Here is a 66,406-nt window from a genome sequence, read left to right on the forward strand (position 1 = left end):
CACACAGTAGGAATCAAAGAAAGTTGGAAATTATCGAAAATAAAATTAAATACTTGAAGATAGATATCCTAGCCCTTCGTGAGCTGAAATGAACAGGTATTGGCCATTTTGAATCAAACAATCATATGATCTAATATGCCGAATTGAAGAGGAACAGAGCTTCATTCACTCCCAACAAAGAGCATTCCAAGATCTACCTTAAAGCACAAAACGTTGTTAGTGATAGGATGGTATCAGTGTACCAACCAAGAACTCAGGTACTATTACTCTTATTCAAAGTTACATGCCAACCACTGATGTCAAAGTGGAAGAAATAGAAGATTTCTACCATCTTCTACACCTAAAATTGATTAAACAGGCAATCAAAACGTCCTGATAATTGCTGGTGTTTGGGATGGGAAAATAAGGAAAAGGGATGTGTAGTTGGAAAGTATGGCTTTACTAAAAGACAAGATGCTTGGGATCATATGAGAGATTTTCGCAAGATCAGGGACTTACAAGTTGCAAATATTATTATACACATGGTGACCATACATGTGGAATGTGCTGCATCCAATCAACTCCATCAAGGGATGAGACGGTGGAGAAATTCCATGAAGTCAGGGAAAGAAAGGCCAGGCATTGAGTATAGAACATCCTATTATCCATTGGTGAAATACAAGTTCAACCTGAAAGTGAAGAAAAGTTAAACAGTTCGATGAAAGCCAAAGGATGACCTTGAGCACATCTCACTTGAATTTAGAGACAATCTCAAGAATAGATTTGTCATATTAAACACTAAAGACTGAAAGTTGAACGAGTTAGAGACTGACATCAAAGATATCACATATGAAGAAAAGCAAAAGTCATTAAAATGACAAAAAATAAAGACCAAAATGGATTTCACAGCAGACTCTGAAACTTGCTCTTGAACATAGAGTAACTTAATGAATGGAAGTAAAAGAGCTGAGCAGGAAATTTCAAACAGAAGCTTGATAAGATAAAGTATTACAAAGAAATGTGCAAAGGTCTGGAGTTTAAAAAAAGACTAAAAGGAAAACACATGCTCAGCATTTGTCAAGCTTTTCTTTGAACTAAACAAAAAATTCAAGCTTTACATTCTAATACTGAAGGATTCTATGAGCAAAACATTGAACAATGCAGGAAGGTATCAAAAGGAGATGAAAACACAGTCACTCTACCGAAAAAGGTTGAATTAACATTCAGTCATTTCTGAAGATATGATCATGAACTGATGGTGTTTAATTGACTACACAAAGGCATTCAACTGCATCAATCATAAATTATTATACATAATATCCAAAGAACTGAAAATCCAGAACACTTATTGTGCTCATGTGGAACGTGGACATAGACTGAAAGGAAGTTATTTCAAACAGAACAGGACAACAATATAATTTAAAACTAGGAAAGGCGTATTAAGGGTTGTATCCTTTCACCATATTTGTTCTGAAGATACTGTGCAAACAATTTGAGAGACTAGACTATAAAAAGAAAACAATGACATTGAGATTTGAGGAAGCCACATTAACCTTTTCTATTCCGAGGACTCAACCTTCCTTGCTGAAAGTGAAGAGGATTTAAACATATATTGTCACTAAGTAACTCCACTATGATTTACACTATGAACAACAGAGCTGAACCTTGACCTGTCTTGTGTCATCCTCAAAATCAACACGCTGGAACTCACTGTTTCAGTTACTGTATCAATCCATTTTGCTAATGGTCTTTCTCTGACCCTTCACTTTTTATTGACTAAGTTAATATCTTTGCTTTTTAACATTTTAAATGAATCTTGTGCAACATATTCCTCCAATCCAATCCAATGCAATGTTTGCATTCTTGAAGGCTGTTTCCATGGATGTTGGCTGAGAATCCAACTAAAATTAAATCCTTCACAATTTCTGTCTTTTCTCCATGGACAGTGCTTTTTGGCTGAGTTGGAAGGGGTTTTATATTGAGTTATCTTTTTTTGGTGAAACTTTCTTCTAAGTGGTATAGCACTGGTCTGTCCATTTGCTGTACAGAGGTAACTCATGTTTGCTGTGGTGCTAAACACTGTGACACTGATGTGTCAAATGTGATAATGGCTACCCATGGTGGACAGTGTTTGGTGGGCAGCCGATTAAAACAAGGTTGGAAGCAGGAGTGGCAACCACTTCCTAAATAGCTTGCCTCCAGAAACTCTGAATGTGGAGAAACAAAGAAAGTTATACCAGTGTCCAGATCTTTTGTTCACAGGGCTGCTATTAAGTCATCTACGACTCAACAGCACTTACCAAGAACAACAATCTACACCAATGATGATAATTTTTTAATGTTTATCAGGAAGTGTTTCAAGTTAGCTTCACTCAGAGCGAGTGAACTTATGTTATCTGCACGTCACAAATTCTAACGAGTCTTTTTCCAATCCTGATGCCAAATTCACGATCTAGTTCAGTTTCTCAGATTATTTGCCCAGCAAACAAATCAGATTGTCTATGTGAAGTGAAAAGATATAACCCTGATACACATCTTTCCTGACTTTAAATCTTTCTTGTTCTGCAGAAATTACTCCTTTTTTGTCTATACATAGGTTATTGTAATTGTTAGGTGCCATCAAGTTGAGCATGATTCATAGCAACCTATGAACAAAAACTCTGAACCCTGTTTTATCCTGCGCCATCCTCACACTTTCTGACACAAGAGCCCATTGCAACAGTCATCATATCTATCCACCTAGTTGAGGGTCTTCCTCTCCTCTGTTGACCCTCCACCCTTCCCAGCATCATGTCCTTCTCCAAGAAATAGCCCCTCCTAGCAATATGACCAAAGTATGTGAAGTGAAGCCTCATCATTCTCGTCTCCAAAAAGCAGTCCAGCTGCACCCTCTCCAAGACATATCTGTTTGTTCTCCTGGCCATCCATGGGATGTTCAGTGTTCTTCCCCAACACCACAGATCAAAGGCATAAATTCTTAATTCTGTCATCCTTATTCATTGGCCAGCTCTCAGATGTATAGCAAGTGATCAGAAAGACCATGGCTTGAAACAGATGCACCTTTGTCCTTAAACTGGCATCATTACTTCTCCATAATTTGGAGAGGTCCCTAGATGCAGATTTTCCTAGTACAATACATCTAATTTCCTGACTGCTGGTACCAAGGGTATTTATTGTGGATCCAAGAAAGATGAAGCTGTTGACAGTTTCAATCTCCTCTCCATCCATCATGACACCGTCTATCAGGCCAAAGAATCTTTGTCTTCTTGACAGTGAGATGTAATCCATACAGAAGGCTGCATTCCTTGATCTTCTGCAACAAGTGCTTCTACTCCTCCTCACTTTCAGCAAGCATATTGGATGACCCAGAAATCATCAAAAGAAGATGGAGGGAATTCACAGAATCACTGTACCAGAAATAATTTATTGACATTGAAAAATTTCAGGAAGTACCATATGAAGAGGAACCAGCGGTAATGAAGATATAAAAGCTGCATTGAAGGCATTGGCAAAAAAATAAGGACCCAAGAGTGAATAGGATACCAATTGACTTATTTCAATTAGCAGATGCAGACCGTGGATGTGTTTACCAGTCTATGCCAGGAAATTTAGAGGACAGATGTCTGGCCAATGGATTGGAAGAGGTCCACATTTGTTCCCATTCCCAAGAAAGGTGATCCAACTAAATGTGGAAACTATTGAACAATATCACTAATATATCACATGCAAGGAAAATACTGCTGAAGGTCATTCAAAAACAACTAAAACAGTACATAGATAGGGAACTGCCAGAAGTTCAAGCAGGATTTAGAAGAGGCCATGGCACCAGGGATATCACTGCTGATGTCAGATGGATCCTGACTGAAAGTAAGGAATACCAGAAGAATGTCTATTTGTGCTTTGTTTGACTATGCAACGGCATTTGACTGTGTGGATCATGACGAGCTGTGGCTGAATTGAGAAGAATGGAAATCGATTGTGCTCATGAAGTACTTATACCTGGACCAGGAGGCTGTTGTGCAAACAGAGCGTGGGAGCACTGCATGGTTTAAAATTGAGAAGGGAGTGCATCAGGACTGTATTCTCCCTCCATATCTATTCAATCTGTATGCTGAGCCAATTAGCTATGAAGCCAGACTCTATTAAGAGGAGTGTGGCATCAGGATAGGAGAAAGACTCATCAATAACCTGCTTTATGGAGATGAGACAACCTCAATTCCTGAAAGTGAAAAGTACACAGCACAAATTGTTTTGGAATTTTCTTTTTTTGCTATGTTTTCCCTAATGCTTTAGAGTCTGCACAATCTAATGTCGTCGCATCGTCAATAAAACACATGTAAACATTGTTCTTGTACTTTCTATATTCAGCCAAGATCCAGCTGATGTCAGTAATGATGTTTTGTTCCATGCTTCCTTTAGAATCCAAGCTGATTATGGGCTGAATGACTTTCTCATGTGCTAAGGGAAGGAACAGAGAGGAAAAAGACCAAAGAGGAGAAGAAGATGTCCTTCCTTTATTTGTACACGATCTGTTATAAAAATTCATAATTTTTGTTGGCAGGGCTATCTATTTGTACTCATTTATTTGTACACGATCAATTTTGTGAAAATTCATCATTTTTGCTGGCTGGGCTATCTGTCCATAAAGGACTTAAAATTATCCTTGAAGAGCGAGTGAAGTAGAAAAATGAGAATGACTAGAGTGTATGTGCAAATTGCATATCATGAACACTCCCAGTGGCTTGTATAACAATTATACCAGGCTCCTCTTATTTGTATTTGTGGAGCGGATGGGAGTGGAGGAGAATAAATATAGTGTCAAGCACCTCAGGAAATTTATAGACACCATGGCTAACCATTCAGCTCATGTTTTCTGTCATGCTTACATGTCAGCTTTTCTCTCTTACACTGGATTTTTAAACAAAATTTTGGTTTTATCTGGATAAGCCAGGAGGAAGGAATATGTTATTAAAGATAACACTGCCAACTGAAAGGTTAACAGTTCAAGGGCACCCAGGAGCCCCACTGGAGAAAGACCAGGAGCACGAATGTCACAGCCCAGGAATTCCTCTGTGAACGCTATCACAGGGGTCATCCAGAGCTAGGATGAACTCAGCGGCACCTAACACTATCACCACCACCAACATCCTTGTTTAAGAGTAAAAAAAACCACGCCCATCTGTGTCTGTCAGTGCAGAACATACTCGAAGCTTCTTCACCTTCCTAAAGTGTTCTGTCTGCTCCTTTTTAAATGAAAGAGTGAGGCCTCATTAAAAGAACGAGAGCAGCATCTATGACAGTAATTAGATCACTTGGCAGTGAGATTGCAAATGAAGGGCACTGCTCAGGTCAGCTCCTTCTCCAAAAGGCAAAGCGGTAAAAGCAAGCTTGTGCTCCCTTTGGAGATGCTAAAGCTTTTGTCCGGATTTGGGGAAAGGACAGCGCTCAGGGTGTTAAGATGTAATCTGTGCCATTGTTATCCAGGTGAAAGGCTCCAGAAGAAGAGCTGAAAGGAGTAGCTAATGCGCGATGAATTATTCATACCTGTGCACGCTTCTCACTGCGCTGACGCAAGGCTGTGAATGTGGAGAACTAAAGCAGTTGGAATTAAAATCCTATCCTCATTAGTTACATCTGGATGAAAAGAGCAAATGATGTAATCTATTCAAATGCGAAGCGCGGTGACTGGCATTTACCGAGGGGCCCAGTCGATGTTAGTTACTCTTGTTTCTTTGTTAGCATCATTGTAACAGCGACTACTTGTCTTTGTACCAGGCCTGTCCCACAGGGTCACCCATCTCTTCAATCCCTTCATTAATACAAATACTTCATTAAGTATTTGTATTATTTCCACTTTATATTTGAGGACACTGAAACAGAGAGCTCTAGAACACGCAGCTAATAAATGAAGAAGCCAGATGGTCATATCAGATAGACGGGCCATTACAAGATCCGGTTTAGAGGTTACCTTTGCGGAATATCCAAAAAGTAGCATTATTGATTAATTAAGGAGAATATGAGAAAATATTTGAAAAAGGCTTTTAAAATTATAAAACAAATGCAAGTTTCCTAGAAAGAGCTTGGAAAACACCAAAAAAAAAATCATAAAAAAGGAAAGGAGTCTTACTTGTTATTTTATTCTAACAGATTTGAGTTATAACACTAATATTGGCTTCAAGCCAATTCAAAAGGATTTTATTATGTGACTCTTCAAAGGTTTTTTTCTAAAAATAATACATTTCATCCAGCATTAAGTATTCTCACATCACTTAATTTTGCACCCCATCAAGCTTTTTATTGATCAGATTGCAATTTATCTAGGTCCATTTACTTCTACTTGACTATTTAAAAAAAAAAAAGCCCTGAGAGGAAACCTCTGTCTCGTAATCTTTTCATCTTTTGTTTAATGCCTGAGACATAGGAGGTACTCAGGAAATATTGTTATTGATTGATTTAAATACACAGAGAGAAGCATATGTTCTAAGTCTTATCCAGGCCTTTCCCCAAATCTTCAACCAAAAGGCTCCACATATTAGTCGAGCTATGCTGCATGGAGTTTCCAACGGTCAGCTGACTGGGTTTGGGGTGGTTTTTTTTTTAAGTACATAGCTAGTTCTTCTTCTGAGGTGCCACCCTATGGATTTGAACTAATAACTTTTTGGTTAGTGGCCAAGTGGTTTTCTATTTGTGCCACCCAGGTATACACAAGGCTGCTTCGTGGAGGCAAGGATTTATTTTTATTTTTTTTATTTTGCTATTATTGTGTCTGTGTGTGTGCCATCAAATCGGATCTGACTGGTACAGGACGAGATTGCCCCTCCTTCTCCAGCAGAGCATCTGGTGGATTCGAACCGCGTGCCTCTGCAATTGCAGTGCAGCTTTTTGCCACTAGGCCACCTGAGCTCCCTGAAGGCAAGGATTTTGAGGCTGTGTCTCAAATACTTTGGGCACGTGGTCAGGAGGAACCAGTTCCTGGAGAAGGACATCATGCTCGGAAGAGCGGAGGGACGGCCCAGGAGAGGAAGAGCCCAGATGAGATGGAGTGACACGGTAACTGAGGTAATGGAGGTAAGTGTGTCAGAGAGAGTGAGATTGGCTCAGGATAGAGCAATTAAAGCCATTGTACACAGGGTCACTATGAGTTGCAGGTGACTTGAAGGTACATAACAACAACAAAGCAAAGCAATACATGATGTAGATATGGCAGGTATTCCTGAAAGTCTTCCAACTCCAATTTTTTACCCATCTTTTATAATATTTGAAATATCATCATTGTTGTTGTTATGTGCCATTGAGTTGAGTACAACTCATAGCAAGCCTGTGAACAAGGGACCTGCATCCTGGCCTATTCTGTGCCATCTTCATTATCTGACACATTGAGTCCATTGCTGCAGTCATGTGTATCAGTCTGGCTAACTGGGAGGGGAGGGGTCTTCCTCTCTTTTGGTTATCTTTTCAATCGTGATGTCCCTTTCAAAGGAATAGCCTCCCCCTAGCAGCATGCCTCTTTGAATCTGTATGCTGAGATTATTTGAGAAGCTGGACTCTATGAAGAAGAGTGTGGCATCAGGATAGGAGGACGACACATCAATAAACTTTGTTATGCAGATGACACAACCTTGCTTCTGAAAGTGAGGAGAACTTAAAGCATTTGCTGCAGAAGATCAAAGACTACAGTCTTAAATATGGTTTACATCTCAATGTCAAGAAAACAAAAATCCTAGCCACTGGACCAAGAGGCAACATCATGATAGAAGGAGAAAAAATTAAAACTGTCAATGACTTCATCTTAATTGGATCCACATTCAATACACTTGATACTAGTAGTCAGAAGATGTATTGCATTGGAAACGTCTGTCAAGGATCTTTCCAAATTAGTGGGGTGCAATGACCACTGTTGGAAGACTTGGATGTACCTGACTCAGGCTATGTTATTTTCAGTCACTTGCTATGCATCTGAGAGCTGTACAATGACTAATGATGACAGAAGAAGAACTGATGTCCTCAGTATTGGAGAATGACATTGATCATCCCATGGACGGTCAAAAGAACAAGCAGATATGTCGTGAAAGAGGTGCAGCCAGAGTATCCCTCGGAGGCCAAGATGACGAAGCTTCTTCTCACATACCTTGAGCATGGAGAGGAAGGCTTTTAACCAGGTGGACTGACACAGTGACCGCAACAATGGGTTTGAGGGTTTGGAGATTGTGTGGATGGCACAGGATAGAAGAGGGTTCAGATCTGTTGTTCATAGGCTCTCTGTGAGTTGTACTCAACTTGGCAGCACATAACAACAACAACAGCATGCCTTAAGTATGAAAAATGAAGCTTTGTCATCCTTACCTCCAGGGGGCACTCTAGCTTCATATTTTCCAAGACACATCTGTTTGTTCTTTTGCTAATTCATGGGATATTCAATACTCTTCCAACACCACAACTCAAAGGCATCAATTCTTTTTATGTCACCCCTATTTATTGTCCAACTTTCAGATCTTTAGAAAATAAAATTTAGTAAAGATAGATAAGATAGCACTCTCCTGTCAATATGCTGCACTGAGGTAACCTGGGGTTGCCGTGATGCTGAACCTTGTGCCACTGGGGTGTCAAATGCCATAATTGTTACCCACGGTGGACAGTGTTTGGTGGAGCTCCCAGTTGAATACAGGTTTGGAAGCAGGAGTGGCATCCACTTCCTAAACAACATGCATCTGGAAACTCTATGGACTTTGCTAAATGACGATAGTTATAGAAAGACTTTAGTCCTTTTGTTCATAGGGTCACTGTGAGTCATGCTCAACTCGATGGCAATCAACAACAACAACAAAGATATTTAGTACATAACATTTAAAGAAGAACATGATCGGTGGGTGTGTTGCAGGCTGACTGATGGCTTGGACTAGGGCTTCTAAAGCAGACCACGAAGCAATTCAGGTTTGAGCTGTTGAGACAAAGAAAGCTAGACCAGATGGAGAGAAGAGATGGATTTAGAACGATGCCCAAAACACAGCACTGGGGGTTGGAGTGGGGGCTAAAGAGGATATGTTTAGGTGGTAGGACTCAGGACAACTAGTCAGAGGGCTGAACCGGGAGGTTGCCAGAAAGTTTCCAAGGGGAAATTTGAGTATCTGCCCAAGAATGGTAGAACTTTACTGAATTGTGTTCTGTGGGCAACCCATCCCCGGCACATCCTTAGTTGAATAAATGTCTGCATGAGCAGTGCAATGACCCTTTTCATGGCACTGGCATGCCCTTGGGAAGCCTTAAGTGAAAGCAAACTGGAAATGGTCCCTGGGAGGCACTGTGGTGGGTTCCATGGTCGATTTTCACCTTCCAGCCTGCAGACCTGACTTCATTCCCAACCAATCCACTTCATGTGCAGCCCCACCTGTCGGTCAGTGGAGCCTTGCTGTGTTACCATGACACTGAACAGGCTTCTAGACTAGGATGGACGAGGAAGAAAGACCTGGCAATCTATTTCCACAAGTCAGCCCAAGAAAGCCCTGCAATATGGATCCACAGCTGACCGTAGGGACGGCTCCGGACCAGGCACCCTGTGTTGTGTATTGCCCCCACTGGACTGCAGCTAATGAAACAACACTAACATTGTATAAGCAGATTAATACAAAACAGACTACAGAAGGAGACTCAAAGTCTTCAGTATTTTCCCCAAAAAAGGAAAGAACCACAAGGACCTCGCATTGCTTTACAGAAAAAGACTTCAGTTTCTAGTTTTCAAGTCAACTTGATACTGCAATTAGAGTTTTCACAGTTTCAGCTTGCTTTGTGTTGAAATCATCACTGCCAGGCGGGGGAGGAGGAAACAGTTATGACCCAAAGGGAACTCGGGAGGGTGTTTGGGTCACTACACCCAGCCCATCACTGCTTCCGACCCTACTGAGAGAAGTGGAGGCTTTGACGTCACTTATGGGTGAGTCATCGCTTGTCTCGGGGCCTCTGGCTGGGATTTGCAAGCTGCCTCTGCAGCAGCTATTGTGTTAGTCATTCACAAAAAAGCACACTGGAAAAGCCGAAGGGAAATGCTTGGGTGAACAAGTGATTCAATTTCTATTTTCATGGCCGAAAACCCACTCGCCTTGCTCACAAAAGCAACTTCCGCCAGGGCCAGGCTCCATAAATACTTGCTAATAGGCTGACAAAACATCTGCTGGGTCCCCGTAAACCTTGGTGTTGAAATAGGGTTTCAGATATGATTATGAGACCACTATACCAAGCTTTGTGCCTTTTGATTCTACCTAAGCCCTGGAATTTAAAGTGGAACTGCTCAGATTTACATAAAGAGGTTAGAAGCATCATTGGCCCCACTGTCATAAGGATTCTGAAAGAAAAAGGAATAAAATCCTTTCCGGAGCTTTCTCTCTGCAGAGGCCCATGTGGGATTCCATGGAAGCAAAGTGGAACTGGAGTCTGTGAATCAGGCCCTATTTGGCTCCGGGATGTCCTCACCAGCGTTCAACCTATCAGGGAACCTGTTGGTTGGTGCCTCCTCGCTGCCTGTGACCCACAGTGATCCTGTGTCCACCAGGGTGAAACCTCACCTAATCCCGTGACGTTCTCACAGTCTCCTAGTGCTGCGGTCACTGTGTCCATCCGTGTCCAGCCATTTCATCAAAAGTCGAAGGTCTGACTCGGCCTATCAAAAAGTAATGTCATCTTCCAACAGCTGGCCCCTCCTGACATATGCCCACAGTTTGTGAGACGAAGTCTCACTGTCTGGCCTCTCAGGAGCACCCTGGTTGCACCTCTTCCAAAACAAATGTGTTTGCTGTTTTGGCGGTTTATAATATATAATAGGGTGCTCTGTAGGGAGCTCTGGTAGCCTAGTAGAAAGAAGCTGCACTGTAATCCCAGAGGTATGCAGTTTGAATCCACCAGATGCTCTGCTGCAGGAGGAGGGGCAATCTCCTCCTGTACCAGTCAGATCTGATTTGATGGTACACATACAAAAAATAATAAAATAAAATAAAATTTAAATATATATATAATAAATATATAGCATATAATATATAGTATATAATAAATATCTAATCTATAATAAATATGGCTCTATGGTGTCCTAGTGGTAAAGAGCTGCTCTGTCAACCTGAAGACCTGCTGTTCTAATCTAGCAGCTGTTGTCGGGCCATTCCCTCCTATGTGATTTATCACCTCTGAAAACTGAAGGGTCAGCTAAGAGTTGGTTCTGACTCGATGTTAAACCACCACCACAACAATATACACAATACTTTTTTGCCATCATCACAATTCAAAGACATCAATCTTTGGTCTTCCTTACTCATTGTCCAACTTTCATTAGTATATGAAACAAGAACCTATTGGGAAGATCAAAGACCCAGGCAGAGTGTTACTCCTACTTCCCTCCGATGTGAAGCAGGAGATAACATTATGTCCTCACTTCAGTTACCTGATAGAGAAGCTGACACCCAGGGGTTATTGATGCTTTAGCCAACAAGATGCCCCCTTAGGCCCCCTCACCTATAGCCTAAGAAGATCCTCTTCTCATCATCATCTGGATATCAGCATATTGATGTCTTACATTTTCATGTTTAACCTTAAACTCCAAACTCACAGAGAGCAGCTGAGCTAAATTAACATCTCCGTGTGAAGATGCAGTAATAATCTCACATTTCACATTCTAGCACCTCCCTTGCCTCTCAAATCTGCACTTCCTGGAGTTCTCCTGATGTTATTAATTACTGGCCAATGAGCTCTGGCCCTTGGCAACCTTATATATAAAAGAACAGATACATAGATGACAGACAGGTGCAGAGAGAGAGATACTTACCTCAAGGACATGGCTAACTTAGTTACGTTGTTGTTGCATGGCTTTGACATGGAACTGACTCATAGCTGACCTCAGCAGGTTTCCAGAGGCTGTAAATCACATGAGAGATTATTCTTCTTTGGAAGAGCAGTCAGTGGATTTGAAACGCATGCCTTTGGGTCACCAGAGTTCCCAACACAGTTATGTTGATGTTGCTATTGTTGTTATGTGCCATCAAGTTGCCTGTGACTCATAGCCACTCTATGTACAACAGCCCTAAACCCTGCCCTATCTTGTGCCAATCTTATTGTCTCTGACATACCTACCCCTTTACCCCAGTCACTGAATCAACCCATTTCATGCAAGGTCTTCCTCTCCTGCACTGTCCCTCCACCCTCCCAAGCATGATGTCCCTCTCCAAGGACTGGTCCCTCCTTACAACATGTCCAAAATATGTCAGATGAAGCTTCAGAATCCTTGCCTCCAAGGAGCAGCCTGGTTTCACCCTCACCAGATAGATGAACCTGTTCATTCTCTTAGCAGTCCATCCAATACTCTTCTTCAGCACCACAGCTCAAAAGGCATCAATTCTTCTGTCATTCCTAGTCATTGCCCAACAAAGTTAAAGAGACTGACAAATCCCAAAATCTATGGGTCAGCCAGCAAGCTGTAGGATTCTGATGACTCCTGTGCACCAGAGGCTAATGGAACCTCAATTGAAAGGTCAGACAACAGGCACATAGAACTAACATAGAAGTTCTCTAATATCAATATTGGCAGGGCATACAGCAGACTACTGGTTATTAAGGCTGTTTGTTGTTACTATTGTGGTTCGTAGGTGCCATCAAGATGACCATGACTCACAGAAACCATGTGAACAGTATCTTGCACACTCCCCACAATCTATCTCCTCGGTCTCTGTATAGGCTTCACATGAACACAATTAAGTGTTCTAGGATTTCCATTCCTCTCACTCTTCTCCATACTTTATTATGATCCAGAGTCAAATGTCTTTGCATGGTCAATAAAACTCCAAAGACAGTGATCTTTTGTTCAAAGCCACTGATTTTTAAAATGACTGGCAAGCATCTTTTTCATTTACTAATGAAGTTATTGATGGGGCAGCTTCAGTTCAGCCACGAAGGGAAACACACGACTGATGAAAGGGGTGTGGGGGGGGGGGAGGTTAGTGAGATGAGGGGAAACGAAAGACTGAGGAGGACCTGGCCCGAGGGGATGGAGAGAGAACACGGAATGGAGGGAGGCTGAGAGGGTTTCTTGTAAATATTGGAGATACTGGGCCATGTTTGTATAATGGTGGGAAGAGATAAAGAAAAAAGGAAAGAGACTGAAGGTAAGGAAGACAAAGAATTGTACCCTCTCCCCGAGGTATCAGGAAAGGGCACATTCCGGAGTGCAAAGGGCAAGACGCTGTTGGATAAAACCACCAGGGAGGGGAGGAGAGGTAAGATTGTAGGTGAGGCTGTAGCTTTAAGGGATAAATGGCTCCCATATTAAGATCCCATTTCCTCTGGGATGTATTAAGTGGGGTCATCCCTTCACCCCGAAACCCACAGCATCCCTTTTCAGCATGAAGTAGCTAAGAGAATATGCCATCCCCTTTTCCTTAAGAATCAGGGTGAAGTCTCTCTCAGGGAGGAGTGATAGGGAATGGCAAGGGACACACTGACAAAGGAGATTAATCAGAACTGGCTTTGACAAACACTGTGGCAATTGGACAATTAAAACAGACATTGGGGGGGAAGAAGAACGAACTGGGGAGGAGGGTGGAGAAAACAGTGCAACAATGAATGAATGAAAACCCAAAACCTCTGTAAATGTTCATTAAAACTAATAAAATTTAATAATAATAATTAAAAAAAATAAAGTGGGGTCATCAACTTCCAGGGGAACAGAAAGAAAGGCTCTAGAGGATTCGGAAAATTGGAGGAAGTTAGAAATGCTGGGAGCCATCAAGCCGGCTTTGACTCATTGTGAACCTAGGCCCAACTGAATGAAATCCTGGCCAATCCTTATGGTAAGCTGGAGAAAGCCAAGAACACCACAGCAAGCCAACAGGCAAGGGTCACTAAATTACAAGTCAGCCCTGCTTTCCAAAAGTGGAGGGTTTCTCAGAAGACTTTCATACACCGAAATAACATAAAATGAAGTAGCAATAACCATTAATCTGCGTGAGGGTAATTTTGAGATCCAAGTACAAAAAAAAGAACTTACCAAATCATACCAAATAATACAAGTTGTTGTTGTTGTTGTTATTGTTGTATGCTGTCAGGTTGGAAGCAACTCATAGCTGACCCTCCAGTAGATTTTCAGAGGCAATAAAGCTCACAGTAAGAAACCACCCAGCTTCTTTTGCAGAGCAACTGGTGGATTCAAACTGGGTACCTTCGGGCCTGAAGCACTTGCTGCAGAAGGTTAAGAACTACAGCCTTCAGTATAGATTGAGGCTATATAGATTGAGACTCAATATCAAGACAATGATTCTCACCACTGGGCCAATTGGCAGCATCAGGATGGATGGTGAAGAGATTGAGATTGTACACAGCTTTAGTTTGCTTGGCTCCACAGTCAACACTCTTGGCACCAGCAGCTAGGAAATTAAAAGATGCATTGCCATGGGAAAGTCTGCTGTTAAGGACCTCTTCAAAGTACTGAAGAGCAAAGGTGTCACTCCGGAGACTAAGGTGAGGCTGATACAGACCATGGTCTTTGCAATTACTTGCTATGCATCAGAGAGTTGGATAATGACTAGGAATGGTAGAAGGAGAATTGATAACTTTGAGCTGTGGTGCTGGAGAAGAGTATTGAATATACCATGGTCTGCTAAGAAAACAAACAGGTTCACCCTGGAGAGGGTGAAACCAGGCTGCTCCTTCAAGGCAAGGATTCTGAGGCTTCGTCTGACATACTTTTGACATGTTTTGACATGCAAAGTGGGACCAGTCCTTGGGGAGGGATGTCATGCTTGGGAGGGTGGAGGGATAGCACAGGAGAGGAAGACTCTCTATGAGGTGGATTGATTCAGTGACTTGGGAAATATAGGTAGGTAAGTCAGAGACAGTGACATTGGTCAGGATAAAGCAGGATTTAGGGCTGTTGTACATAGGGTTGCTATAAGTTGCAGGTGACTCGATGGCACATGACAACAACAACAACACCTTTGAGATTGCTATGCAGCTTCTTACCACTGGGCGAGCAGAGCTCCCTAAATAACATCTAAAACCTAAAACAACAAACAGTATGTAGCATTTACAGACAGAGTTCAGCACTTGGCCTCTTGGTGCTGAGATGCTGAGGGCCATGCCCGGGGAAGGAGCGTGGTGCCACACTCCTCATCGCTGCCTTGTTGACAGCTCTCCAAAACCATCGTGGAATGCTAGCTGCACTTGTACTTTTTTTGCAAAAGTGAAAATCCCATTTGGATTTCCTCTCTTTAGCAAACACAGATACTAATATAGGTCTTTCCTAAAACCGAGGTGAAGTAAAGTGAGCTTTTGAAAAGAGTTTACCTATATCTGCTTTCTTATCTGGCTTAATAGTATCCAAGCATTAAGGGCTGAGAGGAGTTCCTTCCACACCTAGAATGATCCGGAGATGCCGGGCAGTTGTTCACCCTTTTATGGGAGAGACAAAGAAACAGAAAGAATCAAATCCCACAGCGCGTTGCATAGTGCAATGGGAACATGTCAGCTATGAATGTACCCACAGTCAGTCATTGCCACCATCTTCATCCTCCAGTCCTGTGTTGGGAAGAGACAACTTGAGAGTGGCACTTTCTGAGAAACTCGAGCCCAAATGACCTAGATTTGTTTCAACAAATAACTGGGAAGGTCAAGAGCATTCCATTCTGACACAAGCTGACCCCACCAAAGGCAGCATCAGATGTCCAGAGCACTGAGAACGTGAAAAGAACGCATCATGACTTTTTCATAAGCTCCGTGATGGCTTCAGGCACGCCAGGGTCTGATGGCTGTGACTGGCAACGCAATGGTAATTAGTAGGATAGTATTAGATATGAGAATGGAGAGAGATTGAGGTTGTTAATAATTTTGGCTTGTTAGGCTCCTGCAGAAGACTTCTAAATAATTTCTATAGCTATTTGATCCTTTTCTCTGATGGTATTTTTCTGATTACCAGTTGTAGTTTTGTCCATTTATTTGAAGAAGTCTTCTGTCAGAGACCTCCTCAGAGTGTTGAGGAGCGATGACATCAGTCTAGAGAGTAAACTCTGCATGATCCAGACCATGGTCTTCACAATTAGATGTCACGCATCAAAAAGCTGGACAATGACTAAGGATGATAAGAAGAATAATTGATGTCTTTGCTTTGTGGTGCTAGAGAAGAGTATTAAACATACCATGGATGGACAGCCAGGAGAACAAATAGGTCTGTCTTGGAAAAAGTGAAACCTAATTTATCTTTGGAGGCAAGGATTCTGAAGCTCCATCTCACATACTTTGGGCATATGTCCAGGAGGGATCAGTCCTTGGAGAAGGTTATCATGCTTGGAAAGGTGGAGGGACAGTGCAGAAGAGGAAGACCCTGGTATAAAATGGATTAACATGATAATTTGGGCAACAGGATTAAGTGTGTCTAAGTCAGTGAGATTGGCTCAGGATAGGGCAGGGTTCAGAGCTGTTGTGCATAGGGTTGCTATGGGTTGCAAGCCACTCGATGGCACACAGCAACAACAGAGACTTAGTAAGCCTAGACCCTCAACAAGAGGTGTTGACACAGTGACTACCAACCACAGAGGGCATGGCAGAAATGGTGCGGATGACACAGGAAAGGGCAAGGTTCAGATCTGTTGTTCCATGGCGCCACTGTGAGTCATATAGTTGACTTGATGGCATCTAACAGTGACAATTCTACTGAAGTCAACCTTCAGCTTTTGTCCATTAGATTTGCATACATTCATTCCCTGTTGCCTAACCTGTGTATCACAGTTTTGCAGTACAGCCCATGCAACAAATCTAGCTGACTGACTAGTTTTGTAAATAAAGTTGGATTAGTATGCAGCTTTGGAAGCAGGCGTGGCATCCACTTCCGAAATAGCTGGCCTCTGGAAACCCGATGAACTTGGAGAAATGAAGAAAGTGCATAGGGTCTCTATGAGTCACCTACGACTTGACGGCATTTAACAACAACAAGTATGCAGCTGCATCTATTTATTTGCATACTGTCTACAGCTAGCTGAGTAGTTGTGGTAAAAGCCATGTAGCCCACCCACCCGAAAACATTTACTACTCATGAGATACTATGCAAAACGGATGACTCTGGAGGACATTATGCTGAGTGAAATATCTCAGTCACAAAAGGACAAATATTGCATAGGGTCACTGTTGTAAACCAGGATTGACATCGGGTTTGAGAGAAGGCAGAGAAGGAGGGGAGGAGTGACGTATACTGCATTGAAACAGATGAGGGAGAGAACTGTTTAAAAGGGATATATGATTGGATATTATTATCATGACAGGAATCCAGAATGAAGGCTGCACAGTAGAGTGAAGTTGGGGGGAGGGATTGCATAACAATGAAAGAGTTTCTCTTTTACTTTTCAAGGAGAAGAGTGATTGGGGGGGGCGGGGATGGGCAGGGAGCAAAGTGCAACAATGAACGACTGGAAACCCTAAGTCTCTGTAAACTTTCATTAAAATTAATATAAAAAAATTTAAAACCAATTTACTATCTGGCCCTCTACCCTTATCTGGTGGGGGTGGGGGAAGCTGATCTCTGCTGGATACATTTCCTACTAAGAGTCTAATCATAATAGCTTACATTTAGTGTGCAAGCACTAATTGGCTGAGCACTATGGTGAGATTATCTCTCTTAATCCTTCTTCCTAATCTGTGGACATGGTAGCTTTGGTGTCACAGTTCAGAGAGATTTGCCCTGCTAATCCAGAAACCAGACATTGGACAAAGATAGCCAATCTCTTCCTGTGTGATTTATAATCTCAGAAGCCCAACAAACGGGTCAGCTATGAGTTGATTCCAACTCGACAGCAATGACAATCTGTAGAAAGGGCAACGTCATCCTTTTTCTTTTGTTGATGATAAAATGAGTGACAGAGAAGTTCATTCCCCAGGGACTGTAACAACGGGCTTGAGCATATCAGAGGATGGCACAGGTTAGGTCAAGTTTAGGCCTGTTGTTCATAGGGTCCCTATGAGTCACAGTCTACTCAACTGCGCCTAACAACAATAACAACTGATAGTGATAGAGCCAGAATTCAAATTCACGTGACCAAACCCTAAATGTTCCCTCTAACCTGTGAAGGAATGTCACCTGAAAAATGATCAGTTAGTATAAAAACAAAGCAAACCCACACTGCCACTGTTGTAAAACGGGACTGACATCGGGGTTGAGGGGAGACAGAGAAAGAGGAGATAATTAACGTATACTGCATTGAAACAGATGAGGGAGAGAACTGTTTAAAAGGGATATATGATTAGGTATTATTGTCATGACAGGAGTCCAAAATGAAGGCTGCAGAGTGGAGTGGACTTGGGGGGAGGAATTGCATAACAATGAAAGAATTTTACTTTTCAAAGAAAAGAGCGAATTGGGGGACAGGGGTGGTGAGGGAGAAAAGTGCAACAATGAATGACTGGAAACCCTAAGTCTCTGTAAATGTTCATTGAAATGAATAATAAAAAGAAAAAACAAAGCAAATCCATTTTCTTTGTTGTTACACCTCAGCATCAAGAACACAAAATCCCTTGCAACTGGATCAAGAAGTAACATGGAGATGACTCTTCTCCAAGTGAGAGATGATTTCAGTGGGAGGGAGGGGGGGAAGTTTGAGCCGTCACTGGACATGTAACCAACTTAACCTGCGGAGGAACCGGACGAAGGAGAAGGGAATCAGGGACCACTTGTTAGTTAGTCCTTAGAACTTAAGCTTGAACTTGCTTTTCGCCTTCCTTGATCCATACATTTACCCTGAAAGGGGGCGCTTTCTCTCAACCTGCCACTTGACAAAAGGCCTCTGCCGATTCCACATGTGAGGGTCTGCTCTTCACATATCCACATGTGATGGTCCCTATGAGCCAGAACTACTCCTGATGCACACCTGGAAGGATGTGAGCAGGTTCAGAGGCGGCGCACTTGACCTTTCCAAGTTCCCACTTCCTCCCTAGATAGCAGTCATGAAGCGGTAATGTCCACCTCATGCGGTTACTGGAAGAGTTAATGGGGAAACTATACGGACAAGGACCTCCCCAGCTACCCTGGTACACTAAATCTTATTTATCTGCTCCAGCTTGGGACCTGAAAAAAAAAAAACACATTCCCCATTGGTGACACTGATGATTATTTGAAGTAGCTTCCAGTGTCACGGCAATATGCAAACGGCCACGGTGTGACAGGCAGTGGGCTTACTGCCTCCAGTTGGGCAATGACAATAGAAAGGTCTGGATCTGGCCTCCTGATCTCCTTCCCAATGGTCGTTCACTGTAAAGCCTTGTTTTACTACGTTGCCTTCTACAAACAGGAGCACAACATGAGAGACTCAAAGAAAAGGAGACACTGTACATTTATCAACGTGAAATCTTCTTTTCTGGCTCCACATCCCTCCTCATTTATTCTCCATAACGAATAGGAAATGACTCTCCTGTGCCTTCTGAGCAATATCTTAGCTAGATCTTGTGTGAAATGTCACTGATACTATTGCCATGGCAACCACTGGCCTTGTGCTACAGAGGGCCTTCAGTAAAAGGTGCTTTTCCTTGCTGGTTTTTTTTTTTAAAAAATGTACATGTGTATCAACTGCATCCACAGAGATCTTCAGACTAGTAAAGCCAGTTGTCACCAAGTCCATTTGAAGCAGGGGGACCCCTAACCGTGTCAGGGTAGACAGGTACATCAATGGATATTTCAACAGCTGGTTATGTGAAACAGATCATTAGGTCTTTCTACCAAGCTGTCTCTTGGTGGGCTTGAACCTTTATCCTTTAGGTTAGTAGCTATAGACAGTAACTGATTTTACCACGCACAGGCTTTGGGATAGATCATCACAGGGTCTAAGGATTGTCAACATTTTGGGAGCAGAAAGTATAAGGGAAACTTATGAGACGGAGAATTACCATATCATGAAGTCTTCTACTTCATGAGTTAAAATTACAGTCCAAATAATCAAACATAAAAAAGAAAAATCAAATCATCCAAGCTCATTCTACAAAGAGTTCTGCCCTACAGTGGTCACTTGGCAAAGACATCACCATCCACACAACACAGTTCAAAGTACGAGAAGGGCACAGCTTCAGGCGGAAATAAATGAAATGTATTTGAAGCCATTATTCCTCTTTGCTGAACCACACAGGCCATCTGACTCGATTTTATCAGGATGGCAAGAGTTGACAGTGGTGTTGCCACCAATATAAACGACTTCAGGATGAAGTTTCGCTTGTCACTCATGGGCATGTGAGAGCTTAGCCTCTGGTCACAACATACTTCTTTCACGGAAACAAACCACACGCTCCCGAAGCCATCGCTTCAGCCTCCATTTTCACCCTTTGCTCGCTTTCTTTGGAGCAACTGCAGCCAAGTAATTCCTGCAATGAATGTTTGCTTTCAGCATTCAAATTTCAGAATGCAAACATTGATTGGCAGCCTACTGGGTGTCAAGAGAGCCCTGGTGGGTGTGTGGTAAGGCATTGCCAACGCAAAAGCACACGGTTCAAATCCACTAGTTGCTCGGGGTGGGGGAGGGGGAAGATGGGAAATCTCTTCCTGTGTGATTTTCAGCCTCTGAAAACCGACTGGAGTGCCGGCTATGATTTGGTTCCATCCTGATAGCACACACCAACAACTGCGTGTTAGGTACTGGAGTAGCTGGAATCCCAGAAGGAGACAAAACAGGAAAAATTCCAGGACAACAGAGTATCACCTGGAAGTTTGGCATCATGTTATGTCATGCTTTGGAACTACAAGCTTTCTACAAACATAACACAGATCCCAGAGTCAGTATAAACCCTCTTCCTCAAAGCTAAAGAGTTTGGGGAACGTACTTAAGAACCGAGCAGTCTAGTCTAATCAAGTGCTTGTGGTCCCTCAAAAATAGGCAGCCTAGAAATGTTAAGGGAAATACACCTTTTCACAGAAAAGAAGTTTTTACACCCTTTCACAGAAAAGAAGTTTATTATCTGATACTTACTTAGAGTTGTGTCAGTGAAAGCAGGCTATTAAAAGGCTGGCCACTCAATCATTGTCATCAAATTGGAATTGACTCACAGATGACCTTCCAGCAGGTTTTCAGACTGTAAATCACATGGGAGGAAAATGTCTCTCTCTGGGAGCAGCTGGTGGATTTGAACTATCTGCTTTATGTTGGCAGTACAGGTCATTATCCAGTAGACCACGAGAGATCCCCCAGAGGCTCTGAGGACATCCACAAAAGCATCCTCTCCTGTCTCACTCTCTCTCTTCTTCTCTCTCTCTTTTCTCGGACACACATGCCCTCCTTCTATTTATTCATATGAATATTCCAAGTGATAAGGCATATATTTAAATACCCAAAGGATAAGCAAGGCTTCACTTCTGCTTATTTACGAATTTGTAACACACACCTTCACATTTCTCACCACACCAAGGAAGCTTCCAGGTGTGGCTGAGATATTAGCCTCTTCAAACCACAGTTCCTGGCAGAGATGGAGTAACCTGTAAGCAAGGCAAGCACAGCTTTGATGTGGTGCAAACAGCGCGAGACTGTTCACTACAGGTTAGAGAGGTTAGAGACTGTTACAGGTTAGAGAGGGCAAGTACACCTGTTACCTTGTTTACTGGATATCCTCTCTCTACAGGAAGCAGCTGTTTATATACCTGTCACTGCACCCCTCACTTAAACACACTCAATACACTTCACTGGTACTATTTAAAAGAATTAAAAACATGCTCGAATGTCAGTAGGCTTATACTTCATATCCTGAAAACAGGCCATCAGATGCTTTCACAGGATGACATCTCTGATTGTGGCAAAGATTAATTACACAATCAATTAGTTCTCAGAGCTGAGCACAGCATAAATGCTAATATTATTCTTTCTAGTGTATTAACTTACCTCTAAGCTGCTCTGTGGGAGAAGGATGGCCAATCGCCTCCCGTGCAATTTTCTGTCTCTAAAAACCTGCTGGAGGGTCTGCTGTGGGTTGATTCCAACTCGACAGCACACAGCAGCAGCAAGTTTAATCGAGAAAGTTCTGGCGGCCTAAGCAGAAAGAAATTGTGCTGCAATCACAAAAGCAGGTGTGGTTCGAATGCATCAGCTGCTGTGTGAGAGAGGGATGGGCAGGCTCCTCCCCACATGATTTACAGCCTCTGAAAATCTGCTGGAGGGTCAGCTGTGGGGCGGTTCCAACTCGATAGGACACAACAAGTTTAATCTGGCTCATCTAGAAGTTACCTCTCAAAATAAGTGGTTTAAAAAAATGCTGTTTTGTTAAGTTTCATATGTTTTAATTAATACATCTACGTTCATTTATCTGCCCACCAATCTGGCCTTGGCTTTTAATATTAGCCAAAGCCTGACTCCATAAATTCCCTTAAAAATTTTTTTCCATTGACCTGCTTTCTTCAGAAGATGTGCGCATGGCTGAAGGTTAATTCGCAGTATAATTAATCAGCAATGACCAGGCTTCTTCAAGCAAATTCTTTTTTCAATTTCCAGAAATGCACTTACCTCTAAAATCAGAAAAACCATCATTAAATTATATTAATTCATTAAAGGATACGGAGCAGGTCCTCCAAAATACAGTTAAGTCTACATAAGTAGTAGTTATATATTAAATCTTTTTAAAAATGTAATTATTTTATTAAATGGACATGAATATTTCAATGCCTTCATTATTTCTAACTGTAGTGTTAATTTTTCAAAAGTTTCAGAAAATTCAATTATTTTATTAAATGTAATTAATATTTCAGTACTTTCTATTTTAATTATATTATCAGTTTTACATTTTCATATTCATTTTTATTGTGTTTAAATGAATTTTTCAGTTTATTTTTGTATCATTCTGAAAATGAAAATGAGCTAAGTTATTCCACCATAATGGGAAAATGCTATTGAAACTGGAAATTTCACAGACTTCATTAGACCATCCCCCATGTTGGAGATACAATTAACAGACTAAAAAAATTAATTCACTATTGAAGCACTATGAGGATTATCTCAGTCAGAATCTAGTGTCTTTATTTGTCCTTTGTAGCTAAAATGCCTTGTTGTTGTTCTTATGTGCTGTCCAGTTGCCTGCGACTCATAGCGGCTCTATGTACAATAGCTTTGAAACCTGCCCTGTCCTAAGCCAGTCACTCTGACTCCAACACTCCTACCCCCTAGTTGCCCTAGTTACTGTACCAATCCATCTCCTGAGCTGTCCCTGAGCTTCAAGGATCAGTCTCTCCTGGCCACGTGCCCGAAGTATATGAGATGAAGCTTCAAAATCCTAGCCTCCAAGGAGAAACCTGGTTTCATCCTCTCCAAGGCAGGCCTATATGTTTTCTTGGTGGTCCATGGTATGTTCAAGACTCTTCTCCAGCACCACAACTCAAAGGCATCACTTCTTCTTCTAGTCTCCTTAGTCATTATCCAGCTCTCTGATGCATAACAAGTAATTGTGATGACCACAGACTGGATCAGGTGCAAGGACTATAATCTGCAATATGGGTTGAAGCTCAACATCAAGAAGACAAAGATTCTCACCACTGGGCCAATTGGTAGCACCAGGATAGATGATGAAAAGATTGAGGTTGTTAACAGCTTGCTTGGCTCCACAATCAACATTTTTGGCACCAGGAGTCAGGAAATCAAAGGGTGACTTGCAGTAAATAAATCTGCTCTCAGGAGCCTTTTCAGAGTATTGAGAAGCAACGATGTCAGACTAAGTCAGACTAAGATGTGTCAAAATGCCTTACTTACTTCAAATTATTATCAAGTCAAACATCAGTCTACCAAACATACACTCATACCCAAGATAATTTTAACCATAAACAAATTAATTATTTTGAACAATTTTTTTCAATCTTTCTAGAATTTACAATATTAAGTGCAACTCGTAAAACTATCTATGAGAGTTTGCTTGTGATTGTTGGGTACATGGAGTCACTAAAAACTCAGGCCAACTCACTACACAAGAGAATGAGACTCTGGCCAGCCCCCACACTATCCAGGCTCTGCCGTGAGATGATGCTAGCAGTGGTTTAATTTTTGTGTGCATACCGTCAAATTAGATCTAACTAATACCAGAGATTGCCCCTCCTTCTCCAGTAGAGCACATCTGGTGAATTCGAACTGCATGCCTCTGGGATTGCAGAGCAGCTTTTTTGCCACTACACCACCAGGGTGATGCTAGCAGTGGTAAAACTCCACACAGTCTCATACGATTGATTGGTCGTTCTGCCAGACTGTATGGAAATTCTCACCAATTTCCCAAGGAAAGAGAAAAGGGAACAGTTCTGAATAATAGCAGTGGTAAACAAATGATGGTTTCTCAAAGGACATGAAGGCAATCATAATCCAGAAAGTTCTTAAATGAATTGCGTATCATTCTGTCGTCACTGGGTACCATGGAGTCAGTTCTCACAGCAATCCTACGTACAGCAGATAGAGCATGCTTCTCATTGTTGGTAAGCTTGGGCCCCTTGCTGTAGCTATCATGACAGTCCATCTCAGAGCATCTTCCTCTCCATCGCTGACCAACCATGACTTTATGAAGCAGGATGCACTATTCCAGGGACTGGTGCCTCTTGATAAGATTTCCAAAGCATGGGAGCTGAAGTCTCTCCATCTTCACCTCGAAAGACCAGAGTGGTATGTTGTTGTTGTCGTCCTTATCATCAAGCCAGAACTGACTCATAGCTAACCCTCCTGCAGGTTTTCATAGGCAGCAAATCCATCTGGTCACACTTTTCCCAATACGAATGTGTTCTTCTAGCCGGCCGTGGGGTAGTCAATACTCGGTCATCACAATAATGCAAGTGGCAGCCATTCTGCTTTGGTCTTCTTCACTCATTTTCCAGTTTTCACACACACATCAAAAACGCAAACTCATTGCCGTTGACAAACCGCTCACAGCGAGCCCTCTAGAAGGTTTTCAGAGGCTGTAAGTCCTACAGATGGAGACTGCCCATCTCTCCCAGAGGAAAAGATATGCAGATGGTGGATTCGAACCACCTGACTTTGGTTGCCAGAGTAACTTCCTGCTCAAAAGGCCACGTTGGGTCAGGCACATCAAAGCCCTCAAAGTGATGTGCTTGCTTCTTAAAGAGCATTTTTAAGCAGTCCCTTGCAACAGATTTTATAGAAGAGTAGTAAGAGCTTCAAGTATTCAATTTCATCCAGCAAAGTTTTGTCATCTGCATGTTACAGGTTGTTGATTATTCTTCCTTCAATGCTGACCCAAGTTCTTCTTAATATAGTCCAACTTCTTGGATTACTGATCAGTACACATACTGGTTAAATACAGTGAAAGAACACCATCCTGAGCCACATTTTTCCAGATTTTAAATCATTTTGGATTAGCTAACATCGTGAAGAGATTGAGATTGTTCACAGCTTTAGTTTGCTTGGCTCTACAGTCAACACTCTTGGCACCAGCAGCTAGGAAATCAAAAGACATATTGCCATGGGAAAGTCTGCTGTCAGAGACCTCTCTGAAGAGCACTGAAGAGTACTCTGAAGAGTACTGAAGAGCAATGATGTCACTTTGAAGACTAAGGTATGCCTGATACAAGCCATGGTCTTTGCATCACTTGTTATACATCAGAGAGCTGGACAATGACTAGGGATGATAGAAAGATAATTGATGTATTTGAGCTGTGGTTGGAGAAGAGTATTGAATATATCATGGACTGCTAGGAGAACAAACAAATTCATCCTGGAGAGGGTGAAACCAGGCTGCATGTTGGAGGCAAGGATTCTGAAGCTTTGTCTGACATGCTTTGTACATGTTGCAAGAAGGGACCAGTCCTTGGAGAGGGACATCATGCTTGGGAAGGTGGAGGGAAATGGATTGATTCAGTGACTGGGGCAATGGGGTAGGTGTATCGGAGACAGCGCGATTGTCACAGGATAGAGTAGGGTTTAGGGCTGTTGTGCATAGGGTCACTATGAGTCACAGGCAACTTGATGGCATATAACTACCACAACAACATACCACTGGTAAAAGCAGCTGAAAAGGACCTTTGCAGAGTGCTAAAAAGCAATGATGTCAGTCTAAAGAAGAAGGTGTACCTGATCCAGGCCATGGTCCTCTCAATTGCTTGCTATGCTTCTACGAGCTGGACAAAGACTAAGGATTACAGAAGGAGAACCAATGCCTTTGAGCTGTGATGCTGGAGAAGAGTACTTAACATATCATGGACTGCCAAGAGTACAAACAAGTCTGTCCTGGAGAGGGTGAAACCATGTTGCTCCTTGGAGGCAAGGATTTTGAAACTCCATCTTATATACTTTGGGCATGTATGTTGTCAGGACGGCTCAGTCCTTGGAGAAAGACATCATGCTTGGAATGCTGGAGGGTCAGCGCAGGAGAGGAAAACCCTGGAAGGGATGGACTGACACAGGGACTATGGCAATGGGGCCAAATGTGTCAAGGACTGTGAGGTTAGCTCAGGATAGGGCAAAGTTCAGTGCTGCGGTTCACAGGGTCCCTATGAGTCGTTGCTGAATTGATGGCACATAGTTGAATATACTCTTGTTTGTATCTGTGTTGTTAAACTCTGAAGAGGAAATGCTTGCATTATTCATTGGGTAAAATAGCAAAACAAACTCGTAAACAAAATAGGAAATTGACACCCTGAAACAAATGATTATAGACACTTTATAAATTATGTACTGATGGCACAGAGGCAAAAAGTGTTTCTAAATTTTGTTTGAAGACTGAAATTCAATTAACATTAGAATTTATTTACAAGGAACTCATCCATGGCTACTCTGAATTGCTTGGTACGCTTCAGAAAGTTGGATGATGACTAAGACTGAAAAAGGACTTGATGCCTTTGTATTACGGTCATTGGTGAAGAACACTGAATGTATCATGGAGTGCCAGTAAAACCAACAAATCTGTCTTGCAGGAAGTACAATCAGGGAGCTCCTTTGAGGCAAGGATAGTGAAACGTCATCTCTTACTTTGGGCATGTTTTCTGGAGGTTAGTCCTTGAAAAAACCATTAGGCTCGAATCCACAACAGAGAGCGAGAGGAGAATCCACAGCAGATGAAGTGGCACAGCTGCTCGTGGACTTGAACATGTCAGAGACAATGGTGCAGGATGGGGCAAGCCTTCCGTCTGTTCTTCATAGGGTAACCAGGAGTCACAGTCGAGTAGACAGCCGTTAACAATATCCTCAAAAGTGGGTGTTTGACTGTCGGTCTGAATTCCACATTCCATGGATTTATCAAAAGGTGGCTCGTAATTCCTATCTTTCCCAGTACTTTCTGTTTTCTACCTTATGTGACAAAATGCAATCTGAGTACTGATATTTTTATCCTAATTTGTACTAACTATGGGTAGGATTCTGTCAATCTTCTGTCAGAAGCTAAAACTGGGGGAAGGGAATATTTTCTCTCTAAATAGTGGGGGAAATGGTCATTGGTTTCCTTTAATCACATTTCAGGGTATCTGAAAGAACATCAATAAAAAGCTGTAGGATCATGTGAAAAAATGAAAATCATTCATCTGTATATTAAACCTTTTGTCTGTGTGCCATGCAGAGAATCCATAAGACATTTGCCTTCAGGAAACTACCCAACAAATGTCTGATACCATGAAAACGAGGAGCTGTTGAGAACGTAAGATGCCAATCTTGTTCAAGAGAAGGGAGGAAATGTTCTACAAGAAATACCCTTGACACTGAGCCTTGAAGGGAGCTCTGGTGGCTGAGCCGGCGAGGAGCTGAGCGGTCAGTGCAAAGGCACCTGGCTGGACTCCACCCGCCACACCCGTGAGAAACAGGGACAACTGTGCCTCCTCCCTCACAACCATGCAGCTCCATTCACAGCCTCTGAAAACCTGCTGGAGGGTCAGCTATGAGTCAGTTCCAATTTGATGGCAATGAATCGAGTGGCTGAGACGGAGCCCTGAAGGATCACGAGGGCCTATCCAGAGACAAAGCCTGAGAAAAGAAGCCGCCACACATACAGGAAACTTAAATGTTCAGAGTGGAAATTAATTTTCCTAAGTCCAGCAGTAAATTTAGCGGCAGCATCATCATGGTAAACTCGGTTTGGAGTCCATTTCTACTGCACTGTGTGACTCTGTTTCTTCCATAAAACACTGTGGACAACTTACTAGATCGTGTCTCTTCTCCAAATGGTCAATTTAAGTGACAGGCCTGATCTCTGATCTCCCAGCTCCCTCTACGACAGTGTAAGGGTAATTCCTATTGTAATTCTCCTTTCCAAATGGTTATTATGTGCCAGGAAGTAGGAACTAACTCATAACAGACCCTCGAGTGGGCTTTCAGTGGCTGTAACATGCATGGGAAAAGACTGCCCATCCTTCTCTCTCAGAGCACCTGATAGATTCAAACTGTCTACCTTTGGATTGGCAGCACAACTCCTCACCACGGGGCTATCAGAGCTCTCCTATCCTTAAAAAAAAGGGGGTGGGGGCACGAAATCTGTTTAGAAGAACATCAATGTATACTTGGTGAAAAGCCTTATCATTTTATCAGATATATGATATGAAGTTTGAATGGGTTGAAAATTTATTTGGCTTTTTTCATCAAGAATGTCTTCTAGATTCATCTATGTTAAGCAGTCGTCCACAATTTTTTTTTTAATGTTGCACAGCACGACAATAATGACAACATAGAAAGAGAGCTACGTTGGCCTAGTGGACAGAAAGTGATGCTACCAAGCCCAAGGTGGGTGATTTTAATCTGCAGCCCTCAGGCCAGGTTCAAACTGTTTTTCTGTCAAACATTCTTCTAAGTGGTACAGCACTGGTCTGTGCATTGCTGTACAGAGGTAACTCGTGGTTGCTGTGATGCTGAATGCTGTGATACTGATGGGTCAAATGTGGTAATTGATACCCGTGGTGGACAGTGTTTGCTGGAGCTTCCCAACTAAAACAAGCCTGGAAGCAGGAATGGCATCCACTTCCGAAATGGCTTGCCTCCGGAAACTCTATGTATGAACAGCGCTCAGTCCTTTCGTTCACAGGGTCATTATGAGTCATCTGTGACTCAATGGCACCTAGCAACAACAACAACAACACTCCATGATAGGACTACACCAGCCTCATTATCCATTCTGTGTGAATGGACACATGGGTCATTTCTATCTCTTTATTATCGTGAATAATGTTATGAGACACATAAGAACAAATACTGTTTGTGCTCATACACTATTAGTAAGAAAGAGTTTAAAAAGGGCATTCTTAGATGATGATTAGGCATTGAAGGGATGGAGAGGGGGTGAAAGTAACAAGTAGATGATGTTGTTGTTATTGTGTACCGTCAAGTTGGAACTGACCCATAGCTGACCCTCCACTGGGTTTTCAGAGGCGGTTAATCACACAGGAGGCAATTGCCCATCCTTTTCCCATTGTGTAGCTGGTAGACTCAAACTATCAGCCTTTGAAATTGCAGCACAGCTTCTTAAGAGAGGCAAAAGGAGAGATAATATACAATAAATGGATGGCCAGCTAGTGTGGGTACTGTAATTAATGTTATAAAATGTCTATAAATGATTGACTGAAAAACTGATATGCTTTGCAAACTTTCACTCAAATCACAACTAAAAATGTGTTTTTAAAATAAAGGCACTAATAAAATACTGACCAAAAACTATATTTGGTTTATCCTAAGGCATGCCAACGTTACACTGGCTGATGAAAGAAAAGGAAGAGCTACTTAGATTACAGGAAAGACTGCATCCTGAACTACAAAAGTAAAGAAGTCAGATTACTAAAAATAGTAAGAAAGAAGTCAGGAGAATAAAAACGACAATGCACAGTAAGCCCATCTGCCTGCTCGTGAAGGTCCTCTTCGATGGGAAATACTAAAACAGGAAGATCAAATTAAAAGACTTCACCAGAAACTATGGACAGCAATGACAAGCATAAAACCTGATAGAAAAACATTTCTGAAAGCACAAAAGCCACATAAAATATTTGAAAATATTTTATTTTGAAAGCTTATACAAATTTAATATTTGCTTTTACTTGGTAACATCATCATCATTACATAATATCAAGAAAAATGATTGGTCATCAATGCCCATGAAGATACACCCTAGACCCCTTGAATTTAGCCCAGCGCGTCATAAAATGCTTATTCTAAGTGAGGCATGACAGGAATCTCTGAAGCGCATGAGATAGAGCCAGGGTCTACCATGAAATGACTTATCTAGAATATGTACAGTGTATTTTATGTTTCCCCCCAAAAAAAGTTTTCACCCAAAAGTGGTGGTAACATCCAGAAGAACCAGAAAAACTCAATAGAGTTACATAAAGTCTATGCTTACTCTATGTTTTAACATAGAGTTCTTCAATATTAAAAAAAAAAAGTTAAATTACAAATCTGAAGACTTAAAGTAAACAAAGTAATAAAAAAAACGATAGTTTTACTTCAATCAGATGCCATCCTTTGAGGAAAAAAGTAGACATTAGAAGCCTAATAATGTCTTTATGTGCTATTGACTGATTTCCTTTTCTTAATGAACCTACTGAGGAACTGGACCATCTTCCTCCCTTCCCTCTGGCCGAGTGCTGTCAGCATTCCTGAAATCATGAGCCCATGTGGGCCAGAGGACACGCTGCCATCTGTTCTGTAAAGATCTCCCATGTGGGAAGTTCCCAGTGGAATCCAACAACAAGCACACTTCCCTCAGGAAAAGCGCTAGAGGGGTCCCTGACCACTCCAAAAGGAATTCTAGGCAAACGCCAATGCTAACATTGAAAATGAGCAAGACACAAAAAGCAGAACATACAGGCAGGTACCACCTTGTGCCAGCTCAGAGCAGCCCCACGGGAAGCAGACAAAATACTGCCTGTGTCTGCACCATCCTCATCCTCCTTGCTATGCTTAAGCTTATCATAAGAGCCGTGTATCAATATTATCTCGTTGAAGGGCTTCTTAGTTTTCAGTAGCCAGCAGGACGTCTTTCTCCAGGGAATGGCCTGTCCCAATGGCCTGTCAAATACTCAGAAATTAAACCCACTGCCTGGGGTCAGCTCTGACTCAGCAGCCTTCCCTCCAGTATCTGAGGTTAAAAATTCTCAAGGGAGGAGACTGCCAGTCTTTCTGCCATGGAGTGGCTGATGGATTCGAACCATCAACCTTTTGGTTGGCAACACAAAGCATTACACAACACACCACCCAGGTCCCCTAGAATAGTCTGATTCTATTTATTAAGTGGTGGGTAAATTTTATTCCAGGAGACGTCGATGGCATATCTTCACAGTAGTAACGGGCAGGAGCAGATATTCACTCTGGGGTCGGAGAAGGAAGGATCAAAGATTTGAAAACGGAAACCATCTAGCATAGGGCTGCTCTACTTCTAAATGTTCTTAAGTAAGCCTAGTCAACAAACACATTAGATGTAGGAAAACACCTGAAACAGAAGCTATCAAGCAACTCAAGTACATGGTACATGTGATTCTTTGAAGTAGTGCCCAGCTCCAGTCACTGACGTCAAGTTAGAATGACCCATAGCTGAGCCAGTGGTGGGTTTTCAGAGGCTGTAATTCACGCTGGAGGAGGCTGTCCGTCCTTCTCCCTTGGAGCTGCTGGTATATTTGAACTGCCTGTAACTCTTTGCCCACTAGGCCACCAGGGCTCCTTACAGTAGTAATTACTAGTAGTGATAATTACAGCAATTTTTAGTCCTCCTCATTCTACTGTTTCTATAAAAGTCAAGCCTTAGCCATGTTCTCCAGATCTCTTGAAACTTTAACAAATCTATATTGTAGCAAACACCCTCTTCCAGAATATCCCTTTATTCAATTAAAAAGGAAATTCAAAATATCAGCTTGCTAGCAGCTTCTGAGGCATCAAAAACACTTCCTGAATTCTGTACTATCTTTGGTTACTTTCCATAAATCTCATCATGAAAAAATATAATCACATTTTTAAAAATCAGACACTTTGCTTCTAAAATGAAATTACAGTATTATTCAGTGTATTAAAAATACCTAGTATTCTGTAAAAATGTTGGATTACTAACATAATTTTGAATTATCCATAAACATTCCTTTAAAAGGTGAAATGTAAAAAAAGATGACATTGACACAAGACAGAATTATATTCAAAACCACTTATATCAAACGTAAGTTTCAACCTGTCAGGAGAGGGTCTCAACCAACAAAAATATATTGCAACCAATTTATCAAAATTAGCCTTAAGGTGTCATATGGAGTTAAGATCATTACAAATATTCTGTCCACTGAGCTATTTTAATATTCATAGTTACAATAAGTGTTCTTCATGTACAATATAATACAGACATGGAATAATTATAAATATGTTAAACAACTTCAAATTTTGCTAGTTACCAAATAATCCCTTTACATTCTTATTGGCATGATACCAGGGGCACCGTCGGGAGATCAATGCAAAGACATCATTTATTTACAGAGTCACAATGTGTAGCACTCCGGGTCTTCAAGTAGGTGTAAAGTTAAAAAGTAGGCTTGTTCATGTATTCTTCCATTGTCTGAAAGAAAACCAAACATTAGAACAGTTTTCCTTTTAAACTATGAACAGATAGAAATTTTGGACTTTCTTTCATTCTTTCTTCTCATTTTCTCATAATGAAAGGGAGGAATTTCTAAAACTCATCTGAACATAAATCTTTGCATTTTCACCAAAGAAGGTGGGTATAACTTACCAATACACGCACATTTGTGACTGGAACAAGTAACTTTCAACTGAGAAAACTTTAAGTTTGATCATTAAATGAATTTCTGATTGTTGTTGTTGTATGTCGTTGAGTCGCCTGTGACCCATAGAGACCCTATGGACAGCAGCTCTGAACCCTGCCCTGTCCTGAGCCAGTCTCACTGACTCTGACATACCTACCCCTCTTACTCCAGTCACTGTATTAATCCATCTCATTCGGGGTCTTCCTGTCCTGCGCTGTCCCTCCCTCCACCCTTCTGAGCATGATGTGCTCCATCATGACAGATCATAGGGTCACTATGAGTCACAGTCGACCTAATGTACCTAACAACAATACGTCAGATGCCGAAAGAGCACCACTGACACAAAACTATGTGCTAAAATTAGCCCAAAACCCATGCCTTAGAGACATGGTAACATATGCTATGAAGAACATCTTACTATACTTAATGCCAAGATCTAGAGGCTAAACAAACCGTAATTAATATCGTCAAATGTCCACCAGGTGCTCTGCTGGAGAAGGAGGGACAATCTCCTCCTGTACCAATCAGATCCGATTTGGCGGTACACACACAAAAATAATAAAATTTTAAAAAAAATTAACAAGGATATCATCAAATGTGTTGGAAAATATTTCCTACAAAGTAGACAAATTCTGTTTTACTCCTCATCAGATGTGCTAGCAAGTTTGCAAACATGTATAGGCCATAATTGTTTCCTGAACTTCTAAAAGAATTTTGAACAAACTCAGAGTTACGAGCTATGATTTCTGTTGTACATAAGGCCCCTCGGAGGTGAAGCTGTCTTAAAGGGCACCTCATTACCAGAAAGAGTTAAAACGACGCCTTGTGCAGGCAAAACACCATACAAGACGGAGGGAGGTTTTCTTGCAGTCTCTTCTTTTGTAAAACATGAATATTCTGGAGTTACCCTTGGCTTTGGAGTTGGATGTAAAAGGGAATCCAAGGGAGCAAGAAGGTGTCATTTGATCACTCTCCCTCTGCTTGTGAATTCATTAGCATGCTAAGAAATGCCCAACTTCTTAAGCTGAAACCCAGGGTAAGCAAACCACTGATACCTGGAAGAAAGCATACCAGCATGGGCCACACAGACCAAAGTTAAGGTTCGACCAAGTGTGCTCAAAGGATACTAGGATTTGTCGTGGTCTCGGATATAGGGCAATCTTTAGTAGAACAGAACACACTTCTGTCTGGTCCCACGGCATCCTGGTGACCACTGATGTCACTGAGCCCCCTGCAGTGGCTGTCATGTCAAATCATCTCCTAAGGGTTAGTCTCCTCTTCACTGACGCTCGGCTTTACAAGCATGATGTCTTCGTCTACCAGTTTGTCTTTCCAGATGACAGGCCCAAGGTAAAGGAGCCACAGTCTCGTCATTCTCCCTTCTAAAAAGTATTCTGGTTCTAAGTCTTCCAAGACTGACTGGTTTGTCTGTTCTCCCAGCAACCCACAGTGTATGCAGTATTTTCCAACACCATGGTTTGCACAACATAAATTTGATTTCCCTTTTCGTTATCTTGCTTTTGCATGCATATCTAGCTAGTGTGACACACTAGGTTTTCTATTTTATTTCTACTGTTCTTCTACTTGAATCCCAGGGCTTTTCTTCCTAAAACACTTTCACCCAGTCATGCATACTTCCTTTCCAGGCTCTTGGTCCTCCTTGACGAGCAAGGAGGTCACACTCTAAAACAAGCCCTTGTATCTCTTCCAACAGATGCTGGCATGTGTACCTGGTCATTTAGCAAGGCTGGTGTACTGACATAATACGTAATAGAGTCAGTGACAAACAGAACAATCATCAAGGAGACAGATCGACAGAGCACCTGCCACAATGAACTCAAACACAGCAGTGGCTGAAGACGGTGCAGTGTTCCGCTGGGGTGTTTTACACTGCTCTGCTGGACTGCTCTGTACAGCGGTATAAAGGGTCATTATGAGTCAGAATGACTTCACAACACCCAGCAACAGTGTATTGGCCAGAACCAATCCACATTTCGTAGAGTCTGAAGCTAGCAGAATTTTTTAAAGAATAAGTTTCCAAATACAAATCTAGGTATAGCTTTTACCTAGTATGAAAAAATACATCACAACAGATTATACATTTTAAAAATATGAATGAGACCATTCATACTACAAAATCCAAAACAACACTATATAATTTTCACCAAGAAGTGCCTGGCACACTTCTATAATATTTCTTTTAGATAATATGGCTATGTATTCTTTGCAATTAAAAGTATTTATACATGTGAATCATTGTTAGGTCCTCCCTGCAGCCTTAGAAGGAATCTGAGCCAGCAAAAGGCCTTGAAGGTGACACTTTATTGGCTTCAAGGTTCACTGGCCTCTTGTTATTGGCACTGCCTGGCACCACCGATGACTCAGTCAGCTGAACGTCACACTGCCCTTCCCAAGCTGTGCTGTTTACCCAAGTTACACAGATCAGAGCTTACTTTGCTAAAGGCTGGATAGGATCCTAGGCTGGTACAGTCTGAAAGAGCTCTGACCTTGCCTTTTCCCAGGCTGAGGTGTGCATAGCGGAACATCATCAGTGATACCTGCATCTGGATGCATCAAGAAGTGTATATGCTATGCCTTTCTAGTCTCTCCATGCCTTTCTTACCCATTAGGGCACAAGGATTTTCCTTCACTTGACATTGAGGTGTTACTCATACTGAAGGCTGTACTCTTTCATCTTCCTCAATAAATGGTTCAAGTCTTCTTCAGTTTCTGAAAGCAAAGTTACGTCTTGTGAATACTGTAGGTTGTTGATGAGTCTTCCTCCAAGCCTGATGCCATATTCTTTTTCACATAGTTTAACCTCTCAAATTACTTGCTCAACCTACAGGTTGAGTAGGTATGAAGGATACAACCCTCACACACACCTTTCTTAACTTTAAATCATACAGTATTCTCTTGTACTGTTCAAAGCACTGCTTCTTGGTTAGGTACAAGATTCACATGAGTACAATTAAGTGTTCTGGAATTCCATTCTTCCATTTACTATGATCTGTGACATTTAATGTTTCTGGCATTCTCTGCTTTCAGCCTAGGTCCATGTGACATCAGCAAAGATATCCTTTGTTGCATAGCCTCACCTGATTCTAACTTGAACTTCTGCCAGCTCCCTGTAGATGTACTTACTCCAGCTAGTTTCGCATAATCTTCAGCAGGGTTTTATTTGTATATCATAGTAATAATGTTGTTGTTATGTGCCGTTGAGTCGTTTACGACTCATAGCGACCCTATGCACAACAGCCCTAAACTCTGCTCTATCCTGCGCCAACCGCACTGCCTCTGGCACACCCATACCGATGACCCCAGTCACCAAATCAATCCATCTCATAGAGGGTCTTCCCCTCCTGCGCCGTTCCTCCACCCTCCCAAGCATAATGTCCCTCTCCAAGGACCCGTCCCTCCTGGCAACATGTCCAAAGGGCTCTATGAGGAGAACTGTGGCATCAGGATTGGTGGAAGATCTATTAACAATCTGCGTTATGCAGATGACACAACCCTGCTTGCTGAAACTGAGGAGGACCTCATGCACTTGCTGCGAAGGGTCAAGGACTGCAGTCTTCAGTATGGACTGAGGTTCAATGTCAAGAAGACAAAGATTCTCACCACTGGACCAATTGGCAGCGTCAGGATGGATGGTGAAGAGATTGAGATTGTTCACAGCTTTAGTTTGCTCGGTTCCACAGTCAACACTCTTGGCACCAGCAGTCAGGAAATCAAAAAGCATATCGCGATGGGAAAGTCTGCTGTTAGGGACCTCTCTAAAATACTCAAGAGCAACGGTGTCTCTCTGGAGACTAAAGTGCGCCTGATACAGGCCATGGTCTTTGCAATCGCTTGTTATGCATCAGAGAGTTGGACAATGACTAGGGAGGACAGAAGGAGAGTTGATGCCTTTGAGCTGTGGTACTGGAGAAGAATACTGAATGTACCATGGACTGTCAGGAAAACAAACAGATTCATCTTGGAGAGGATTAAACCAAGCTACTCCTTGGAGGCAAGGATTCTGGGGCTTCGTCTGACATACTTTGGACATGCTGCCAGGAGGGACGGGTCCTTGGAGAGGGACATCATGCTTGGGAGGGTGGAGGGACGGCGCAGGAGGGGAAGACCCTCTATGAGATGGATTGATTTGGTGACCGGGGTAATCGGGATGGGTGTGTCAGAGGCGGTGTGGTTGGCGCAGGATAGAGCAGAGTTTAGGGCTGTTGCGCATAGGGTCGCTATGAGTCGCAAACGACTGGACGGCACATAACAACAACAACAATAATTTCTGCACTCCACTAGATCTCCTTTTGGGGTGAATGTGAACAAACATATTATCTTTTCCAGACCACTGGCCAGCAGCCGTCTACCAAATTTGTTGACATTGACTAGCGAGCACATCAGAGTTGCCCTCTGTTTGTCGAAACATGTCCACTGGTATTCCATCAATTCCCGAGGACTTCTTCCTTTGCCAATGTCTTCCAAACAGCTCGGGCTCCTTCCTTCTTTGCTTCTTGATCATCTGCTACTTCCTGAAATGTTTCAATGTAGGCAATTCTTTTTGGTACAGAGATTGTCCCTTCCAGTGATTGTGTGTCCCTTCCATCGTCTTTCGATGCTTCCTGCATCAGTCAAGATTTTGCCCATACAGTATTAATACTGCAAACTGAGACTTGCTCGGCTTTGTTCTTCCATTCCTTCAGCTTGAGAAAAGCTGAATGTGCTCTTCGCATTTGGTTTTCTGTCTACACATCTCTGTATATTTCAGTTGAATACTTTGCTCTGTCTTCTCAAGCTGCCCTTTGAAATCTTCTGCTCAGCTCTTTTTATTTCATAATTTCTCTCTTTTGCTTTTGCTTCTCCAGAGTGAAGAGCAAGTTTCAGAGGCTCTTCTGACACTTGTTTCGGTCTTTTCTTTCTTCCCCATCTTTTTAATGACCTTTTGCTTCCTTCACATAAGATGTGCTTGATGTCATCCCACAGCTGTTCTGGTCTTCAGTCGTTAAGTGTTCAATGCATCAGACTTATTCTTGAGACAGTTTTTAATTCAGATGAGATAAACTTAATGTCATATTTTGGCTCTCATGGATTTGTCTTAAGCTTCTATTTGAACCTGCATATGATGGTCCGTTCTACCATCAGCCCTGGCCTTGTTCTGACTACTGATACTCAGCTCCTCCACCGTCTCTTTCCACAGGTGCAGCGGATGTGAGTCCTGTGTATCCCACCAGACACAGCCTAGGAATACAGTTTTCATTTGCTGTGTTGTTGATTGCCTTCAAGTCAAGCACAACTCATAGTTTCCAGAGGCATGCTATTTAGGAAGTGGATACCACTCCTGCTTCCAAAACCTGTCCTAGAATGTTACTGTTTTTATATGCCAGTGAGTTGCCTGTAATGTACAGTGACTCTATGTAGAGCAGCTCTGAAATATTTGCAATGAAAAGTCACTGACTGTATAAAATTCTTTCATGTGATCAATACAAGGTCAATTTTTTAAGGAACTCCCTAAATGTTCACTGACTGAGCTCAAGTGGGCACCAGAGCCCAGGGGACCACCAAAAACACACTTCCTCAAGGTGACAAGGTCTCCTAAATCATCAAGAGTGGTTCAGGGGGCGGCAGGGACACTGCTGCTCACAGGGTAGAGGCTAACTGGAGGGTCCCCAGGCTCCTGCCCACCAAGATGCCCTACTCAATCACCAGGGACATGAACTACCAATCAGTGCTGATCTGTCTGAAGAGATAGGCTTTCTCCTGAAATACCTGTCTTCCAGATGATAAAGCACTTTAGAAACACCAGGAACACTGTTGGCACTTTACTGTACTGAGAAGCATTTAAAATAATCAGTGTGTCTTGGCCCCAATTCAAAGAACTTTAATTACTAAATCCTCAAACCCGAAGCCAGTCTCAACTGCGGTCGAGTCAATTCCAGCTCCCAGAGACAGTCCATTGGGTTTGTGGGGCTGTCTGTTCCCCAATCCATAGAGTGGATTGGAACCACTGACCTTTTGGTTAGCAGTTCTGATGTGCTATGCATTATGCCACCAGGCTTCCTACATGACCCGTAGGCCCTGTTAAAAACCTGTTTCTCCTATAAGGAGATGCTCCAGCAAGGGCTAGGAGGGTAGATTTATATAGAGCTGGCCCGCTCCACTCCCTAGGATATTTTAAGTAAGGCTACTGTGAAGAATTTCCAAGCTACTGATTCCCCCAAGTACCTTATAACGTTCCCTTCCTGTGGCACTTGGCAAAAGCCAAGTAAACAGTGGAAAGTTTAACTGTATTTCGGAGCGGGAACAAACGTCTTTGGCAATGACTGCCTCTCCTTGTAATGGGCGCACAGACTCTTCTGCGTGCCCACTCACGGAGACTGAGGCTGGATACCCCAGGGCTGAGCCTCTTGGAAGACAGAGCAAGTAAATTACCCAGAGAAGGACCAAAGTGTCACTGGAACATCTCATCTGGTATTGTTTCCAGGCTATTACTCGGCCTCTCACTTCCCAGAAGCAGGACTTCTCATACCAATTTGTAAAAGCTCTTTTACCATCTTTCGATCACCCAGCTTTGTCATTATAAAAACACCAATAGTTGCCCTCAAGCTCATTCTGACTCAGGGGCACCCTCTCTGTGTCAGGTAGAACTGTGTCGCATGATCTTATCAGTGGCTGCTTCTCCAGAAGCAGATTGCCCAGTGTTTCATCCAAGGTGTGTCTGGGTGGACTTGAACTTCCCAGTGGTTGGCAGACAAAAGTGTCAACCATTCGCACCACCCAGGGACTCCACGATTTTAAGGGGAAGCTGGGGAAACCCACCAATGATGTGGGACGCAGTCCTGGGAAGTGGTGGGCTGCATGCAACCCAAGCCCTCCTCATGTCCCTGTGGGCTGGGCACGGTCGTTACGTCACCTCATCTTCGAGGGTATTAAGAAAGGGACGTAGGTAAGTTCTTCCACAGGAACAAAGAGCAGGTCTGAATCGGCATTTCTGGGCCCCTTTACACTTGGCAAGAAAGCCCCGTGTTCAGAATGTATTTATGCAAATAGAAACATACAGCCTCCCCAGGAGGCAAGAGAAATTTTAATTAAAATGATGAATGCCATCTTCAATAATAAAGCTCTAATATTCCCAGCAAATGAAATACTGAAGGGTTGCTACTCTTCCTCAGGCAGCACAGATCTAAAGAAAAGGCTTTTCCCACCTCTCAGCAAATCATTCACGAAAACAACGGCACCAAGCTCTCAATACCTTTTTTGTTGTTGGTTTTTGTTTTGTTTCGGTGTGTTTGTTTTGTTTTGTTTTTACAGTGAGGTGCCATGACTAACAAGCTTGGCCAAAAGCAAAGAGCAAAAACCCTGGAGCCCCGCTGCCCTGTGACAAACTTACTAGCCCTGTGCTGTCAGGCAGGTCATTACCATTTCTGTGACTCGGTTTCCTCATCCCTAAAACAAGGGTAATACGACTACCACTGCCTCTTAAAAACTGCCATGGGAATGAAATCAATTCTCTGTTTAGATCTGACACTGACACAGAATAAGTACTGTTGTTCTTGTTGTTGTTGTTGTTTTTGTTGTGTACCATGGAACTGACCCAGAGCTGACCCTCCAGCTGATTTTCAGAGGCAGTTAATTACAAAGGAGGAGACTGCCCATCCTTCCCCCACAGAGCAGCCGGTGGACTTGAACTGCATGCTTTGGGGACTGCAGAGCAGCTTCTTACCTCTAGACTAGCTGAGCGTCCAAGACTAAGTACTGTGCTTGTCAATAACAGCTGACAGTGACCCTGAGTGTATCATCATGAAACTGAACAACAAGAATTTTCAAGTGACTGATTTTCCCCCAAGCAGATCACCAGCCCTTCTTCCAAATCCACCCCTGGGCAGATTCCACCCTCCAACCCTCTGCTTAACAGCCCACTGAGTGTTAGCTATTGCAGCACCCAAGGGGTTAACGGAATCCCTGAGTGTGGGCCAACACGGTACAATCTGTGAAAGCTGGAACCTGTGTAAGGCGTGGGCCCATCAGAGAAGGAAAACTCAAACATTGTCTATTAAAACAAGATAAAAGCGTGGCAAGACTACAGAAAACCTGCAACGTCGGGCAAAGCAGCCCGTTCCACCTCTCTGCGATTCCTGCAGGCTTCACCGCAGAGTCCCGATCACCTCCCCTTGATGTTCCTACCCCGGGGCCCCACGAATGGCCAAGTCTGTACCAACCTCCTGGAGCATGTCGTACTCCTGCGTGGCTGTCACAGCCGTTTTCTTCGATGTTTCTTGAACTTCACCGCCTATTATAAACTCGTCCAGGATAAAATAAGCCTTTTCAAAGTTAAAGATGATATCCAGCTCGCAGACCTGGTAGGACAAGAGCCAGAGTGTTGGTAAACTTATAGTAGTGTCACGGGAAACATCTATCTGCACCTGGAGTGCTTTCAACGGCGGCCCCTTGGAGCAAACCCCAGACCAGAACAGTAGAAGGTACTTTAAAGATAGGAAAAGAGGGCCGGGGAATTCTAGGGCTTAAGTCAATGTACAACCACATTCTGTTAAAGAGCATTTCCGCAGGCAGAACTGTTTATATGTCATGATGAGACGTTAGAGGCTCAGAGCAGGAGCTATGTCAGGTGGATGAACTCCGGGCCCTACAGGCATAAAGGAAGCCCGGGCCCCTGGGTCCTCCGCAGACACTCGCCTCAGAGCTTCCTTCCTTCCTGGAGATGTTCCTCCTGTAAATTTTTGCTCCCAGTTTGAGGCTCTCACTAGCTCACCCTTCAGAGGGAAATCAACTTGACCATGCTTAATTTTCCTCCAATGATATTGCAGGCCAGTGTTCTCAAATTTAGCACGTGTCAGAGTGACCCAGAACTCTCCTCACCACGCCTTAAGTTGCTGATTCAGAAGGTCTGGGTGAAATCAGAGAGTAGGCAACCTAGCAACTTGCCAGGTGATGCAGATGCGGCCAGCCCGGGAAGTCACGCTCAGAAACCCCTGCCTGTGACCAGAGCTGAGGCTGACACAGTCCAAGGAGCGGAGCTCCACTTCACCAGCCAAACAGGACTCGTCTTCTACTCTTCCACCAGATGGCCACTCAAGTGCCATCCCTGCCGTCTCCCTTCCCTCACTGTTCAACTGCCTGAAGCTTCGCTTCCCCTTTCCACAGCCTTCCCATCCAACTGACACCTCTCCGGTACAGGCTGAGGGTGTGGAAAATGAACGTTTCCATTCTCCGCTGTATCTGATGCTCTTCACCAGTCTCCCTCTCCTGCGACTGGCCAGCTCCCCATCTCTATCTCTGACGACTCCTCCTCAGAGTTCCTGGATGACGTATCTCTCCTACGCTGCACCGTGTGGGGAATATTTATAAAGCGCTTGAGGAGAAATACCAATCAACAAAACAAACACCTCCACTGTGTATTATTTATGTTCTAAGGGCCCATCTTCTTAAATAGGGGTGCTCCCCAAGTCACTCCTCCCTTCAAGGCGTGTGTTCTCTTAGCCTCACCTGCAGCTTACAGCTTTGTCTAGTGTATTGTTATCTCAAGGCATCTCGTCTTCATCTTTTCTGGGAACTCTCGTCTGGTATATTTACCACACACTGGACGCCTTTACCTGGGATCTTTTTCAGTCCAAGCCACCCTGTCCCACAGTGAAGTCAAGCGATTCTTCGCTGATGCCTCTCTGCAGTCCCTCCCTCTGGTTCATTCTAGAGCTCTCCTGATTTTCTCCCTCCTCTCTCCCTTCCCTCTTCCCTCCATCAGTCTCCTCCCTGTCAACTTACTCACCAATTCCTACTGGTTCTATTTTCTAAATAAACCCTTAACCCTTCCTTCTCCATTGTCGCGGCCACTCCTCAGGCCTGCAACATCTCTTGGTCATTGTAAGGACCTTCACGTGGATTCTAACCCTGCTCAAGGCCACCAACCACCCACACTTGGCTAAAATGCTAATTGTGGCTATCCCTGAAGCACCGATTTGAAGGCGTGTGGCCAGGATAACAGCTGAAGTCCTCGGTATGGCACGCAAACACCCCCCAACCCCGACCTTGCCATGTGGTTTCCAGCACACACCCCATATAGTCACGCATTCCACAAACTCATGTTCTGGGGCCAGGCCTGGGCCCCTTACACATCCCAGCAGTTCTTGGAATGTTGACCCAAGTATCCTTTCCTTTATTCTCTTGCTGCCAAAATCTAGCATAGTGTTCAAGGTCAAATTCAAAAGCCAACTACACAGTGATTCTTCAGATCCTCTTTCCCTCCATTCAGAATCAGCACCATTTCCTGTGTTCTCTTCTACACTTTACAGTGAGCACTGTAGCATTTGACTACTTACCCACTAGCCCCTCTTATCATTTGCCTTCTGGTTGATTCCGACTCAGAGAGACCCTGGGCGGCAGAGCAGAGCTGCCCCAGAGGGTTTGCTAGGTTGAAATCTTTATAGGAGTAGATAACCTGTTTTTTCTCCAGCGAAGCTGCTGGTATATGGTTGAACCACTGATTATTTGGTTATCGGGCAATCACGTAATAGATTTATCATTATTGCTGTTGTCCTCACATAACATTGAGTTGGAACCACTCCTAGCTCTGACCCTCTAACAGGTTTTCAGAGGCAGTTAATAACACTGGAGGAAACTTCCCATCTTTCTCTCACGGAGCAGCTGGTGGATTCGAACAGCAAGCCTTTGGGCTGATAGCACAATTCCCTTCCATTAGGCCACCTAAGTTCCACCATTAGAGGATAGCAAATAAGACTAAGACAGAGTAGAGTTCTCAATTCAGGCATCTCTACCTCCCTGGTATCCAGGACTCACAGGCACAATGGGACAAATGAGTGAGTCTATCAGCACACAGGCTGGGATCAATGCAAGAAATGCATGGTTCCCCAGAGAGACAATGGTCTTCCTCTATTAAATGCTAGGACTCGCCTAGCACGGACATCAACAGCTTAGATAACGGCTCCGTATGTTTAGGATTTCCGTCAATAAAGCTGCAGACTCCAAGCGGAAAACCATTTATGCGGACAGATCCATTGAATCTAGAAAGATGTGAATAAATTAACAAAACACTACAGTAAGAAACTGTTGCCAGCTCAGAACTAAAGCACGCGCGCGCACGCGCACACCCACACAAACCCTGCACAAAACCTGTGAGAGCTGGACCTGGGCGAGACTCACCTGCTCTCCCAAGTCTCCCCAGATTCCTCCTTTGACAAGGTGCAGCATTACCATTTCTCGCTCTCTCTGTATTAGTGGAAGTTTCTACACAGGTTCCCATTTTAGAAGGTTTTACTGTGTGTACACAAACACACTCTCTCACACACATAGACCAAGTTTCTTTAAAAGTGCCCATTTCAGGAACACTGGTGGCCTAGTAGCAAGAAGCTGTGCTGCAATCTCAAAGGCACATGGTTTGAATCCCCCAGCTGCCCCACAGAAGGCTGGGCAATCTCTTCATGGGAGAAAAGCCACCAGAGGGTCAGCTATGGGCTGGTTCTGACTCAGTGGTATACAATATCATCCTGAGCATATACTTCTTCCTTAAAAAGTGTTCATTTCTTGGGACACACTATTATAAACCAGGGGTTCTCCAGACTCTTCGGTGCTGGGGTACGTCACCACAAAAGCAACTTGTTCTCGATTTATGAATCCATTTGTTCCATTCCAGAAAACTGTCCTTTCAAGGATTTGAGTGACAGCAGAGGAGGCCCCCTGGCAAAACTGTAGAGACATTCGAGTAGAATATGGGCAGGTATACGAGCAAGGTTAAAATGCCAGTGACAGGGGAAACATTTGCAAAATATGTAACGGGGGAAAGACGATAACTAAGCATGGCACAAAAACAAATCCTGAAAATCACTACAGCAAACATCATGATAAAAAAAAAAAGGCAGAAACAAAAATTAATTTGTCTGCCTGGTGGGTTAGTTTTCTGTTGTTTTAAATATGTCTAGAAGGGAATAATATATGCATTTTAAACATCAAGAAATTAAAAAAACCAAAGTTGTAAAGAAGCATAAACAAGGCAAAAAACAAAAAGAAGTGGAGAGAAAAGTGCAACAATGAATGAATGGAATTCCAAAATCTCTGTAGATGTTCGCTGAAATGAATAATAATAATAATAACAATAAAAAAATATTAAAAAATGATCAATAAAGATAAAAAATGTTTCGCAGCCTCACTAGAAACTGGACAAGGCAAAATAAGTGTTGATCTAAAAATCAAGAAAGTATAACCTCTATCACTGATGTTGATATGGACAAAGATTGACTCACTCACTGTGAGAGAAACTGCGCATTTTTTGCTTCATTCCTGTTGTAAATTTTTTTAAGGGCTAAATTGTTACCATTTACTTGTGTCTGTGAATTTTAAACGTACAAATCCTCTAACAAAATATTTCCACAAGTAACTTCTTCCCATGCTCTACTCACACTACTGCAGAAGGTCAGATTTCAATAGCAAAGATTAGTACAGAATATTAGTAATAAAAATTAGAAACTAGGCAAAGACTAGAAACAGAGAATTGGTTCATCTGGTATACTAATAGCATGGAAATCTCCCGTAGAATTTCTGAAAGAATGAGAAAGATGTACATGGAAAAGAGTTCCGAGACACACTTAGTAGGGGAAGAAAGTTGCAAAATAATATGTGTAATACAACTCCAATTTTTTTTTAATGTGCATGCTGAGTGATGCAATGGTTAGGGTACCTGGCTGCTAACCAATAGGTCAGTGGTTCAAATCTACCAGCTACTACATGGGTCAATAAGAGTCAGAATCAACTTGAAAATAGCTGGCCTTTGGTTTTTGCTATGTCTAGAAGGGTAGATTAAGCATATGCATTATTTTTGCAATTTAAGTGACATAAATAAATAAAAAGAATGACAGTCATCAGACACTCATGCACAGGAAAGAAGGTAGGAGAAGGAGCGGTTACCAGCAGTCAGAAGAGACGAGAAGTCAGGAGTGACAGGAGCAAGAGGCGAGCTGAGGAATCGCAGAGTTCAAGCCAGGTGCCTCATCACGAAAAGCCAGCAGCAGAGCCCTGCAAAGTGAATCTGACAGAGACCAATGCAGATTCCTTATTCCATATCCCACTCTCAGATCAACAATCACCCCAGGTCTGGTGTGCTCTCCAGCAGAGTTTACTGCCCTGCTTGCCAGGGTTAAAGTTCAGGGTGGTACAATTAACACACTCAGCAGCTAAATGGAAGGTTGGAGGTTGGAGTCCACCCAGAGGCAGCTCGGAAGAAAGGGCCTGGTGCTCTACGTCCCAAACAAATCAACCACTGACACCTCCATGGAGTGTATATGTCCTACTATGATATGGGACCGCCAAGGTCAGAGTCAACCTCATGTATCTAGTGGTGAAAAGTGGCATCCCAAGTATGACAACACAGGGACACACAAGGGTAAGGTGGGTATATGCCACTCACATCTGCAGACCATAAGGCAGATGGAAGTGTAGGCTCCATTTCCACTGGCATTACCGAGCATCCCACAGCAGCTCCAGAGCTACTCAGTGATCTGATCCCTAAAACAAAGGGGTTTTTTTTTTCATTTGAGAGCAATGGTAAACGCTGCAGGAGACCCTTGGACCGCTTCAGGTTTCCTCAGCCACTGTTTAAGTCCTCACCAACACAAGCCCACCGCCACTGAATTGATTCTGACTCCTAAAGGTCCTACAGAGCACGGAACTGTCTCACCGAGTTCCTGAGGGTGGAATCTTCTGGAAGCTAACTGTCTGGGATTTCTCCCTGGGGCAGCTGGTGAGAGCAGGTTGTCCACCTGTTTGCAACCGAGTGTTTTAAGCCCTGTACTACTAACTTCAGAAAGCTTTCTCCAGAATACCAGAAATTAACTTTTGATGTTGGGTGACTCCATTCCATCTTATTAGGCAAATGTGTATGGCTTTCTTCTCACTCAGACCATTAATGAATGAATGAGCATCTTTTATTTACTTTTTTCCACGTTTCTGTATTTTGAAATAAGCTTATAAAGAAACCAAGAGCTGCTTATCCTTCTCCCACAGAGCAGGCTAGTGGATTCAAACCACTGACCTTTCGGTTAGGAAAGCACCAGGCCACACATGACCCAAACTCCTTCAGACATTATAACTATATATTATTATTACTATACAACTGACCATTTTATAAAGTCTTATTATTTTACACTGTCAGTGCAATCCTCATAGCAATTTCATGAGGTCAGCAAATAAATATTTCTATTAGCCTTTGTGAGGATCACTTTTCCCTTCTGTAAAATGAGATAAGGCACAGTCTTATTGGTGAGAAAACTGACGCCAGGCTCCCTGACTCACAGGACTCTTCTCACAAGAAAACTCCCTAAGTCAAGGTCAAATCTTCTCTGAAACAGGGACATCCACGCACCCTGAAGGCAGCAGTCAAAATTTACCTTATAAACTGTAACAGAAAAACATGGCAATCCATTCAGTCCTCAAGCAACTCTTATCTACTGTGAGATGCTAAGGCATCTCAGCTTCTGTAAATTGGGGTTAATGCCACTTACTAAAGATCGAAAGATTAACTGATTAATCCTTGCAAATCTCCTTGGAATGGAAAAGTGCTAAAAGGCAAAAAAAAAAAAGAAAGAAAGAAAATGGTACATAAATTAATAGCTAAAGATTAGGGGTTATTCCTCACAGGAAGATAGTCCTTTGCAGTCTAAGAGAAGGTATGTGCAAAGGTCCCCCCTGGATATCTCAAGGGCAAAATCTGCAATATTAGCACAAGAGGAAAAGAAAAATATTTTAAGAGAAATCTATTCCTTCTGAAACAGTGTCAATGCGAATCAGTGCTGGAAGCTTTGCCCATCACTGTTAATTAATAAGAACGGAACACCTACCGGGCATATAGCCTTGGACTGCTCGTAGCTGCTCTTAGCTTAATCAAAGATGCATTGAATTTTGTAGCGAATTAAATTTAGGTTCTTGACAAAGACAGAGCTTCTAAAGGTATGCCAAAAGAGGCCGGAAAATGAATGGTACAGAAAGAGGAATTCATCCTGACTCTCTGCGTACTTCTAACTGGGTTTAACATCGGTGAAGGTGATTCAATTCTCTTGAGGATCACAAGGTATTCTGAAATCTTTGCTTGTAATGCAGTCAGACTGAGATCAAGGGCAACCCCAATTCGCATTACCACGGTTGGTTTAACCCGGAGAAAACAAGAGGCAGAAGCAGAGAAGGGAAATGCGCGGAGCAGGCAGGGCCTTCCAAAAGGCCACTTCAGTGGCTTCTTTTAAAAGGTGATGCCAATGTGTCAGAATTCATTGAAGTCATGCTGCTCTGTGGGATTCTGACCCACAGTCAGCACACAGGGAAGAGCCACACTGCCCCCACAGAATCTCCTAGGATGCTCCGCTGGCACGGCCTGTTATAAATTACGCTGCAAACTGAAAGGTCACAAGTTTGAACCCACTAGCTGCTCTGCTGGAGAGAGACGGGCAGTATTCACCTATAAAGATTGACTTTACAGCCTCAGAAAACTGACAGAGGGTCAGTGGGCGTTGAGTTTGAGTTTGTTCTCATAGAAGCAGATTATCAGCTTGTTTTTCTTGTGGGTACATCCCAAAGCCAATCGAACCATCAGGGCTCCTAATGAAAATAATCAATCACTTATTCACTGCAGGTGAGTCGGAACTGACTCACAACTGACCCTCCAGCAGGTTTCCACCAGTGTAAACTGCCAGTCTTCCTCCTGAGAGGCCTCCGGTTTTATAACTTCATTTATAAAAAGGAGACATGAACCAGGGGGGAAAAAGGAGGAGGAGGAGACAGAGGAAGCCCAGGAACTTTTCAAACATTCGCCCCTGTGAAAAGCTGTGTTACAAAAAATCTGACAAACTCTTGATCAAAACAGGAAATGTTGCTCATCCCAGTGAACAGAATAGAGAGAACTCCTGTATTCTCAACAGAGAGCAAATTCTCCTAACAGTGACAAATTAAATTTTAGTGAACAAAGAAACAGTGGAGAAAGCGTCACTAAGGAGAAAACATTTCACATATTAGTGATTTGTTTCTTTTCCTTTTTTTATTCCTTCCATGTTGTTTTGATGCTTCCTGGATCATTCAGGAATTTGCCCACAGCCTCTCTCAGCACTGTCACTGGACGCTTGAATGTGTAATGATTTGCCTCTTAAGACTGAGCTGGATTAAATGTTTCTGGAACATTTACCACAACCTGGCCCAGAGGTGATTACAGTGATAAAAAATAAAATACTAAGACCCAGGTTAGAGCCCAGGGGGACCTGCAGTTCTGTGATCAAGCCTATCGTGTACAAGGTGAAGAGCTGTTCCGAGCCACTGGAGCCTTGAACGTGTCCAAAGATATGAAAGGAGAAAAGTTAGAAGGCCAGAGAAGCTGTTGTTGTTATTATCCATCAAATCAATTACAACTCACAGCGACCCTCCAGACAACGGATCTGAACCCTGCCCTACCCTGCTCCAGCCTTGCCAGGTCTTGTATGCTTCTTGTTGTTGTTGTTGTTGTTGTTGTGTACCGTTGGGTCTGAACCAACTCATACCTGACCCTCCAGTAGGTTTTCAGAGGCAGTTAACTGCACCAGAGGAGACTGCCCATCTTTCTCCTGCAGAGCAACTGGGAGATTAGAACCATGTACCTTTGGGTTGGCAGCACAGTTCCTTACCACTAGACCACCTGAGTGATAGGTATGAGGTCAGTGGTAAAGTCACTGTGTTAGTTCATCTTGCTGAGGGCCCTCCACTTTTTCACTGATCTCCCACCTTTCCGAGCATGACGTCCTTCTCCAAGAACAATCTGGGCCTGATGTTTTTCATTATATTCTTTACCGATCACAAACCAGGGCAGGAAATGTCGAGGAATCCAGAGCAGAAAGGACTAGATACAAGGCTAATAGAGAAGAGCAAAGATCTATTAGTGAGAGAAGGTGGAGATGAACCTTAGTCGAACTGGAATACACAGAGGTGAGTATGCGGCAAGGAGGAGAGTTAGAGAAAGCAAACACTGTCCTTTGCATTGAAGGAACCAGAAGCAGAGTCAATCCGTCACTAAAACAGAAAAAAAGAGTTTCTGGAAGATGACCCAGTGTTATTTGGGTCATATTTAGGCTGATGTGACTCTGTGGATCCAACGAGGGTTGTCGGCCACAGAGGACAGGCTAGCTACCTACCAATGCAGGACTGAGTTTCCAGAAAGAAGGTCAAGGTCAGAGAGACAAAGAGGAAGGCAGGAAGACAAGGGGCAGTGAGAGGTCAGAGGAGGAACCTGGACAGGACCTTCAGGAAGCCAGGCTGGGGACCAACCGAACTCAGCATCATGGAACAATGTCAGAGGACAAGGTTGGAGTGTCCTGAGTCAGAATCCAGCTCAGAACAGAGGCCCTGGAGGTGAAGGAGCAACACTGGGGTCTGTCCTCCTCGGGCGGAGCCAGGGGAGCAACGATTTCCCTGGAACAAGGCTGGAACACAAGCTGTCCCTGCGGAAGACTGAGTTCTGAGGACTGGGCACCCAGCACAGTGCTGCTGGCCCGTCAGGGACAGAAGACTGAGGGGCCACACTGTGAAAAAAAGGATTGGAAAATTTTGTTGTTGTTGTTGTTGACTGCTTACCATTTTTTTTTTCCTACTTAAGTGTATAAATAAGATTAAAGAATATTTATAGCTTGGAAAGAAGCAGTCAGAGAGCGGACAGAAAGACAAAATAAAGAGAGACAGCAAAATGGAAGAAGACTATGAGATAGAACACCATGGAATCTTTCCCAGTGAAATTCCAGTTCACTGGACCAGTGAACTGACAAGGGCTCCAGCGTGTGGTATGAAGAGAGAAATATCAACCTCTTGAAAGCTTTGGCTGCTTCATTTGTTAAAAATTATCAGAAGGGGGAAATCTCTGCATTCTGATCTGAGGTCGTCTTGTGAGAGGATTCTCGGTACAAATGCTGTTCACACTTTGGCTTCAAAGAGCAGAGGAGCCAGAAGCAGAGGAACAGCAGGGGACAGACAGAGTGACTAATTCTGAGAGCCCAGCGCACAGCACTTACATTTCCAAAGTAGTTGTCCAGCAACTCCACGTAACGGTGCACAATCTCTAGTGTCAAGAGCTCATTGTCCTGATTTTCTATTGCACAGCAAAAATATAAACTAGCGTACCTTGAAAAGAAAACAACAGGAGGTAAAACACCGTGACACCCAGAACAAGCTGAACACAGTCTTTCCCCACCGATCGCCTTGCGGCTCCTGTCCAAGAAGCCTGCCCCTCCTAGAAGAACTTTACTTAAATAACAACTTCCTGACATATAAGAGTTGTTGTTGTTAAGTGCCGTTGAGTCGCAGGCAACTCAAAGTGACGCTGTGAATGAAAGTCCTGGACACCTCCTGTCTAACTTTTGTCCTTTCTCCAGGTTCATAAAGTTTCTGGAGGTAAGCTATTGTGGAAGTGGATGCCACTCCTGCTTCCAAGCTTGTTTTAATCGGGGAGCTCCACCAAACACCATCCACCATGAGTAACCATTATCGCATTTGACATATCAGTGTCACAGTGTTCAGCTTCACAGCAACCACGACATATAAGAGAGACTGTGTAAAAAAAGTGTGTGAACTAGATTACTCCTGTGACTTTCACGAAAGGCTCTCAACAAAGATTTTCCCTGGAGAGGTTTATTAGACATTGCAATTAATTCTATTAATCTAAGGCAATTTTTGCTTTATAATAAAATGTGTATGAATAATCTAGGCAAAGTATAATTATACTATTATAAATCAAAATGTGTAAGAGCTATTGAATGAAGTTTTAATTACAATGTTACAAACAAAATGTATATGAATGAAAAGCCCATATGATCTGTAAACTCACACTCAAATTTAAAAACAATTTTTCCATGAAGAGACACTCTCAGGAAGACAGAGTCCGCTTGCAACAATGAATGAATGGAAATTCAGGGTCTCTGTAAACTTTCATTAAAATTAATAATAAAAAAGAAAAAGAAGGGAGCTCTGGTGGCCTAGTGGCAAGAAGCTGCATGGCAATCCCAAAGGTAAGCAGTTCGAATCCACCAGATGCTTTGCTGGAGAAGGAGGGGCAATCTCCTCCTATACCAGTCAGATCCAATTTGACAGCACACATCATCATCATCATCATAATAGACAGAGTGCTCTGTCCCCTGGTAACTGGGATGTCTGTTCATGCCACTCCCTTGGTCGTGAACTGTTCTTTCTGGAGTTCAATGCTCTGGCCCGGGCTCTCAGGAGCCCCACCCTCTCACCTGACCCCCAGAGCTCCCACACTGTCATGGACCTGACCCCCATCGTCAGTCTGCCGCGTCTGGTTCCTCTGCTTCCAGCATGATTCTTCCCCAGGAAATACTCTTCTCTGTTGCCCATTCATCTGTTGGCTCCTATTTCTCCCTTAGCTACTAGACTGGATGTCATTTCCTCCAAATCATCTCTCTCTTCTGGGACTGGATATACCTGCTATTCATTCCCGTACCCTCCTCAACCACGTGTCCAGTTTCTTCCCTGTCAACTGCAGAGCTGACATGAGACCCTCATCTTGATAACTGGGTTCATCAACACAGGGACCTGGCTCTGTTTGCTACCGGATACCAAGTGCTTATGATCACCTGTTGCAAGAACCACCAATGTCTATTCTTCACATGGCTGTTGTCACTACAAACGAATGAACCCGACATTCTAAAACCAGCAGGCAGAATGTGGCGCAAGACTCCTGTCGGTTTCCTGGGACTTGATCTTGCCACCATCTATGGGGGGCTAGAACTATGAAGAGCCTTCGATGACATCCTGAAGGATGCTGGTACTCCAAGCTCTGAGCCTGGACCAGGACAAGGAGCTGTGCCCAGGCTTTTCCATCCAGTATCAGCCTGTGGAGGCCACTGCTGGGTTTTCCCCCATTAGGTTTTATCAACACCCTTTGTAACATATTTTTAACATATTTCTCCTCTAATAACTGTAGCAGAAATGATACACTCAGGATAAGTTGTGTTCCGGTTTGGGCTGAAAAAAAGGAGAGAAAAGTTGCCACGATAGATTCTGACACATGGTGACCCAATGGGAGTCAGAGCAGAACAGTGCTCCCTCCAGCGGTCATGGCCGAATTCTCAGAAGTAGAGTGTCAGGCCTTTCTTCCACAGCATCTCCAGGTGAACTCTGCCCACTAAACCTCCAGTTAGCAGCTTGGTATGTTCACCACTGACACATTTATACCCAGGGATTGCTGGACCTGGCTTACAGATCAGTGGCCTAGGTCTTCACTGACAAACCCTTACCTCTCAGGGCCTCACTTGTCACATCTCTAAGCTAAGGTTTCTCTCCCCATGGCAGGGAGGTATGAAAAAAAAAAAGTATTGGGCTTTGAAGACAGAAGGTCTGGATAAGAATCCTGGCTCTGACAATCAGGACTCGATTAGTGTGGTCGGAGACTAGCTAGCTAATTACATTCTCTGCAGTTTATTCATCTGCAAACATGAACGAAACTAAGAGATGCCCCATCAAACACAGCCCCTGTTTCTCTGTCTGACACGAGCTCGCATTCTTGTTCCCATATTACTAAATGATAAGTTTGTTTATTTAACAAGTAAGCAAGCCTATGAAAGCATGAATAGTGTGTCTTCTTAACAGCTCCATCCACAGCCATTAGAACAGATCAAGGACTCTAACAAATGCTTATAAAGTAACTGCCAAAAGCATGTGTGCAGAGACTAAGTCCCTACAGTCTCTCCTAGCACAGGGAAGGACTTTCAATGAGTGAAAGTGTTTTTCTAATTGGTACATAGATTATTGATAAACATATTTAAAGCCCAGCCTAGCCAAATTGTCAGTAAATGAAAGAACTGGTGTTGAAATCTAAAATATTCAAGATTAGAGCACCCCACCGCAAAAATGAGAAAGCTGGTTCTCAGAAAGCTACTCACACCTTTTATAAACAAGTTTGAGGTCCTTCCAGTCAATGAAGCTGCTCGTCTTCTGATTACGAGAGAGAATAATCTGGACGATTTCCCGGGAGATCTTCTTCCGTTCCTTGTCCTGGAGGGTGGTGTACCACTTCTGCAGCCGTAACTTCCCTTGTCGACTGAAGAGCAGGATGAAATGTATCTAGGGCAAAAGCAACAGAGGGCAGAGCCTGGTCAGCCAGTCTTCTCAGCAGACACTGAACATGGTTTACACAGACAGGAAATCCTCAGGATAAACTGACTGCATGGAAACCTGCTCCTGAGACAGTTGTGAAACTAGTCATTCAGAGAAAAGAAATGTGCACATCACAAACGTAGCATCCTTGTATTACGGGATGATAAGTCAGACGTTGTTGTTGTTGGTACGTGCCGTCAAGTCGCTTGTGACTCACAGCAATCCTGTGCACAATACCTTTCTGAACCATGTCCTATCCTGAGCCAATCTCACTGTCTCTGAGACCCCGACTTCCACTACCCCAGTTACTGTATCAATCCATCTCCTGGGTTTTCCTCTCCTGTGCTGTCCCTCCATCCTCCCAAGCATGAAGTCCTTCTCCAAGGGGTGTTTTGTTTGTTTGTTTGATAGATTTTTTTTCATTCCTTTAAGAGTCATAGACCCATTCCAAGAAGGAAAGAAAAGAAAATCCAAACTTGTACTGCTCAGTCAGTCACGGTGACTCTCGTGTAACCCACCATCACGTTCCGAAGCCTGTAAAATCTTTAACAGGATGAGACTGTCTCATCTTTTGCCCTGGAAGCAGCTCATGGATTTGAACTGTCAACCTTTCAGTTGAAAATTCGAATTTTCAGTTGAAAAGTTGAATTTGATTTTCAACTTCACATACTAGTGCCACAGTGCTTCTTTTGCACACCCAGTGTTGTTGTTGCTGCTGCTGTAAGCCGTGGAGTCAGACCTAACCCACAGCTGACCCTCCAGGCGGTTTTGCGAGGCAGTAAATCGCACAGGAGGAACTGCCCAGTCTCCTCACACAGAGGCAGCTGGGGGATTCAAGCTGCGTGCCTTTGGGATTGCAGCTAAGCTTCTTACCGCTAGGCCACCCGAGCTCCCCAAAGACCTGTTAGAGGGACACAAATATATAATTTTTAAAACAAAACAAAAAAGTTATCTTTCAGAAGCCAAAAAAGAAAAACTACTGAAAACTGTGGGTGAGTTTACTTACATAGAAAATACATACTTGTTCTATGTCACAATCACAGAACCTAATAATACAGACAGACTGTGGAGACGTAATTAAAGGGCTCAGCACGGGCAAAGAGTGATAAGATACATGAGTAAGGCACCCTCCTGCGTCTCCAGCGTTAGCATCCTCTTCTCAAGGCACATCTGTGGTTAGCATCTTAAAAGACCTGTAAACCATTTAAATGGTCTATGTCTTCAACACTAGGAAACAGCTAAATTTTAATGTTTGTCCCAAAGTGTATATTTGATGCCAATGTTCCTATTTCCATAAGATGTGACATGCGTTAAAGGAATAACGGATATTTAGAAATTTACTGTGGTTTGTTGGGAGGTTGGATGAATTTGATTTTCAGAAAATGCCAGATTTTCCTTTTTATGAGAGATTCTCTTTCTTGATCCACAGTATTAGAAGAACAAATTTAAAATGAAAACATTATGTTGTTTGGGGATGGCTTTTAAAATTATAGCAAAAGGAAAATATACAATTAAAAGAAAAACCAGCTATTTTTTTAAGGATATATAGCTCATAGTTTATAAATATGGTAAATATGGACAATAATAAAATATATAATACTCTTCATTCTAAGTCCCACATACACAAATGATTTCCACAGACAGCTTTAGTTGACTTTTACTAAACTCTAATTTGATAACATACAGCTTATTTACACTGATGATTTGAAAATATTTACGCTAGTCATACTGTAATAGCCACAGATGGGACAATTTTTTTCATTTCATTTTGTTTTATATTTTAATGAAAACTTATAAAGAACTTGGGTCTCCATTCATTCATTGTTGCACATTTTCCTCCATGTCCCCCTTTGCCCCAGGTCACTTTTTTGCTTTGGGGAAAAAAGTTCTTTCATTGTTATACAGTCCGTCCATCCCCCACTCCCACCCCCGACCACTTTACTATGCAGCTCTTATTCTGGACTCTCGTCATGCCAATACCACCTACTCATATACTCCTTTTATATGTTCTCTCCCTCATTTATTTCAATGCCATGTAGATTATTTATCCCCTCTTTTCTTAGTTTTCCCTCAACCCCCATATTAGTCCTGTTCTATAACTGTGGCATTATGCTGTATTTGTCTTTTTGTAACTGAGATATTTCATTCAGCATAATGTCCTCCAGGGTCACCTATTTTGTATAATATTTGATGAGTTCCTTGTTTTTCAATGCAGCATAATATTCCATTGTGTTTGTTGATGGGCACTTGGGTTGTTTCCAACTCTTTGTTATTGGAACAAAGCCGCAATAAACATGGGTGTGCATATATCTGCTTGGGTGGCAGTTCTGGTTTCTTTAGAGTATACTCCCAGTAGTGGAACTGCTAGGTCAAATGGTATTTGTATTTCCATCTTTAATGACTGCATTTCTCTATAAATAAACTTCAAAATCACTAATTATGTATTTTTAAAGGGCAAATTGTACAGTATTTTGAATAATATATAAAAAAAATATTTTCAAAATTTAAGAAAATAATAAGACCACTCACTGCTGTCAAGTTGAACCAACTCTTAGCTGACCCTCCAGTAAATTTTCAGGAGGCTATGATTTGCAGAAGAGTGGATTGTCCATCTTTCTCCAGGGGAATGACTGGTGGATTCAAATGACCAGAAAAATCTCCACCTTTGGGATAGTGGTAAAAATTCCAAGGGACTAGGCCTCCAGAGTTCCATAACTTGACAATAGTGAGAAGTAGGTGGTTAAGGTGGGATTGTTGTTATGTACCATCAAGATAGATCTGAACAATAGCAGACCCCCTGTGGGTTTTCAGAAGCAGTTAATTGCATGGGAGGAGACTGCCCATCCTTCTCCCAGGAAGCAGCTGCTGGATTTGAACCATGTGCCATGGGGATTGCAGTGCAGCTTCTTGACACTAGGTCACCAGTGCTCCTCAAGGTGGGATATTTATATATATTTTTTTCAGGTGTCATATTTCGTGAATATATAATAAAAAAGTATACTTCATTATGTTGTTGTTGTTGTTGTTGTTATGTGCCGTCGAGTCGTTTTCGACTCATAGCGACCCTATGCACAACAACCCTAAACCCTGCTCTATCCTGCGCCAACCACACTGCCTCTGACACACCCATCCCGATTACCCCAGTCACCAAATCAACATTCAGATTAAGACAGACTAGGAAGAAGGATTGGCCACCCACTTCTGAAATAGCAGGCCTCTGAAAACCCTATGCACAACAGAACAGATACTTCATTATAAGAAAAGAAAAAAAAAGAAAACACCATAGTGCCTTCCATAGTGGTTGCACCAAAACCTAGTTATTTTAAAAAGAAGGTAAAAATAAATAACAACTGAAAAGCCTCTTCTACAATGTACAGAATTTTAAACTCATTTTCTTAAGGAGGTTTGTTTTATAACCCAAAACTCAAGCTTACTACCATGGAGACAGTTTCAACTCTAAGCGACCCTGCATCCAGTCTGCAAGGCTGTACATCTTAACAACAGGAGACTGCCATCTCTCTTACTGAGCAGTTGCTGGATTTGAACCACTGGAGGCATGTAACCTTTGGCTTAACATGCTAACAGCCTACTTACTAAAGCCACCCAAGGGCCTAGGTTTGAAAAGCCATGGCATTTGGCTGCCTGGCTAGTCACCCTGTCTGAAGTAGGGGCCATGCCCCTGGTCTCTACCTTGGGGGAACTCTATGGACTCTGCAGCCCCTCGCACAGCCCCTGCTGCCATCAGCGGTGTGTACCTGGCAGGACCCCATTCTGAGCACCACTTCTGCAGGAGACCTGGCCCTGCCACCCCCTCTGCCTACTGCTGCTGGCCCCAGCCAGAGAGGAAGGGACCACTGATCCTAGAGATAGAAAAAGGCTGGTGGGAGGGACTGGAGCCAAAGAGGGCACTAAGGGGTCACTGAGCCCGACCATCCGAGTGGCCCTCCTGGATGGCTGGACACTGTGCTTCCTCTCAGCTGCCTGCCTTGCTGGGACTGTAGACAAGTCAATACAGAGCACAACCCTCACTAGGTGGCGCTATCACAGGCAAATGGAACCAGGCTCCAGTCTGAGAGCTTCCTCTGCTTATGGGGTTTGAGGTCTTAGCTTTTTAAGCTTTGGAAGGAAATGTTACTTATAACAAGGATCTAAGGATGGAGAGCACAAGTGAAGCGAAATCAAGTTTAAAAGCCTTGCTCATCTAGCAGCTTTTACGAAAAATCACCCTCTGTCAGGCATTTTAAATACCTGCTTAGAAAACAGCATTTTCCTTAATACTCGTTTCACTGTCAGCACAGGTATAAATAATTCACCAGGGAACACAGTAACTATTGTCTTAGTATCACACTGAGAAAGGTTATTTCTGCTTCCACGAAGAGATAATCCCAAGAGTGGCTGACATTCTAAAACTGCAAAACCCTATGATTATCAAATCACAGAACCTCAGGGGCTCCAGGACAAGGCTTAGCTTGTGAACACCAACAGACAAAGACTATCCAAGCCAATATCGAGCAACTAGTTAGTCTTACTAGAGAAATAAAATATGCACACGCACTTGATGGTGGTGGTAGTGGTTCACTTCTAATTTCCAGCCAGAAAACGTGTTTTTCTCATCTAATCTACAATCTCCACTGTTGCAACCCAAACTAATTTTCCCTTATTTTATTCACAGAGTATACACAGAAAAGGGGGAACATGTGTATCTTCATTTTTTACTTAGTTAAAACCCAAAATAATCAAAGAAACTCACTGTCAATTCAATTCCGACTCTTGATGACCCCCTATGTACCAAAGGGGAACTGCACAACACAAAGCTTTAAGACACTGGGACTTTTCAGAAGCAGATATTCCCAGGCAACTGTGGGCGAACTCGAACCGCCAGTCTTTCAGTTTGTAGCCAAGCCTTTGAACTACTTGTGCCACCTGAGTGCTTCACACATTTGAAGACAGCATTTGAGTCTAAGCCTTTCCTTTCCAAAATAAATCGCCCGTTTACTGTCTTTGCCTTATTGGTTCTATTTTGTAAATGTGTAATTATTATTGTTGAGTGTCTCCGGAGATTTCGTCAAAGCCTAAAAATTCCTCTTCAATGCTACCTCCAGCTCCCTTAAAAAGCTGGGTCTACCGTTGAGTTTAATGGGAGGTTAATATCCACACTTATATAGTGCCGGTTCATTTCAGAATCAAGTACCTACCTTCTTAGCAGGGATCAATAATGTACAACAATAAACACAAAGCACTTTCTCATCCTAATAACCAAGTCCAAGAAAGGATTATCAGGAGCACAAGGCACGCAGGCACAAAGCCCATATAAAGAATAAAAGTGTCTAAATTCAGAAGGAGCACAGACGGAATCATTTCATCACACACAACAGCGTTGAAAGACGGGTCCTCTCCAGGGCAGGAACCCGGCCCAACGTGTGCTGTGGAGTCGCTATCTCTCCAGATCTAATGGTGTCACTTTAGAGAACCAGCAGCATGAGCTGTACTGACTCGCAAGAGTTCATCACCTCCAGCAACCCATTAACCCTAACAGCGATTTTGTCTTTCAAGGCACATTTGAATAAGGTATGTCAAGAGGTTAGTCAAATACCATTTTTGATTAGCATTAGCATGAGAAAGGGGGTGCAATCGGAGGAACTTTTTGTCTATATTTACTGAGCATCAACTTGAGTTCAGCTAATGTCATCTACAAACTTCATCTTACTTCAGAAAAGAACATCCAAAGTCTCTGTAAACGTTCATTAAAATTAGTAAAATTTAAAGGAAAAAAAAAAAAAAAGAAAAGAACATCTGGACAATCCTTTCCCTGAAGCTGCTGGGAAGAAATGGACAATGGAGAGACTGGACACACTCAACCCAGGAAAGTCAGCTCCAGAAATAACCACAAAGCCCAATGAAGTGTGCAGAGCAGAACCGGTTTGCTCCACGGGACCTCGGTGGGCAACTGGCTCGGGAAGCCCTCTGACCACCACTCAGAAGGCTCACTCAACTCCAAGCACGTGAGGTTGTTCTAAGCATTCCTTGTCTCCGGAGTGTCCACTGGAGCCATCCGGGAACCACCTGGGGCTGCCCCAGAATGCTCTCTCTGACTCAGCACTTAAACTGCTCTGGGTGTTTTTGGCACCAGGCTCTCTGAAGCACACCCAGGATGGCTACTGAATACGCCTCATTAACTCTTTGAGGGAAATCATGACATGACCTGCTACCAACAGTCTTTGCTACACTGAACCAGCACAAGCTTTCTTTCGTTCTTATTTGCTAATCCTCCTGCTTCTAACATAACTCCATGAAATGAACACATATCTGCTTCAAACATTTAAAAAAAGAGAGAGAGAGAAAGAGAGGTGACCAGGAACCATTCCTGACACTGTCTCTCCATGAAAACCACCTTTTCAGGACTAACCTGTATCTCCAGATCTGAATGCAAATATGAAAAATGTACAGACTCTGTTCCTTTCCTCCAACTCCACCAGTCTGTTAGGCCCAACTGTATAACTTGGATCATCTGACACACTTAAACAACAATGCATTGCCAAGATCCTCAACTCTTTGGCTTCCTTTCCAATCTCTGCACCCAATTTGCAAATTTCCAGATAGAGTTAGCTCAGCTATTGCACGGTTTGTGTCACACAGCAAATGCACAAAACCCTTGCAAGATTGGTACTACTATAAATGCACGGTGTCCGGACTCAGCAGAACCTCCAATGTTAACAGGAAACACTCTCCACATCCCTTCTCATGCATGAGATTCCAGGAGAGTTCCCCTCTACGCATCACATGGAGTCCTCCAAGTCACCACCATGGCCCTCGGATTTCCCACCTCCATCCTCACCCCTTGCCTGTGAACAGAGGCTAAAAGCCATTCTTCTGGGTTTCCTTATCCCCTCCCACATTCACACACCCATGTACACACATTTGTACCCACATATCCACACACCCATGTACACAAACTTGCTCACCTCCATGCCCAGTCTAACATATTTTCTTCCTCTTTCAGGAAATGCAGCAAATGCAGTGGGTGCTGATTTCTTGCCCTCAACCTCCCTCTTTAAGGATGGGGCTTCACCATTCGTACAGTGTCAGTCCAATCTCCTCTCCTCTGACGCTCCTCACACACAAATGCTGAATAAATCATGTCTCTCTCAGCTTTAGGGGGCTCTGGTAGAAAGTTTAAAGGTTAGGGAGCTGAGCTACGGGCCCGAAGGTGGTGCCTCTCTAGTGATTTCAATCTACCCGCTGCTCCAAGAAAGAAAGACAGGCAATGTTCTCCCAGGCAACTGCAATCTCAGAAAATACGCTGGAGGGCCAGCCAGCTAGGAGTTGGTTCAGACTTGAAGGCAATGAGCTTGAGTTTTGCATTTCTCTCAGTTAAAAAAAAATTAATAAATCAATGGCCAGCTCTAGAATCTTGATCTTCCTAAAACGTGACCCAGCAGTGTCAGGAGTCTTAAAAAAGTCCACATCCTTTGACCCAGGAACTCTATTTTTTTTAAAAAACCTAGCCTAAGAATGTGCTCCATAACGTCAATGGATATTAAAGCAGAGATACTTTCTGCATTTCTTATTAACTGTTGCTATTATGTACCTTCGAGTCAATGACAACTCCGAACAAACCTGTCTATGAACAATGTCCTACCCTGTGCCACCTTCACCATCTCTGGTATAGTTGTCGCTGTTAAGTGCAGTCCAGTCAGATCTGACCCACAGCTGACCCTTCAATCGGTTTTAGAGGCAGGAAATCACATGGAAGGAGACTGCTCATCCTTCACCTATGAAGCACCTGGTAGATTCAAACCTCACACCTTTGAGCTGGCAGCATAATTCCTTACCACTAAGCCACTAGAGATTCCTACAAGAAAATTAGCAAATTTAATAAAAATTAGTCAACAGTTGATATGAAGGCCAAGCTTAGGAAAAACGTCCAGATCCTTTCAGCAAATGAAACTGTATCCCAAGGCGCTGTATGTGTCTAGGAGACTGTAAAGTATTGCTAAGAGCACAGACTTTGCAGCCAGACAGAACAGGCTCCCAGCCAGTGATGTGGACAGTCCCTACCAGGCCAGCTTCATACCTCCTCCAAAGGACGAAGAGCCTACAAAAATGACCTTCACTGCTTTATGAAAATGGAGAAGGCCTAGTAATATTTGCCCCTAGGTCGTATAGCCCTGGTCTGTCCACTTGCTGTACAGAGGTAACTTGTGGTCACTGTGAAGCTGAACACTGTGACACTTGTGTCAAATGCGTTAATGGTTACCCATGGTGGACAGTGTTTGGTGGAGCTCCCCAATTAAAACAAGCTTGGAAGCAGAAGTGGCATCCACTTCTGAAACAGCTTGTCTCCAGAAACTATGAACCTGGAGAGAGGATGAAAGTCATGCATGCAAGTGTCAAGGACTTTCGTTCATAGAGTCGCTATGAGTTGCCTACGACTCAACGACTCGACGGCACTTAACAATATAGAGACCAGTTGGCCTAGTGGGGTGAAAGGGAAGCTACCAAGCCAAAGGTGGGTGACTCTAATCTGCGGCCCTAAGGCCTGTTTTAAATTGTTGTTGGTCAAACCTTCTTCTAGGTCCTATAGCCCTGGTGTGTCCACTTGCTGTACAGAGGTAACTTGTGGTTGCTGTGAAGCTGAACACTGTGACACTGATGTGTCAAATGTGATAATGGTTACCCATGGTGGACAGTGTTTGGTGGAGCTTCCCAATTAAAACAAGATTGGAAGCAGGAGTGGCATCCACTTCCGAAATAGCTTGCCTCTGGAAACTCTATGAACCTGAGGAAAGGATGAAAGTCACGCACACGAGTGTTGAGGACTTTCGTTCACAGGGTCGCTATGAGTCACCTACGACTCCACGGCACTTAACAACAACAATTTGAAAACAAACCTATTTGATTCTAGCAATGACATAAAGTGAGGAACAGGGAAGTATGAACCCACAGTTTAGGCTTGATTTGCACTAACTGGATCATTGCTTTTACAAGTGCACACTGTTATCCAGCAGGTTGTAAAACCCATCTAGTGACTCACAGCCAACATATTTTTGAAAAAGAACAGAGCAGGACAAGATATAGCAGAAAAATTGCAGGGCTGTGTCAAGAAATATTTGTTACAATTGCACGTATTTAGACTAGGTGGTGTTACGTGCCTGTCAGGTTGGAAGTGACTCACAGCATCACCCTCAAGCAGGTATTAGACATCTCTCTTTCAAGAAGCGGCTGGTGGATTTGAACTGCCTACATCTGGGTTGGCAGTACAACTCCTTATCTACCTGACCACCAGTGCTCAGTGCTCCCTTTAGACGAGGTAGTGGTGTGAAAGGAACCCTAGTGACAATGTGCTAAGCACTCGGCTAATAGCTGGAAAGTCTGTTGTTCAGCCCACCAATGGCTTGGCAGGAATAAAGCCCTGGCTATCCGCTCCCTTAAAAGACAAGGTGGATCCCCTTTGGTCACCCAGGCCCAGAAGAAGGAGCTGGGGGCCTCCCTCTACCCAGGCTGGGTGTCTCATGTCCCTTTTGGAGATCCCAGAACCCCAACCATGACATGGCTCTGCCCCTCATTCTTTGCTCTACAGAGTTTAGCTCTCAGCCCTCTGAGTACCCCGCCAAAAATTACCTCTGATGGGGGTGGCAGCTCCCTGATCCTGACCCTACCTCCACACAGAGCTGGAGCCAAAAGAGCTGAGGTCCTTGGTATTTCTGGAGTGGCGCTCACCTTTTCTCTTTTTTCCTTTTGCTTTAGGGGAGGAAATTTTATAATTCAAGAGCAAAACCCCTTAGGAAGATGATTTCTCTCCCTGCTCGTATATCCTTCTAATTTTGTAGAGGCAAAGACAAGATGCTTTCTGAGTCTGAATCACCTCACCCCCAAAACACAGGAGCCCCTGCAGCACTCAGCACCCAGCGTTAGGGACTGTTCTCTGGCTCCACCGCTGCTGAAGTATCTCCCTGGGCTTGTAGAAATAAATACCTCTTCCCATTTAGCTTCTGGATGCCCCACCCCCTCCCGCCCCAGCGGCTTTGAAGTCTACTTTTAGAAGAACTACAGAGAAATTACTAAATAAACCTACCTTCCCAGCCTTCCACTGACACGGCTGCTCCCATTTCCCTCCCCCACCCTCGCCTCCAGGCCCCCTGTACACTAGTGCCTTTGCCAGTTCAATTTATACTAAACACAGTGTTTTGTAAGAAAGAGAGAAAGAAGTTGGGTGAAGAAAAAAGCCATATACACTAAGGGGCAGATTAGACAATGTAGTAATTTAATGACATTATTCAATCATAATCAATATTATAAAGCAAAATGCCTATCGATGATTCAATGAGGACACAAAATGATTTGTCAACTTCCACACGAATTAAAAAGAAAACCTGAAAGATTGCCATTTTGGAAACTCTAAAAAACCGTTCTACTCTGAAATATAAAATGCAGTATGAGTCTAAAATATAGGGTGGAAACATAGGTAAGAAACTCTATGAACATGGAGAAACGATGAAAGTTATACAAGTGTTCAGGTCTTTCATTCATCGGGTAGCTATGAGTTGTCTACGATTTGACAGCACTTAACAATACCACCACCAACATAGAGAGATCTCTGTTCGCCTGGTAGATAGAAAGTTATGCTACCAAGTCAAAGGGGGGTGATTTTAATCTGCGGCCCTCAGGCCTGGTTTTTATTGTTTTTGGTCAAACATTCTTCTAAGTGGTATAGCACTGGACTGTCCATTTGCTGTACAGAGTTAACTTGTGGTTGCTGTGATGCTGAACACTGTGACACTGATGTGTCAAATGTGATAACGGTTACCCATGGTGGACAGTGTTTGGTGGAGTTTCCTGTTTAAAACAAGCTTGGAAGCAGGAGGGGCATCCACTTCCGAAACAGCTTGCCTCCGGAAACCCTATGAACTTGGAGAAATGATGAAAATTATACAATTGTTCAAGTCTTTCATTCATAGAGTCGCTATGAGTCGCCTACGACGCGATGGCACTTTAACGACCACAGCAATAGGTAGGAATGAATCAGTTTGAAGTCAAACAACAACTGGGGTTTAAAACACTTTTCCTGTTATTGGTTCTGACTTCTAAAAAAAAAACCCAAAACAATAACAATAAAGACCTTACTGTGCTGAGCTAGTAAAGAGCTCATTCAAAATGAGGTTTAAAGAGAGACTAGGCGAGCTCTGGTGGTCTAGTGGCAGGAAACTGCACTGCAATCCCAGAGGTGCGCAGTTCAAATCCACCAGATGCTCTGCTGAAGAAGGAGGAACAATCACCTCCTGTACCAGTCAGATCCAATTTGACGGTACACATAAAATAAATAAATAAATAAAAATTTAAAAAAGAGAGAGAGAGACTAGTCAGTAAACACTAGTCAGTAAAGAGCGAGCTCTGGTGGCCTCGTTTTAAGAAGCCACATTTGAATCCTAAATGCACATGGTTCGAATCCACCAGGCTGCTCTGTGGGAGAAGGATGGACAATCTTCTCCCATGTGATTTACTGCCTCTAAAAACCTGCTGGAGGAAGGGTCAGCTCAGTAAGGGAAGGTTACAGTGTCTCCAGGATCCAAAAAACAGCACCTTTTTTATTGAATAGTGTTAATATTTAAACTCTTAGAGAATTCTGGGTACCAGGAAGAATACTCTTTGTTTCCAATACATGGGAAAGAACGTTTGGAATGAGACTTTGGGTGTGACAAACCACTGTATTCTTAGTCAGAAACTAACCTTCAAAGTGGGCTAAAATGTAGAGTCTGTCAAAAAAAAAATACAATATAACCTTCTGAGGCAGGCATGAATTCAAATACTTCCCAATGCTCACAAACTTATAAGGCAAGGAAATGGTGAAAAATGCCTCACTCTGACAGTGTCAATACTGGCAATCAACACCCTTCTCTTCATTCCACAATTAACCCGAGATGATCTCAGAGCAAATAATGACATTTGCAGTCAAAATAATTGTGTTTCAGAGGGACCTGGAAAAGTCAATCATTTATTCAAACCAAGTCCTATTAAATGCAAGACACTGTCCCATCCACTATGTTGTTGTTATGTGCCGTCGAGTCGTTTGCGACTCATAGCAACCCTATGAACAACAGCCCTGAACTCTGCTCTGTCCTGTGCCAATCGCACTGTCTCTGACACTCCCATCCCAATTACCCCAGTCACTGAATCAATCCACCTCATCGAGGGTCTTTCCCTCCTGCGCTGTCCGTCCACCCTCCCAAGCATGATGTCCCTCTCCAAGGACCGGTCCCTCCTTACAACATGTCCAAAGTATGTTAGATGAAGCTTCAGAATCCTTGCCTCCAAGGAGCAGCCCGATTTAAGCCTCTCCAGGATGAATCTGTTTGTTTTCCTAGCAGTCTGTGGTACATTCAACACTCTTCTCCAGCACCACAGCTCAAAGGCATCAATTCTCCTTCTACCCCCCCTCGTCATTGTCCAACTCTCCATCCACTGTATCAAACAAAAATAAGACAGTCTCGACCTTGAGAGGCTTAGAGTTGTGATAAGGCATCAGAAGAGATCTCAAGCGAAGCCTAAGGAGTGGACCTTATCTCCTCTCCCTTCGAAGCACCAGTAGCAGAATTTAAAAGGTCATAACATGCAAAGACAAAGGAATGG

The 66,406-nt window shown here is 43.1% G+C and overlaps 1 protein-coding gene across 1 annotated transcript; it reads right to left on the reverse strand.

Annotated features, from left to right (window-relative positions):
* Positions 1-32,400: 32,400 nt before the first annotated feature.
* AP1S3 (adaptor-related protein complex 1, sigma 3 subunit) lies at positions 32,401-60,747 on the reverse strand. Its single transcript, XM_006890315.1, has 5 exons — positions 60,742-60,747; positions 53,568-53,746; positions 50,680-50,788; positions 40,861-40,998; positions 32,401-32,436 (listed from the first exon to the last, which is right to left on the reverse strand). Exons 1-5 carry the CDS (start codon positions 60,745-60,747, stop codon positions 32,401-32,403), a joined length of 468 nt encoding a protein of 155 aa, XP_006890377.1.
* Between the last annotated feature and the right edge of the window lie 5,659 nt (positions 60,748-66,406).

This window comes from Elephantulus edwardii, unplaced genomic scaffold (assembly GCF_000299155.1).
Source record: "Elephantulus edwardii isolate Elephantulus edwardi_28Jun2011 unplaced genomic scaffold, EleEdw1.0 scaffold00087, whole genome shotgun sequence".
In the NCBI taxonomy this organism is placed as follows: domain Eukaryota; kingdom Metazoa; phylum Chordata; class Mammalia; order Macroscelidea; family Macroscelididae; genus Elephantulus; species Elephantulus edwardii.

What these genes read in the sequence shown, in the direction of transcription:
- AP1S3 (XM_006890315.1), bottom strand. An exon ending in CTCAAACTTGTTTATAAAAG is followed by an intron (nt 50,789 to 53,567) that starts GTGTGAGTAGCT and finishes TTTCTTTTCAAG; the next exon opens with GTACGCTAGTTTATATTTTT. An exon ending in TGGACAACTACTTTGGAAAT is followed by an intron (nt 40,999 to 50,679) that starts GTAAGTGCTGTG and finishes TTGTCCTACCAG; the next exon opens with GTCTGCGAGCTGGATATCAT.